Genomic DNA, 71,877 nt, shown 5'->3' with positions numbered 1-71,877 from the left:
ACTCCACGTCGATGTATTGCTTTGAAGAAACAGCGTACTAAGAAAAACAAGAAAGATGCTGCAGAATATGCTAAACTTTTGGCCAAGAGAATGAAGGAAGATAAAGAAAAACGCCAGGAACAGATTGCCAAGAGACGCAGGGCATCCTCTCTGAGAGCTTCTACTTCTAAGTCTGAGTCCAGTCAAAAATAAGAATTTTTAAGTGTAACAAATAAAGCAAGATCACACCTTAAAAAAAAAAAGATAGCCTCTTCAACAAATGGTGTTGGAAAAACTGATTAATCATATGCAGAAAAATGGAAATAAACCCTACTTTCTCACCCTGCACAAGAGTCAATTCAGGACTTGGAAATCAGACCAGAGTTCTTGCAGCTCCTTGAACAGGGCATAAGCCAACACTGCAACACATAGGTACAGGTAAAAACTTTCTCAAGACTCCAAAGGCACTAGAAACTAAAAAGTGGGTCAATACGTGGGACTGCGTTAAACTGAAGGGCTTCTGTACAGCAAAGGAAACTGTCAAGAACCTCTACAGAGAGCCGACAAATGGGAGAAAATTCTTGCCAACTATTTATCCAATAGAGAACTAATATGTAAAATATACAGAGAACTCAAGAAACTCAGCACTAAGAAAACAACCCAATGAAAAATGGGCAGGTGAACTAAATAGACACTTCACAAATGAAGAAATTTAAATGGCCAATAAATATATGAAAAATGCTTAACATCATTAGCAATCAGAGAGATGCAAATCAAAACTACTTTGAGATTTTGCCTAACTCCAACTAGAATGGCAATCATTCAAAACACAATCAAAACCGGGCATGATGGCGCACGCTTGTGATCCCAGCATTTGGGAGTCTGAGACAGGAGGATCGCGGTTCACGGACAGCCTCAGCTACTTAGTGAGACCCTGTTTCAAAATAAAGAATTAAAAAAATGGGCAGGGGGTGTAGCTCGGAGGTTAAATGCCTCTGGGTTCCATCCCCAGACCCACACACACACAAAAAAAGACCCCCCCACACACAATCAACAACAAATGTTGATGAGGGTGTGAGAAGTGGGAACTCTAATACATTGTTGGTAGGATTGAAAATTAGTGCAACCATCTTGGAAAACAGAATAGAGAATCCTCGGAATAGTGGAAAAGACCCTACTATGTGATCCAGCAATACCACTTCCGGGTATCTACCAAAAAAAAAAAAAAATGGAACCCAAACTATCAAACTAATGCGTGTGTATCTATGTTCATAGCTGCACAATTCAAAAGTGCCAAAGTATGGAACCAGCCAAGATGTCCATCAACAGATGAATGGATTACAGAATTATGAAATATTTACACAATTGAAATTTACCCAGCCATAAGGAAGAACAAAATTATTTCATTTACAGGGAAATGGATGGAACTGGAGAACATTAAGTGAGATTAGTCAGTCACAAAAAGTAAGAAATTGGATGCTTTCCCTAATATGTGGAAGCTAGGGAGAAAAGGGGCCATAGGAGGAACTCTAGATGAGGAAGGAGAGACCATAGATGAGTAAATAAGGAGGCCGAACTGGTGATGGGAGGGGGAAGAGGGAAATTCCTTAATGTACATGATGTACATTCACAGACATATCAAAGTCAGTCACTAAGCCAAACATGAGAAGGAGGGAGGGGGAGGGAATGAAGGGGAAATGAGGAAGGGCCAAACAGGTGATGTGTGATGCATGCCTCTACCATCTTGTACTTCATTAAAACATATGACTACAATGCACCAATAAAAAAGAAAACAATATCTAAAGAACTAAATTGAAATATGAGAATGATATCTCACCAAAGACAGAATATCAGTAAATTTGTACAAATTATTTTTTTAAATCTGCTAAAAAAAAGGGGGGGGATACAGGGAGAAACACTGGTGAAAAGTAAGTACTGGGGGTTGAACCCTAGGGACTTTCTACCTCTGAACCGCACCCCCCGGCCTTGTTTTATTTTTTTATTTTGAAACAGGCCCCTTGCTAAGTTACTGAGGCTGACCCCATACCTGAGATCCTCCTGTCTCAGCCTCCCAAGAGCTGGGATTATAGGCATGCACCACCATAGCCAGATCTTTTTAAAAAGGTACCTTATAATTTGATGGAACAATGTTATTACCTGATCAAAGAGGTAGATGGGTCCAGAGTCCATTGATGCAGCCTCAATAAATCCCCCTATTCAGTCATGAGACCTAAAAAGGAGAAATTGAAAATCTGAAGACAAGTTATCTTGTCTGTAGGTGATATTTCAAAGCACTCAGTCGTTTTATTCATTTATTTATTTTGCAGGTCTGGGGATGGAACCCAGGGGTATTCGACCTCTGAGCTACACTTCCTGCCCTATTTTTTATTTTTTATTTTGAAACAGCTACTTAGTGGTGCCCTTCACAACTTAGTGAGACCCTATTTCAAAATAAAGAATAAAAAAAAGTAGGGCTAGGGATGTAGCTCAGATTAAAATGCCCTTGGATTCAATTTCCAGTAACACACACACACACACACACACACACACACACACGCACGCACACACACACGCACACGCACACGCACACGCACACACGCTGAAGAAGACATCTTGCTAAGTTTCTCCACATTTTTGGTTTGTTTGTTTGTTACTGGGGATTGAACCCAGAGGCATTCTACCTCTGAACTACACTCCTAGCCCTTTTTATTTTTTATTTGGAAACAAAGTCTCACTAAATTCCTGAGGCTGACCTCAAACCTGCAATCTTCCTGTCTCAGCATCCCAAGTACTAGGATTACAGAAGTGTGCCAGCATGCCTGATTCATAGGAAAGTATTTTTAAGATGATGTTTGAAGCCGAACATGGTGGTGCACGCTTGTAATCCCTGCATTTGGGAGGCTGAGACAGGAGGATCTAGGTTTGCGGACAGCCTCAGCTACTTAGTGAGGCCCTTTGCAACTCAATGAGACCCTGTTTCAAAATAAAGACTAAAAAAATTGGGCTGGGAGTGTAGCTCAGAGGTAGAATGCTTCTGGGTTCCATCCCCAGTACCTAAAAAAAAAAAAAAAGATGATATTTACGGGACATCAAAATCTTCCACTTATCTGAACATCTCTCATTGTCCTGCCACTATACCTAAAGAGGCTACTTCAAGTGAATCCAGTATATCCGAGATTCCTGGTTAGAATATAAATCTAGGCATTGATGTCATAGCATAACACATGCATTCATGAAATATCTCATATCCTGCAAAATTATGCACTAAAATAATAGTGCTTATGGGGAAAATAGTGTAGGGTGAAGACCACTTAAATCCATGCCACTTGGTAATCAAAACACAAAAGAAAACTAGTAATTGACACTTCCGAAGGAACTCAGACAGCACAGGCAGGCAGCTGTGGCCAGATGCTGCTTGAGGAGATACCGAAAGGCAGCAGTGGAAATTCGAAGCTACTGGTGATGGGATGTGCAGATGGAAGCAGAGCTCTTGCCTGTGAGGTGGCATTTGGGGTAGGCACAGAAGGAAGTGAACCCTGCCAGTCAGAGCTGTGAAAGTCTTAAGTTTTAAGGTTTGCGTCTTTATCTGTTTTTTGTTTATTTGGTTTTTTTTTTTTTTTTTTTTTTGTGGTACTGGGGTTCCTGGAAGCCCTTCTACCTCCAGGCTACACTCCCAGACCTATTTTTACATTTTATATTTGGAAACAGGGTCTCCTATGCCAGCGCGCACGGCTGGCTTCGAACCTGCGCGATCCTCCTGTCTCTGCCTCCCAAGCGCGGGGATTACAAGCGTGCGCCACCACGCCCGGCCCGGCTCTGTTTTTAAGGGTTGAAAGAGTTCTGGTCTGGGCAGCAGCTAACTGAAGGCCTTTTGCTTTTCTGCTAAACATAACATATATTTTCTACCTCTACTCTGCCCTCCGTGTCACTAGGAAAGTCAAGTGTAAAAGACAGCGTCACAAGCCGGGCGTAGTGGCGCACGCCTGTAATCCCAGCACTTGTGAGGCTGAGACAGGAGGATTGCACAGGTTCGAAGCCAGCCTCAGCTACTTAGTGAGGCTCTCAGCAACTTAGTGAGACCCTATTTCCAAATAAAGTATAAAATAGGTCTGTGAGTATAGCCCAGAGATAGAAAAGCCCCTGGGTTCCACCCCCAGTACCACCAAAAATAAAAAAAGACAGCATGACAATATCCATGATAAAACGATATTGTCCCCTTGTTTAATGATCATTAGAGCCGGGTGTGGTGTGTACACTCGTAATCCTGGCACTTGGGAGGCTGAGATAGGAGGTCCCAGGTTTTCGGACAGCCTCAGCTACTTAGTGAGGCCCTCTGCAACCTAGTGAGACCTTGTTTCAAAATAGAAAATAAAAAATAGGGCTGGGGGTGTAGCTTGGAGGTAGAATGCCCCTGGGTTCCATCCCCAGTACTGAGAAGGAGGGCATCATTAGCTCATTTGCATTATAGAAACACACACTGTGTCAAGATAGAATAGAGCTTTCTTTGGGAGGAGAGAAAAAATAGCTTAAATACATAGTGTTGTTTGTGTTGCAGTACTGGGGATTGATTTCAGGGCCCCCTCTACCACTGAGCCATGACCTCTGGCTTTTTAGGCTTTTCTTTTTATTTATTTTTATTTTTATTTTTGCAGTACTCGGGATGGAACCCAGGGGCATTCAACCTCTGAGCTACACCCCCTGCCCTATTTTTTATTCTTTATTTTGAAACAGGGTCTAAGTTACAGAGGGTTTCACTAAGTTGCCGAGACTGGCCTAAAATCTGTGATCCACTTGTCTCAGCCTCCCAAGTGCTGGGATTACAGGTGTGTGCCGCCATGCCTGGCTCTCCCCAGCCCTTTTTAAATTTCTTTATTTAGAAACAGGGCCTTGCTAAATTGCTATCTGTCTTGCTAAACTGCTGAAGCTGGCTTCTAACTTGTCATGCTACTGGTTTCAGCCTCCCAAGAGCCAAGAACATGGGCATGTGACATTGCTCTGGGCTTGGATATGGTGGGTTTTTGTTTGTTTCTTTTGCGGTACTGGGGATAGAACCCAGGGGCATTCTTCACTGAGTCGCAAAGAGCTTTACTAAGTGGCTGAGGTGAACCGCAATCCTCCAATCTCAGTCTCCCAGATGCTGGGATTACAAGCGTGTGCCACCACGCCTGACTAGATATAGTGGGTTTTTTTTTTCTTGCGGTACTGGGGATGGAACCCAGGGGCATTCTACCTCCTAGCTACACCCCCAGCCCTATATTTTATTATTTATTTTGAAACAGGGTCTCACTGAGTTGCTCAGGGCCTCACTAAGTAACTAACACTGTTCTCAAACCATGATCCTCCTGTCTCAGCCTCCCAAATGCTTAGATTACAAGTATGTGCCACCACACCTGGCCAAGGGTATGGTGTTTGTTTCTTTGTTTGTTTGTTTATTTATTTATTGTGGTACTGGGGTTCCTGGAAGCCCTTCTACCTCCAGGCTAAACTCCCAGACCTATTTTATATTTTTATTTAGAAACAGGGTCTCTTAAGCCAGCGTGGCTGGCTTCGAACCTGCGCGATCCTCCTGTCTCTGCCTCCCAAGCGCGGGGATTACAAGCGTGCGCCACCACGCCCGGCTGGTGTTTTAAATGATGATTTTATCCCCTGGAAAGAAAATAAGCAGTCCTTGAGGAAATTAGGGAGGTAGAATGGCAGAAAAAGGAAGTAAAATGAGGTACCTGAGGACACCAAGGAATTTTAACCTAGATCAGAAGAGGAAGGAGGAGGCAGGGAGGCAGTTGAAGCTTTAAAAAAAACAACTCAGCATTGAGAACACTCTAGACTCTTCTTCAATATCCCCAGGGTTTTTTTTTGTCTTGTTTCTTTAGCCACTGCAGTAGCTAAGGTTACAAGCATGTGTCACCACTCCTGGCTACCCTAGACTCTTCTTGAAAACAGAATAAGAAAATCCTCCCAACCTATTTTATAATCCCAGCATCATCCCAATGTCAAGGCCAAAGGAATCACAGAAAGACTCAGATAAATACCCCCTTAAAAATAGACACACAAAAAATCCTTAAAACAATATTAGCATGGGGCCTGGTGGAGCACAACTGTAATCCCAGCTACATGAGAGGTTGGGGCAGGATGGTCACAAATTCCAGGCCAGTGTGGGCAATTTAGTGAGATCCTGCCTCAAAATAAATTTTTATTTATTTATTTATTTATTTATTTATTTGGTCTGAGGATGGAACCCAGGGGCATTTGACCTCCGAGCTACACCTCCTGCCCTATTTTTTTGTTTTTTATTTTGAAACAGGGTCTCACTAAGCTGCAGAGGGCCTCACTAAGTATAGCTGAGGCTGTCCGCTAACCGCGATCCTCCAGTCTCAGCCTCCCAAATGCTGGGATTACAAGCGTGCGCCACCACGCCTGGCTCAAAATAAATTTTTAAAAAGGCCGCAGAGTTGGGTTCAATCCCCAGTGAAGAAAAAAAGGAGAGGAGGAGGAGGAGGAGGAAAACGCCCCTGTGGTTATGGCTCAGTGGTAGAGCACTTGCTTATCATGTACAAAGCTTTGAGTTTAGTCCCCAGAACTAAAAAACTAAGTAAGAAACAAAGAAGAAGAAGGAGGAGGAGGAGGAGGAGGAGGAGGAGGAGGAGAAGGAGAAGGAGAAGAAGAGGAAGAGGAGGAGGAGAAAAGGAAGAAGAAAACACTAGCAAGTCAAATCTAGTGTTATATTAAAATGAGAATATACTATATATAATCTAGTGGGATTTATCTCAAAATGTAAGGTTGGTTTAACATCTCCAAAATCAGTCAACATAACAATTACAGTAGTAGAATATAGGACAAAATCCACATGAGTTTTGTTACAGACATATAAGAAGTGCCTGAACAATCCAACACCCTTTCACGATGAAAATACTCAACAAACTAGAAATAGAAGGAAACATTCTCAGCCTCCTAAAGGGCAACTATGAAAACCCCATCAACCCCCTGCTGACATACTTGGTGTGGTGGCACATGCTTGGAATTCCAATACTTGGGAGGCTGAAACAGGAGGCTCTCAGTTAGCAGACAGCTTCAGCTACTTAGTGAGGCCCTCTGCAACTTAGTGAGACCTTGTTTCAAAATAAAGAATAAAAAATAGGGCTGGGAAGCCGGGCGTGGTGGCGCACACTTGTAATCCCCACGCTTGGGAGGGTGAGACAGGAGGTTCGCACGGGTTCGAAGCCAGCCTCAGCTACTTAGTGAAGCTCTCAGCAACTTAGTGAGACCCTGTTTCCAAATAAAATATAAAAAAAAGGTATGGGAGTATAGCCTGGAGGTAGAAAGCCTCTGGGTTCCACCCCCAGTAGCACACACACAAATAAAATAGGACTGGGGGTGTAGCTCAGAGGTAGAATTCCCCCGGGTTACACCCCCAACACCAAAAAAAAAAAAAAAAAAAAAAAAAAAAAAAACCACAACAACACATAGAACGAAGCAGGATTTCAGGAAGACAGGATATAAAAGTTTTCTAACAAATTTGCCGGGCATGGGCTCACGCTTGTAATCCCAGCATTCGGGAGGCTGAGACAGGAGGATCACAGTTCACGGATAACCTCAGCTACTTAGTGAGGCCCTCTGCAACTCAGTGAGATCCTGTTTCAAAATAAAGAATAAAAAATAGGGCTGGGGGTGTAGCTCGGAGGTAGAATGCCCCTGGGTTCCATCCCCAGTACAGCAAAAAGAAAGCAAAGTTTTCTAACAAATTCAAGAAAGGAGGGAGGACTCGCAATATAGAACGAAAGAGGCAAAGCCCAGGGTTCAGTAGAATAAACTGCTGCTGAAAAGGGTCCCCATTAGTCCTGCAAAACCTCAGGGAATCTGGGTGCATGCCTGCAATCCCAGCCACTTGGAAGTCTGAGACAGGAGGATCACAAGTTCAAGGCCAGTCTTGGCAACTTAGTAAGACTTATCTCAAAATAAAAGATTAAAAAGGCTGGAGATGTAGCTCAGTGGTAAAGCACCCTTGGGTTCAATTCCCATTCCAAATAATAATAATAATAAAATAATAATAATAGTAGTAATAATAATACAAAAACCTTGGGAAAACTCAGGACTTATAAACACTAACCATGCCGGAGAGTAGAACACAGAGAGAGGATAACACAGGTTCAAAGCCAGCCTCAGCTACTTGGTAAGGCTGTCAGCAACTTAGTGAGAGCCTGTTTCTAATAAAATATAAAAATAGGTCTGGGAGTATAGCCCAGAGGTAGAAAGCCCCTGGGTTCCATCCCCAGTACTACCAAAGCAAAAAAAAAAAAAAAAAAAGAAAAAAAAAAGAAAAGAAAGAAACAAAAATAAAAATAATTAGAGCCAGGCATGGTGACACACACTTGTAATCCCAGCATTCGGGAGGCTGAGACCAGAAAATTGCGGTTCACAGACAGACTCAGCTACTTAGTGAGGCCCTCCATAACTTAGTGAGACCCTGCCCCTGTTTCAAAATATAGAATAAAAAATAGGGCAGGGGGTGTAGCTCAGAGGTCGAATGCCTCCTGGTTTCTATCCCCAGACCCACAATCAATCAATCAATCAATCAATCAAATAAGTTGGGCGTGGTGGCGCACACTTGTAATCCCAGCATTTGGGAGGCTGAGACTGGGGGATCGCGGTTCACAGACAGCCTCAGTTACTTAGTGAGGCCCTCTGCAACTCAGTGAGACCCTGTTTCAAAATAAAGAATAAAAAATAGGGCTGGGAGTGTAGCTTGGAGGTAGAATGCCACTGGTTTCCATTCCTAGTACTACAAAAAAAAAAAAAAAAAAAAAAAAAGGACTGATGGTGTAGTTCAGAGGTAGAATGTCCCTGGGTTGAATTTCCAGTATCACAAAAAATTTAAAAAATAAAGCATTTCTTCTTGTCTTACCATTTCTTTGCAGTCTCCTTAAGAAAATAGCCTACCTTTCCCCCCCAAACAAACAAAACCCTCAACATTTTAATGTCCTTCTGAGTTGTGTTTTGGTCCTTTTCTCTTCTCCTTGAACTACCTCACAGTCTTCTGCCACACCTAGGCCCCAGTGATCTCAGTGTTGGTATCTCTACATCCATATTTCTAACTGACTATGAGCTATCTCTGCCTGGATGCGCTGCAGGCAGCTCAAACTTAGAGTATCCAAAGCTTATCTTTCACCTCACCTCCTCCAAAGCCTCCTCCTCCTCCTTCATCCTCTATCTCAGAGAGTGGTACCACTCTCCACCCAGGAACCAGAGCCAAAAACCTGGGTGTCAGCCAAGCGTGGTGGTGCACACGTGTAATTCCAGTACTTGGGAGACTAGGGAGGAGGATGACAATAAGAGGATAGTCTCAGCAAGTACTGAGATTTTCATCAACCTAATGAGACACTGTTTCAAAATAAAGATAAAAAATAGGGCTGGGGATATAGCTTGGAGGTTGAATGCCCCTGAGTTCAGTCCCCATTGCAAAGAAAAAAAAAAAAGAAAAGAATGGGTTCCTAAATTGGGTGTGGTCTGGGTGTGGTCCCTAAGTAAGGCCCTCTGAAGCCTAGTGAGACCTTGTTTCCAAAATAAGGCTGGGTGTGGTGGTACACACTTGTAATCCCGCGCGGAGACCTGAGGACCCCACACGTTCGAAGCTAGCCTAGCTGGTTTAAGAGATCCTGTTTCCAAATAAAATATAAAATAGGTCTGGGAGTGTAGCCTAGAGATAGAAGGGTTCCATCCCCAGTACCACCAAAAAAAAAAAAAAAATCAAAAATAAGGAATAAAATATAGAGCTGGAGAGTGTAGCTTGTGGGGTAGAATTCCCCTGGGCTCAATCCCCAGTACCAAAAAAAAAAAAAAAAAAAATCATGTCCCTAATCTGAGAGGATAGTGTTATTTATATTTTGTTACTGAATATTGAACCTAAGGGCATTTTACTTTAAAGGTACAACCCCAGTCATTTTTATTTTGAAACAGGGCCTCACTAAGTTGTTGAGAATCTCCCTAAGTACCCAGGTTGGCCACAAACCTGCAATCCTCCTGTCTCCTAAGTGATGGGATTGCAGGAGTGCCCCATGGTGCTAGGCTAGTGTTCTTGTAAGAAGTGCCATCTACAGTTAATATTAAAAGGCCCAGTGCAAATCCAGGTGAGAGACCTTGCCAGAGGCAACCCTGGCACCCCCTGAATCTTAACCTTTAGCCTCCAGCGCTAAGTTTCTGTTGTTTAAGCCACACAATCTGCAGTGTTTCATCTTGGCATCCTGAGATGGCTAGTACATTCTGGGAACACTTTTGGTTGTCACAATGGAGGGAAAGAATTATTGGTAGAGGCCAGGATCACTGATAAACAGCCTACCATGCGGAGGACAGCTTGCACAATACAAATCACCTGGCCCCAGAGCCAGGTGTGGTGGCGCACGCTTGTAATCCCAGCATTTGAGAGGCTGAGACCGGAGGATCGCAGTTCGCGGACAGCCTCAGCTACTTAGTGAGGCCCTCCGCAACTCAGTGAGACCCAGTTTCAAAATAAAGAATAAAAAATTGGGCAGAGGGTGTAGCTCAAAGGTCAAATGCCTCTGGGTTCCATCCCCAGAGCTGCCCCACCCCCAAAATACAAATTACCAGGCTCCAAATATTAATAGCCCCAAGGCTGAGGACCCCTGTTCTCTACAGTATAGGTATCTCTTGGAATGTTCTTTCCTTGCTTCTACATTTGGAAAACCCCTCATCACTTTTCAAGTTCACTTTAAACATCACCTCATCTGTGAAGCCTTTTTATTTTTTATTTTTTGCAGGTCTGGGGATGGAACCCAGGGGCATTCGACCTCCGAGCTACACTCTCTGCCCTATTTTTTTTTATTCTTTATTTTGAAACAGGGTCTCACTGAGTTGCAAAGTGCCTCACTAAGTAGCTGAGGCTGGCCTTGAACCGCGATCCTCCAGTCTCAGCCTCCCAAATGCTGGGATTACAAGTGTGGGCTACCACCCCCAGCTCGTACAAGGTTTTATATAAAACCACTAGCAAGGAGGCCCTTACACAGGTTTCTTTTGATACCCATGAAGTTTGGTCCACCTAACTCTTTAGGTGGACAAAGACCCATATTCAGGAGAAATTGAGAAGCAATTTGTTCAGACACCCCATCACAGTCTTGTGAGGCTGTGGGACTCAGTCTCTAACATTAGTTTGAACGCGAACTAAATCTCTAACCGCAGTTTGAACACGATGTCCTCTCATAAAAGATGAGAGGTAGAGAAATAGGCACAAATTCTATAGAACCTATAACTCTTGTAACCAGTTGTTAAATGAGGCGTGTGAGGGTATCCCATCTTGAATCATCCGAGGTTTACAGTACACCGAACACGAAATTCCAGCTTCCCAAATGATCTTCGGGTCCTAGACAGCTTCACAGCGTGCTGTGAGTGTGAATAAGGACGCGGCCCTTGTGAGTCACACACAGAAACGGAATGGTACAGGGAACACACTTTGTAGCCTCTTTCGCTGCTCTCTGTACTATTTATAAAACCGTGTTAAAAAAAAAAAATGGCTCCGGCAAAGACATCCCCCTCCTCTCACAGGTTCTCGCTACAGAGCAGGCACAGGTGTCTCCAGCACAAATTGGAGGTGAAGATCTCCTCCCACTTTTGGTACTGAGGATTGAACTCAGGGACATTGTATCTCTGAGCTTCACCCCCAGCCCTCTTTTTCTTCATCTTCGTCTTCTCCTTCTTCTTCTAACTTCTCTTCCTCCTCTTCTTTTTTTTTTATTTGTGGAACGGGGGATTGAACTCAGGTGCATTCTACCTCTGAGATACACTCTCAGCTCTTTCTTTCTTTCTTTCGTTCGTTTGTTCGTTCGTTCTTTCGGATTGAACTCAGGTGCATTCTACCTCTGAGATACACTCTCAGCTCTATTCTTTTCTTTCTTTCTTTCTTTCTTTCTTTCTTTCTTTCTTTCTTTCTTTCTTTCTTTCTTTCTTTCTTTCTTTCTTTCTTTCTCTTTCTTCTGATTGAACTCAGGTGCATTCTACCTCTGAGCTTTGCCCCTAACCCTGTTTTATTCTGGAAACAGGGTCTCACTAAGTTGCAGAGGGCTTCACTAAATTGCTGGGGCTGCCCTCAAGCCTGTGATCCTCCTATCTCAGCCTCTTCAGCACTGGGATTACAAGCGTGCGCCAATACAACCGGCTTGAAGATCCCCTTCTTTGGGTCAGGACGCTGGTAGATTTGCGAGGGGAACGTCCGACCTAGGAACCCACCAGCGTCGGTCCGGTGCGCCCCGGACCTGCTGCAGAAGGGCACCACGGCGGCGCGCAGAGAGCCGCGCACACCCCGCAGTCGGGTCCTCCGCCGTCCCAGCATTCCGCGCGCCCGACCATTGAGAGCGGCTTCCGGCGTCGCGGGTGTAGGTGGGTGAAGAAGGAGCGGGCCCTCGCCGCTCTCCCTCACTCGCTCGCGCTCTCTCTCCGGCAACATGGCGGGCGTGGAGGAGGCAGCGGCCTCCGGGAGCCACCTGAATGGCGACCTGGACCCAGACGATCGGGAGGAGGGAGCTGCCTCGACGGCCGAGGAAGCAGCCAAGAAAAAAAGACGGAAGAAGAAGAAGAGTAAAGGGACTGCCGCAGGTAAAGGGAGTCGTGTTTTCCCAGCCCCTGCCAGGAATGGCCGAACGACTTGGCTGGGCGGGGGTGGCAGCGATCGGGGACCCGGAGGCCAGGACGAGATCGATTCCAAGGCCCGAGAGCGTGGCGAGGCCAGACTTCAGAGTGCCGGGCCCGGGACGAGGCGGCCTCCTCCTCGGTGGGACGGGAGGGATGGTGAGGATGGAGTGGGGCAGCCGAACCTCGCGTACGCCGTGGCCCCGGGGTCGCCAGGCCCGCGGCCCACGTTGCCAAAACTCTGGCCGCACGCAGACCTCGCGCGGACCTGAAACCGCGCACAGAGCCCCGCTCTCCCGTCCTGCGCGCGTTTTGACTGCCTCCTGAATTAATCCGGTTCTGATCCGTGCGGCCGCCCCTTTGCTGGAGCTAACCTGAGACGTCTTTTGGTGGCGGGTGGGGGTGGGGTGGGCGAGGGTATGGCCTGACCCCTCGTCACCCCCCCTGTCCACCATCTGGGTTTACTTCGGGGTTTTTGACGCGGATTGCACTTTTAGGCTGTGTGTGTGTGTGTGTATGCCCGCTCGCACAAGTCGCTGAGAATTTGTGGTCGTGGTGGTGCGAGTTTTCACCTGGCTGATCGCACAGCATCGTCAGCCTTTAGGGCCTTTAGGCCTGAATTTTGATGCCACGCACAGGCAATGCAGACGGGATGTTCAGTGACTCAGAATGGAACTTCTCGAGCGGTAACCTCTAAATTTATTGTACGTCAAGGAAGGAAAGCAGCTGAAAGTTTACAGTCTGGCCCATATGATGAGCTGGGAATTTAAGGGTTTTGAGAAGTCACTGTTTTTGTTCCAGAAGCTTCTTCATTTTAGGAAAGTTTATTTTCACCTGTTTTTAATTGAAATCAGTTGGGATAGATTGAGAGAAAAAAATGGAGAAGCCAGAGTGATAACATGGAGTTGAGAGAGGGTGTAGAGGACTAATCTTCCTGAAATCTTCCTGAAATCTTGGTTAGATGGAAGTGGCAGAGGGAGAGTTGTAGGTTTGTTGGGTCTTTTCCAGAGCATGCACTAGTGGCTGTTCTTGGCTTTCGGATGAAATCCAAATTGGGCATTTTGTCCTTGAAGGTGTTCAGCACACTGGTCCTAATAGATTTGCAACAGTCTTATCTCAATACAAATCCTCTTCAGTAATCAGGACGGTGCTTTATTATGTGCTATATGGTATTTTTCTTTTTCTAAGTACATGTCACTTATACAGTTCGATTATAATCACTTCCAGAGCAGGACCCTGATTTTGTCCTTACTCAAGAATTTGTATTTTAGTAATGGATTATCTTTTCCTATGTATTTTGATTTTTCTCAGCCCATTTTGACAGCTGCTTCTTTCTTTCTTTCTTTCTTTCTTTCTTTCTTTCTTTCTTTCTTTTTGTGGGTCTGGGGATGGAACCCAGGGGCATTCGACCTCTGAGCTACACCTCTTGCCCTGTTTTTTATTCTTTATTTTGAAACAGGGTCTCACTAAGTTGCAGAGGGCCTCACTAAGTAGCTGAGGCTGTCTTTGAACCGCGGTCCTCCAGTCTCAGCCTCTCGAATGCTGGGATTACAAGTGTGCACCACCACGCCCAGCCTTATTCTTTATTTTGAAAGAGGGTCTCACTGAGTTGCAAAGGGCCTCACTAAGTAGTTGAGGCTGTACATAAACCTGGATTCTCCCGTCTCAGCCTCCCGAATGCTGGGATTACAAGTGTGCACCACCACGCCTGCCTGACGGCTGCTTTTAAGAAGCCAGTGGTATTTCATATGAATCATCCTCTTTTTTTTTTTTTTTTTTTTTTTTTTTGGTGCTGGGGATTGGACCCAGGGGCATTCTACCTCTGATCTACACCCCCAGTCTTGTTTTATTTTTTATTTTTGAGACAATATCTCACTAAGTTGTGGAGGGTCTCATTAAATTGCTAAGGCTAGCAGGAACCTGCTATCCTATCTCAGTCTCTCAAATACTGGTGCATTACAAGTGTGCACCACCACGTCCAGCCCAGCAATCCTACTCTTCAGGCTTTGAGCATTATCGCCTGTATTCTAGTAATGTAACTTTTTTTTTTTCTGGGTTTGGGGATGGAACCCAGGGCCATTTGATCTCCAAGCTGTACTCCCTGCCCTATTTGACCTTCAAGCTACACCCCCTTGCCCTATTTTTTATTCTTTATTTTGAAACAGGGTCTCACTTAAGTTGCAGAGGGCCTAAGTAGCTGAGGCTGTCAGTGAACTGGGATCCTCATCTTCCTGTCTCAGCCTCTTGAATGCTGGATGAGGGGATTACAGGTGTGCCAACATGCCTGCTATAATGTAACTATTTATTGCAGTCTGTTGGATATTTGTAAAAGTTTAAACTAAGTAAGGGTAGGGACCAACTTGCATTTTAATTTATCCTTTAGCTTCCGGCATGGGTATTTTGTTGACTGAAATAATGAATGGACACTACTACTTAGGTATAGAAGGTTCTTTTTCTGTCATTTAATGAATTACAATCAAAATTATGTTCTGTTTTTATTTCCTGAGCACATATCAGAAAGGATTTGTGAACTCTCCAGCATCTTTATAGCATATAATGGGAAAGTATCTTTTACATCTTATTTTATCAATTTTTTTGATCAACAGGGCAACAGGAACCTGATAAAGAATCAGGAGCCTCAGTGGATGAAGTAGCAAGACAGTTGGAAAAACAAGCATTGGAAGAGAAAGAAAAAGATGATGACGATGAAGGTGAGCGGTTAATTTGATTTTTGTGATTAGAAAAGATAGAAAATGTGACATTCTTTAAACAAAATCTGTTTATTATTTGCCCAGTCTATTCTCCAACATTTTACTTGTCAGAACTTCAATTAATGACACAGATAGAGAAAAAAGGTACTTATTAGCAACTCCTTAAAAAGCTGGATATGTTGAGGAGCTTCTCGGATAGTACAGATCTCAACTTAGAATATACTTAGTAGAAGGCCAGGTAGTAGGTGAGTATTAATTGAGGGGGTGTTAGTGTTCATTGAACAACACCTACGTATTCTAGGTAGTATGCTAGGTTATTTTTACATGTATTCTCATTTTAAACTCACAAAACCAATGAAAGTAGGTACTGTTCTCATTTTACAGGTGGAAAGATGGTAGGTGTCCCCTTAGTCTGTTGCTTTGTGCCCTTACCCTTGGTAACTACTAATAGATTTTTGCCTTTTCTAAATTAACATAAATGTAATGCCGGGTGTGGTGGCGCACGCTCGTAATCCCCGCGCTTGGGAGGCTGAGACAGGAGGATCACACAGGTTCGAAGCCAGCCTCAGCTACTTAGTGAGGCTCTCAGCAACTTAGTGAGACCCTGTTTCCAAATAAAATAGAAAATAGGTCTGGGCGTATAGCCCGGAGGTAGAAAGCCTCTGGGTTCTACCCCAGTACCACCAAAAAAAAAAAATTAAAAAAATATTTTAAATGTAATTATAAGCTGGGCGTGGTGGCATACGCTTGTACTCCCAACATTTGGGAGGCTGAGACAGGAGGATCGTGGTTCGTGGACAGCCTCAGCTACTTAGTGAGGCCCTTTGCAACTCAGTGAGACCCTGTTTCAAAATAAAGAGTAACCCCTGTATTCGAAAGTGATTGTGGGCTGCCTGTGCCCTGGTCATTGATACTGCAGGGAGAGGAGCTGCTGAGAGCCTTTCCCCGTGTCTGGAGGGTCTACTCCTGTCCCTTCCAGACCCTGGAGCTTTTGCACATCTTGCCAGGAAAAAAAAAAAAAAAAGAATAAAAAATTGGGCAGGGGGTATAGCTAGGAGGTCAAATGCCTCTGGGTTGCATCACCAGACCCCCCCCAAATATATATATACACACACATCATAAATGTAATTATTTAGTATGTAGTGCTTTTGAAGTTTGGCTTGTTTCACTTAGAGTAGTTTTTTCTTTTTTGAAGATTTAAAGAAATTTATTAGAAAGATAGAAATACAGAAAATAGAAATACAGCCCCATGCCAAATTGGCATGGGAGGGTGACTTGAAATGAATACACCCTCACTTAGAATAGTTTTGACATTCACCTAGTCATTGCATTCCTTTTTAGGAAGGAGTAGCAGTGTATTCCTTTTTATTGCTAAATAGTATTTCAGATTTGTTTATCCATTTATTAAAGTATATTTGGGTTTCCAGTTTTTGATTATTGTAAATAAGATTATTATGAGGTTTGCATACAGGTCCTTGTGTATCCATGTTTTCATTTCTCCTGGGAAAATACCTAGGAATGGATTCCTGGTCTTATGCTAAGTAATCGTATAAGAGCCTGTCAGACTACTTTCCAGAGTGGCTGTTCATTTTGCAGTCTGTTCAGCAGTGTTGGAGGGTCTCAGGTTATTAATATCCTTGTAGGCATTTGATATTCTTAGTTTTTAAATTATAGCCTTTTTAATAGGTGCACGATGGTACTTCATGTGGTTTCATTTGTATTTCACTAATGATATTGAGTGTCTTCATTTTTGTTTGTTTGGCAGTACTGGGGATGAAAACCAGGATTATTCTACCTCTCAACTACACCCCTAGCCCTGTTTTTTACTATTTATTTATTTATTTATTTATTTATTTATTTATTGTGGTACTAGGGGTGGAACCCAGGGGCTTTTCTACCTCCGGTCTATACTCCCAGACCTATTTAGAAACAGGGTCTCACTAAGTTGCTGAGAGCCTCACTAAGTAGCTGAGGCTGGCTTCGAACCTGTGCAGTCCTCCTGTCTCAGCCTCACAAGTGCTGGGATTAAAAGTGCGCCACCACGCCCAGCCTTTATTTTAATTAATTAATTAATTAATTAATTTTTTTTTGCAGGTCTGGGGATGGAACCCAGGTGCATTCAACCTTCGAGCTACACCCCCTGCCCTAGTTTTTATTCTTTAATTTGAAACAGGGTCTCACTAAGTTGCGGAGGGCCTCACTGAGTAGCTGAGGCTGTCCATGAACCGCAATCCTCCAGTCTCAGCCTCCCGAATGCTGGGATTACAAGTGTGTGCCACCGTGCCTGGCTATTTTTTATTTTGAAACAAGGTCTCACTAAATAGCTGAGGCCAGCAGCAAACCTGCTCTCCTGTCTCAGCTTCCCAATTATTGAGATTATAAGTGTGCACCACCACGCCCGACTTCTTTTTCTTTACTTGCCTTTCACATATCTTTTTTTGAAGTATTCACATCTTTTTTGTCCATGTTTCATTGAGTAATTTGTCATCTTACTGAGTTATGATACTCCTTTGTATATTCTGGATGTAAATGACCAGATACATGCTTTTATAACTATTTTCTTTATTTTTATTATTTACTTATTTTTGTAGTACTGGTACTGTGGTGAACCCAGGGGCAACCTACCTTTGAGCTACACTTCCAGTCCTGTTTTTATTTTGAATCAGTCTTGCTGAGTTGCGGAGGATAGTTGCTACTATCCTCCTATCTCAGCCTCCCAAGTACCGGGATTACATATGTGCTACACCACGCATATTAAGTGTTTGTTTCACAGTATTTTTTCCCATGCTATGTGGCATGTCTTTTAACTTTGTTGATGGTACCGTGTGCAGAACAATTTTTATTTTGACGAAGTCTAATTTATCCACTTGTCAGTTTATGAGTGATACTTGTGTCCTATATATGAAGTTTTATATGTTTTTACTTGCTACATTTAGGTCTATTCTTAGGATTTTTGTACACAGCACAAGGTAAAGGCTGAAGTTTTTGGGTTTTTTTCCTTTTTATTTTTTGTGGTATTGGGAATGGAACCCAGGGACAATCTACCTCCATGCTACCCCCCCCCCCAACCCCTGTTTTTTATTCTTTATTTTTAAACAAGGTCTCATTGAGTTGCAAAGGGCCTCACTGAGTAGCTGAGGCTGTCCACGAACCTGGATCCTCCTGTCTCAGCCGCCAAAATTCTGGGATTACAAACATGCGCCACCATGCCTGGCTTTCTTTTTTCTTTTTCTTTTCCTTTTTCTTTTTACATATGGATGTCCGGTTGTCAGTTCAGTAGATATCAGTTATTTCGGCATGGATTTAATAAATATCAACTGGCTGCCTATAAAGACTATTTTGGGAGGATGAAAGAAAAACATTAAAAACATAAATTGCAGTATTGTATAATGGTTAGAACCACGGACATAACATAGTTTAATATTCGGATCCTGGCTCTCTTGTCATACTTGCATGGAGTTCAGTAAGTGGTAGCTATTTTTCTGTTTTGACATTGGGCATTGAATGGAGTATTTAGTTTCCGAAGGATGATAGATAGGGGAAAAAAAAGACCATTTTATTGTGTCATTTTAAATATGAAGAAACCATTGTAGATGGAGGCTGAAAAATTCATCCTGGGTCACATAGTTAGAAAGATATTTATTTATTTATTGACTGACTGACTTATTTGTGCTGGGGATTGGACCTAGAAGCATTCTACCCTCCAGCTATATCCCTAGCCCATTTTTTAATTTTTATTTTGAAACAGGGTCTTGCTAGGTTGTTGAGAGTCACTACTTGCTGAGGCTGTCCAGGAACCTGTGATCCTCTTGTCTTAGCCTCCTAAGTACTGGGATTATTGGCATGTGACACCTGGCTTGAAAGATTTTTAGTATATGTTTAAAATTGGCTGTGCATCTTGAAGTATTTGTTTTAGGTTGAATCATGTTTTCTGTAGTTTTGTTATGTTTTCCATAGCAAAAACTGTCTTGGCCCCCTGAAAAGTAATTGAAAATTTGTGTGTGTGTGTATGTGGAGGGGGATATGGGGTTGGAACCCAGGGGCATTCAACCACCGAGCTACACCCCCTGCCTTATTTTTTATTTTTTACTTTGAAACAGAGTCTCACTAAATTGCAGAGGGCCTTACTAAGTAGCTGAGGCTGTCCGTGAACCGTGATCCTCCAGTCTCATCCTCCCGAATGCTGGGATTACAAGCGTGCGCCACCATGCCTGGCTTGCTGAAATTTATTGAGCAACATTTTTATAAATTCACACTTAAGCCTGTAACTTAATGAGCTAATGAACTAAAATGTAAGTACAGGCCGGGTGTGGTGGCGCACGCTTGTAATCCCCGCGCTTGTGAGGCTGAGGCAGGAGGATCGCACAGGTTCGAAGCCAGCCTCAGCTACTTAGTGAGGCTCTCAGCAACTTAGTGAGACCCTGTTTCCAAATAAAGTATAAAATAGGTCTAGGAGTATAGCCCAGAGGTAGAAAAGCCCCTGGGTTTCACCCCCAGTACTACTGGGGTGAATTTTTTAATTTAAAAAATTAAACAATAACCCAATTACTACATTAGGAGTCAAATAGCATAGATCTTGATTTTATTATGCCATTTTGCATGGGTTTTTTTTTGTTGTTGTTGTTGTTGTTTTTGGAGGGGGAGATTAAACACAGGATCATTCTACTTTTGAGCTTTATCTCCAGGCCTGTTTTATTCTTTGTTTTGAAACAGGGTCCCACTAAGTTGCAGAGGGCCTCACTCACTAAGTTGCTGAAGCTAGCCATGAACCTGAGATTCTCCTGTCTTGGCCTCCCAGGTATTGGGATTGTTTTGTACAAGTACCTTAAACATTTCTTAGTAACTCACATGGTCGCTTTGAGTATCAACCTGAAGTAATGAAATACAAGTGTTTAAGCTTGGTGTTGGTAGTACATGCTTGTAATCCCACTACTTGGAAGGCTGAGAAAGGAGGATCATGGTTCGTGGCCAGCCTCAGATAATTAGGGAGCTCCTCTGCAACTTAGTGAGACTGTTTCAAGGTAAACAATTAAACATTGGGTTGGGGTTGTAGCTTGAGGTAAAATGTTCCTGGGTTTCATCTCCAGTACTAAAAAAAAAGAAATACAAGTGTTTAATGCAAAGGATCGTGATCTTTATTATTGTTATTATTTTGTGTGTGTGGTGCTGGGGATTGAACCCAGGAAACTTTTGTCTCTGCACTATATCCCCAGTACTGAGATTATTCTGAGAGTACTGGTATTATAGGTGTGGGCATCACACCTTGCTTGGTTATTACTGATCTTAAAATGACACCACTTATATTCCATGTTTTTTTTTTTTTTAACAAAAGTTAATAGGTTTCATTTTTTTTAAAAAAACATCTTATTCTTTTATTTGAGCAGTTCAGCATAAAACCTGCTAGGCTTTTTATTACACAGTGAAACATACTTAAAAGTCAGCAATGTAGAAAATTCTTCTATAAGAGTATCAGGTGAACCTTATCAAATGCTTTTGTGTGTGTGCACATTTGCATGTGTGCTGGGGATTGAACCCTTAGGCATTCTACCTCTGAGCTATATGCCCAACCCTATTTTATTTTTTATTTTGACATAGTTTCGTTAAGTTGTAGAGGTCTTTACTAAGTTGCTGAGGCTGGCTGTGAACCTGTGATCCTCCTGTCACAGCCTCCCAAATATTGAGATTACAAGCATGTACCACCATGCCCTGCTCAAATGCTATTAAAAAGGTAATTGTGGGCCAGGCGTGGTGGCGCATGCGCTTGGGAGGCTGAGACAGGAGGATCGCACGGGTTCGAAGCCAGCCTCAGCTACTTAGTGAGGCTCTCAGCAACTTAGTGAGACCCTGTTTCCAAATAAAATATAAAATGGGTCTCGGAGTATACTGCCCAGAGGTAGAAAGCCTCTGGGTTCCACCCCCAGTACCACACACACACAAAAACAAAACCAAAAAGCCAGTTAATTGTGGCCGGGCGTGGTGGCGCATGCTTTGCTTGGGAGGCGGAGACAGGAGACCCTGTTTCCCCCCCAAAAAAAAATGTATAAAATAGGTCTGGGAGTGTAGCCCAGAGGTAGAAGGGCTTCCAGGAACCCCAGGACCAACCCCCCCTCCCCCTTAACCCCCAAACCAAAAAGGTAATTGTGTATGCAGGGTGTGGTTGCGTCCACCCATAATCCCAGGACCTGGGGAGCTGAGACAGGAGGATTGCAGGTTGAGACCAGCGTATGATAACAAGACCATGTTTCAAAATAAAAATAAAATAGGAGTGGGGGATGTAGGTCAAAAGTAGAATGCTCCCTGAGTTCAATTCCTAGTGCTACATGCTAAAAAAAGGTGTATGTATGTATGTATGTATGTATGTGTGTATGTATGTGTATGCATAAACATACTTGTCTCCTTGTCCTTAGGAAGCTTAAATTGATGTGTATTTGAACTTGTTTTTTCTTAGATGGAGATGGGGATGGGGATGGAGCAACTGGAAAGAAGAAGAAAAAAAAGAAGAAGAAGAGAGGACGTAAGTGTCATAAGTTAATTTTATTTGATAAATAGCAGTGCATAACAGCCGGGCGTGGTGGCGCACGCTTGTAATCCCAGCATTCGGGAGGCTGAGACCAGAGGATCGTGGTTCACGGACAGCCTCAGCTACTTAATGAGTCCCTCTGCAACTCTGTGAGACCCGGTTTCGAAATAAAGAATAAGAAATAGGGCAGGGGGTGTAGCTTGGAGGTCGAATGCCCTTGGGTTCCATCCCCAGACCCGCAAAAATAAAATAAAATAAAATAAAATAAAAATAGCAGCGGATATTAGCCATTAGGTTGGAAGAGTAAGTTAAAAGTTTAAGGTCTTGATATATGTCAGGAAGATAAATTTTGGTTTAATAAAGGTAGGATTTAATGAAATTAATAATTATTTTAGCAAATACTTGGTTTTAATAATCCTTAGCTGTTATTTAGTCAAAGAATGTTAATATAAGCTAGTTGCATTTAATCAGAAGTTAGGGATGAGTTCCTAAAAATTTTACAATTTACAACTTGAAAAATTCAAAGAAAAATTCTGTTATGAGTGGCTGTAGTGGTGGCCCTATCTAGTAGTAGGGTAAACATAATTTGCAGTATTTCTGCCAGCTTTGAAACTATAAGATTCTTGGTGAATATTTAATGGAGTCCTATTATTTAAAGTGTGTGCATAGTGAGATTTTATAAATAACTTTTACATTGCCCTATTTCAGATATGATAAAATATGACCCTGCTTGTATTTTGTTTCTATGAATAACATACATAACCAAGTATCTTAAAGCAGGGTGTGGTGGCGCACGCTTATAATCCCAGAATTTGGGAGGCTGAGACGGGAGGATCTTGGTTCACAGCCAGCCTCAGCTACTACTTAGGCCCTTTGCAACTCTCAGTGAGACCCTGTTTCAAAATAAAGAATAAAAAATAGGGCTAGGGATGTACCTCGGAGGCATCCCCAGTACTGAAAAAAAACAAATATAATAAATGACATAACCAAGTATCTTGAAGGAGCCTGAAAATATATTAGCATAGTATACTAGGGGGAAATTGTATAATATTGGGGAATAAAGATTGGGTTGAGAATTACAATACCCAAATTCTAATAACCTTGGATGCCCTTTGGTCTATCAGGGATCATTAAATATCTGGTTATGCCTTCCTTTAAAATCTTTCAGGAAGCTGGGCGTGGTGGTGCATGCTTGTAATCCCAATATTTGAAAGGCTGGAGACAGGAGGATCATGGTTCTCGGACAGCCTCCGCTACTTAGTGAGGCCCTTTGCCAACTCAGTGAGACCCTGTTTCAAAATAAAAAATGTTGCTGAGGTGTAGCTCGGAAATGGAATGCCCCAGTTCCATCCCCAGTACTGAAAAAAAAAAAATCTTTCAGGCTAAAATTTTATAAATTAAAATTTTTGAAACTGATCTTCTATTTTATTCTATGTGCCCAGCCCTATATTTTATTCTTTGTTTTGAAACAGGATCTCACTGAGTTGCAAAGAGCCTCACTAAGTAGTAGCTGAGGCTGTACTTGAACTGTGATCCTCCTGTCTCAGCCTTCCAAATGCTGTGATTAAAAGTGTGTGCCCGGCTGAGAAGTACTTATCTTTGGGGGTATCTCTGGCCTCTGTCAGGTAGAGGTGGGAAAGCCTTTCTCCACAGGCATCTATTCTTGCTCTATCCTTTCACTCCTAAGAGGGTGTCATTTTTGCTTTTAGCTTGTGAAGGCATGCTAGTCTGCATTTAGTGAGCACAAGTGACTTGCAAGTCAGGAAGCTTCCAGGGATTATAATGTCCTATTCCTTCCATTAAAAAATCATTGAAAGCTGGGTGTGGTGCCGCACGCTGTAATCCCAGCACTTGGGAGGCCGAGACAGGAGGATTGCACAGGTTTGAACCCAGCCTCTGCTACTGAGTGAGGCTCTCAGCAACTTAGTGAGACCCTGTTTCCAAATAAAGTATAAAATAGGTCTGGGAGTATAGCCCGGAGGTAGAAAAGCCCCTTTGGTTCCACCCCCAGTACCACCCCATCCCCCAAAAGAAAATCATTAAGCGTGTGGCTGTGAAGGACAGAGTATGTAACTGCTAGAATGCTTGTTTATTTTTATTTTTATTTTTTGCGGGTCTGGGGATGGAGCCCAGGGGCATTTGACCTCTGAGCTATACCCCCTGCCCTATTTTTTATTCTTTATTTTGAAACTGGGTCTCACTGAGTTGCAGAGAGCCTCACTAAGTAGCTGAGGCTGTCCGTGAACCGTGATCCTCTGGTCTCAGCCTCCCGAATGCTGGGATGACAAGCTTGTGCCACCACGGCTGGCTAGAGTGCTTGTTGAATCCCCAGCACTGGAAGGAAGGAGGCAGGGTGGGCGGGCAGGCTGGCTGGGCAGGCTGGCTGGCCAGCCTGTGAGAAGTGATATTCCCAGAAAAGGACTTGAGATTCCTATTTCTCCAGAATTGCTCCCCATTGAGGGCACACCAGCAAGGAGGATTCTTACAGGGCTGTTTTGTACTTGCCATTCATAGAATTATTCCACTGGCAAATGTTTTGGCATGACACAGTTGTGCCTCCTCTGTTGAAATCACTGTTCCTTGCACTTCCTTATCAGCATTCTCAAGAGACCTTCATTTTCCTGTCTTTTATTCATTTATTTATTTATTTTGCAGTACTGGGGATTTAATTCAAGGGCATTCTGCCTCCGAGCTTTACCCCCAGCCCTATTTTTTTATTTTTTTATTTTGAAACTGAGTTGCAGGGGGCCTCACTAAGTCACTGAGGCTAGCCATGAACCTGCGGTCCCTGTCTCAGCCTCCCAAGTACTGGGATTACAAGTGTGTGACACCATACCTGCCCATTTTCCTATTCTTAAAATCAAGAATAATTGTGTTTCCTAAGCAGTTGGTTTTATCTCAGAAACACTATAAACTCTGCAGATATCTGCCTATTTAATGTTGGCTCCTAGAGGGATTAGAGCCAAATTTGTAGTTTGTATTGGCTTTATTTCAGGCTCTATTTTATGTTCATTTCCTTGTTTTGACTTTTGCTTTCTCCTTGACACTGAGTGTCTCTTATTTGTGTATTTGATATCCTGACCAGCTACTTTCTGATTCGTTCACTGCTCTCATTTTCCTCTCCAATAAAGTGGGAGAAGTATAAATAGTTGATAACAGCAATACAGATTGTTGTAGTTTATTCATGGTATTATGTAATACTTTGGGGAATGGGGTTTAGGTCAGTGGCAGATCACTTGCCTGGCATGCATGAGGCTTTGGGTTTGAACACAGAAAAGAGAGGAACTTGAGAATAGTACGTGATAATTTTCAAAAGTTATCCAGATCGCATGTGACTTATTTTGTGGATGAGGTAATGGCACCATTGAGTTCTTTTTTTTTTTTTTTTCTTTCTGTGGGTCTGGGGATGGAACCCAGGGGCATTTGACCTCCGAGCTACACCCCCTGCTCTATTTTTTATTCTTTATTTTGAAACTGGGTCACACTGAGTTGCAAAGGGCCTCACTAAGTAGTTGAGGCTGTCTGCGAACCGCGATCCTCCAGTCTCCCAAATGCTGGGATTACAAGTGTGCGCCACCACACCCGGCACCATTGAGTTCTTGACCAAGTCCCAGCTAATTAAATGGTAGAGTTTGGACTTTAACACTCATGTTTTATATTCAGAAAAAAAATGTATATTTTTCTCTAATGATCATTTTGAGCCTTTTATCTATCATCTCTTAATATGTACATAGTATAGAAGGCATCTTTATCAGATCTGTAGATGAGACAAAAGTCATATCTCAAAAGACCAGAATTAAGTAGTGTTTTGACCAGTTGATGGTGATAATATTTTAACAGAAATCAAGATTTTTTTTCAGAAGGCCTGGACAACAATGACAATAGGCTAATGTTCACACGCTGAAATTTTACAGAGGCAAATATAAAACTAGGCTGGTGGAATCCTAAGAATTTTGAGTGCTTATGCAGTGTGAACCAAAAAAGCAAAGTGTCTAGTTATTTCAGTAATAGAAGGAACTCTATAAGTAGCAGTATAGTCTTATACTAATTACACCTTGCTTGACTTTATTAATAGAGGTCACTTCTGGCATCACTGAAAAGACACATCAACAAATTCATGATTGGCAGATTTAGGTGAAAGTGATGAGAGAGAATCATACTTAAAAGGGATGTCTCGTGGAGAGGGAGGAATAGGCAATGCATAGTAAATTTTTTTCACTTATAACAATAAAGCTGTGACTAATAGATGTAATTGACAGATTAGTGTGGGAGAGCTTTCTAAGTGTTAAAATGAATGTATTTTAACTTGAGTGACAGCGACTGTCTTCATTGTCAGTTCAGTGCCACGTGCCAGGGATGTTGAGACAGGGTTGAGTGTGAGGCGGAAGTAGGTAATCTCTAAATCTATTTTTCTTTTATAATTCTGTTGCCTTTTGAGAACATGTACTCAGAGGAAATGTTCTCCAGTTTTGCTTGTTCATGGAACACTTGAACACTGTGATGTAGAGAAAAGTGTGTGTTCATGAGGTACTGTTTGGATAGAAGGTGGGAGCCACAAATGACATAGACAAATGATTTGCCTCAATAAATGGTTATGTTCTTATTTATGTGTTTCTTTTTATCCTTTTTGCAGAACAGAGTGAAATATGTGTTAAAATCTAAGGGGGAAAAAACTGACACGAACAGTTAAAAGGAAAACTATATACTTCAGCTCAGTAGTGGGTAAACACTGCAGGGTTTTACACGGAAAGCCGTAATACTATTGCATAAATTAGCTCTCATGCAACTTCTTGGCATTCCTTGGACATAGCATTCATTATAAAAAGGCAGGTCTTCATATAATAAGAACTGCATGTCTAGTTCTTAAGTATTTTTATAGAGTTTCTAGAAGAAAAATCTTTCCTTTTTTTAAGAGCATCTTGGGGAACACTGGTGTCTTTACTGGTCAGATATCCCATATCCAAAATGCTTGGGTCCAGCAGTATTTCAGATTTTGGTTTTGGGTAGTTTTTTGTTTTGTTTTGTTTTTTGGCAGAGTTTGAGATATTTGCATTTAATGAAATAGTGGGGGTAGAACACAAGTCTAAACGCAAAGCATAAACATGGAAGTTCATTTATGTTTCATACATGCATAGCCTGAAGGTGATTTTATGCAATATTTTTAGTGTACTTGTGGAGCATGTCAATGCAGTGCTAAGGGCATTTGGAGTTTTAGATTAGGGATGCTCAAGCTGTATGCAATCTGGGGAATATTGTCTAAGTTGTTTGCCAGGGGTTGTAACTTTTTTTGAGTGTCTGGAAATTTGCATTTGACTAAAATCTTTCAGCATCGGTTGTATATGCCATTAACCTTCACTAATATCCTCTTGAAACAATAGTTTTTCACTTATTTTACTAATATTTCATATTAGGACTTTTTGTTTCCTGTTACTACTTTGGTTTTTTGTGAAAAACATCCTCTGTTGCATTTCTGGTATAGTAAATGAAGATGAAAACATTGCAAGTTTGCTGTATATTAAGGCAACACTCTGGAAATACCTAATGGAATTCTGAGGAGTTAGATTTCTCAGGCAGCAGTAAATCAGAGTGGAGTTAGCGTGGTGAAGTTCGGGACATATAAAATGATTTGATCTGGGAAACGTGATAACTACCTACTTTTATTTTTAACTGTAGTTAATGAAGTTAACCGAAGTTAATGCTTTATTTGTATCTCACAGCAAAAGTTCAGACAGACCCTCCCTCAGTTCCGATATGTGACCTGTATCCTAATGGTGTATTTCCCAAAGGACAAGAGTGTGAATACCCACCCACGCAAGATGGGTAAGAATCGTAAAATATTTTCCAATTTGACTTTTGACAGTTGTAGTTTGGCAGTAAAGCAGACTTGATTTTTCTCTGACCTTTGCTCTACTACTTTATTAAATCATATTAATTTGTTGTAAAGAAAATAATAGCAGAAGCCCTCTTATCCAAGATGATTATGACCGGTAGTGTCAGGTTGGTTAATCAAAATATGTTAAGTCAGGTGGCACATGTCTATAATCCTGGTACTTGGGAGACTGAGGCAGGAGGATTGCAGGTGTGACCCCAGCCTAAGCAACTTACTGAGACCCTTAGCAACTTGGCAAAACCCTGTTTCAAAAAAGAAAAATTAAAAAAGAGCTCGAGGTGTAGCCTGGAAGTAGAATGCCCCCCTGGGTTCAAGCCCCAGTACCCACAAACTAAAGTTGAAGTGGGGATTACAAAAAAAGAAAAAATCAATAGATCTTTGTAGATAAAGGTTAGATTTTTTTTTTTTAACCTCTCAGTATTTTACCATGGATTGTATTATATTCATTCCACTTTTTTTCTTTATAAATTCTAATTAGTATATTACTTAATGATTTCTATTTTGGGTTTCTGGGCAGAAGAGCATGAACCCAGTGGTCTGAGGGTTGATACCTCTATCTTTGTTCTTTTCTTTTCTTTCTTTTTTTTTTTTTTTTTTTTTTTTTTTTGCGGGTTTGGGGATGGAACCCAGGGGCATTTGACTTCCAAGCTACACCCCCTGTCTTAGCTTCCCAAGTACTGGGATTACAAGCATGTGCCACTATGCCTGGCTAGTTTTAAAGTTTTAAGTATTTCTATGTTTTAATTTTTTAATATTTATTTATTTATTTATTTATTTATTTATTTAGGTGGTACTGGGGGTGGAACCCAGAGGCTTTTTACCTCCGGGCTATACTCCCAAACCTTTTTTATATTTTATTTTGAAACAGGGTCTCACTAAGTTGCTGAGAGCCTCACTAAGTAGCTGAGGCTGGCTTTGAACTCGTGTGATCCTCCTGTCTCAGCCTCCCAAGCGCGGGGATTATAAGCGTGTGCCACCACACCCGACTATTTCTATGTTTTATAATTCTGGGTTCCTAGCATGCTCTTTGATTTTCTTAAAACTCTTATTTTTTGTTTTATTATATCTTTAATTGATCTGGATATTTTGTACAAGATCTTAAGCATTCATTTTATTTTCTTTCAAATTTTATTTTTTTGGTGGTACTGGGGGTGGAACCCAGGGGCTTTACTCCCAGACCTTTTTCTTTTTTTTTTTTTTTTTTTTTTTGGTGGCACTGGTAGTGGAACCCAGAGGCTTTCTACTTCTGGGCTATACTCCCAGACCCATTTTATATTTTATTTGGAAACAGGGTCTCACTAAGTTGCTGAGAGCCTCACTAAATAGCTGAGGCTGGCTTCAAACCTGTGCGATCCTCCTGTCTCAGCCTCCCAAGCGCGGGGATTACAAGCATGCGCCACCACGCCCGGCTCGATAGCTTGTTTAATGTATATTAAATAATTCATCCTAATGATTTGAATGACCATATTTGTCATATACTATATTCTCATATATTATGGAATCAAATTCTGTTTTCACTGATATATTTGTATGTCCTTAGGCTAATACAATTTTTATTCAATATCAGAAACGTTAAGTGTTATTCTCTCCTGCCACATACATATTAAGAAATGTCCTTGTGGGGATTCTGATCAGAATTATACTTATTGTTGTTAGTTCCTGAAAATGGAAAGTTTTATGTCATGGGGTTTTTGTTGTTTGTTTGTTTGTTTGTTTGTTTGTTTTATAGTACTGAGGATGAAACTCGGGGGCATTCTACCTCTGAGCCACACCACTTAGCCTTATTTTTTATTCTTTGTTATTTTGAAATAAGGTCTCACTGAATTTCATAGGGCCTCACTAAGTAGTAGCTGAGGCTGTCTGCAAACTGCCATTGTCCTGTTTCAGCCTCCCAATTGCTGGGACTATAAGCATGTGCCACCACACTCAGTTTATGGTATTTTTTAAATTATTATTCACATATATTTACTTTTTCAGATAGATCATATATCATGTTTATTCTTAAGTGTTTTATGGTTTTTGTTGCTGTATTTTCATTTCTATGTTCTTGTTGCTAGAGAGTAAACCGGTTTCCTATATTTGTTAACAGATTATTAATAATTTAACAACTTGAACATTGGGAGAAACTTTAAGTAATATATAGTACATGAGAAAAATACTCAGATTTTTGTAAATCTAAAAAACTTCCAGCTGGGCATAGTAGTATACTTCTGTAATCCCAGTACTCAGGTGCCTGAGACAGGAGGATCTCGGGTTCAAGGATGGCCTCAGCAACCTAGGAAGACCCTGTTTCAAAACAAAAAATAAGAAAGGGCTGGGCGTGTAGCTCCAAGGTATAATACCTCTGGGATTAATCCCTCTTACTCCTCTCCACACACAATAAGTAAATAAATAAAAATTAAAATAGGGTTTAGGGTTGGGGATGTAGCTCAGAGATAGAATGCCCCTGGATTCAATCCCCAGTACCACAGGGGAAAAAAATTTAGCCAGGCATAGTGTGGCACATTCCTATAATCTTGGTGCTTGGAAGGCTGAGACAGAAGAATTGTCGTTTTGAGGCCAGCCTCAGCAACTTAGAACCTGTTTCAAAATAATAAAATAGGACCGGGTGTAGCTCAGAGGTAAAACTTTCCTGGGTTCAGTCTCCAGTACCACCACCAAAAACAACCTCCCCCCAGAAAAGGGTATTAGATATTAACTCTAATAAAAATTTCAAGCATCATCTAAAAATTGGGCATTCTATAAAATATCACAGCTAGGTAAATTCAAACAGTAATTTCCCAGTACTATGCAAATACCTATGTAATAATATATAGTGCCTTTTAACTTTCCTTATTCTTTAGAACAACTAATTTTTAGCTGCTTTATTTATTTATTTTTGTTTGTTTTCCAAGACTAAGATCCAGTCAAGTGTCGTACATTGTTTATGGTTTGAATCTTTTTCTTCTCTATATTGTGTGTTCTTTGAAGAAATCAGTTGACAAAGTTTTATATCCTTGGATTTCCTCAGTTTTTCCTTGTGATGTTAAACTTTTTTTTAATTTATCTGTGTTCTGTAGATTGTAATTAGGGTTAGAATGCTTAGCTTAGACTTATATTTAACATTGGGACAGTTATTGTCATAATTGAATTTGTCTTTTATATTGTATCATACTCTTTTGCACTAAATATGTCAGGCTGTCCTGCTGTTAGTTTTTTTTGTGTGTGTGTGGGTCTGAGAATGGAACCCAGGGGCATTTGACCTCCGAGCTACACCCCCTGCCCTATTTTTTTTTTTTTTTTTTTATTCTTTATTTTGGAACCGAGTCTCACTGAGTTGCAGAGGGCCTCACTAACTACCATCCTCTGGTCTCAGCCTCCCGAATGCTGGGATTACAAGCGTGCGCCACCATGCCCGGCTAAGGTACTTTCTTTATTTGTAATTTCCAAGTAACCTGTGGGGTACTTCTTTTTTTATATATTTTATACTTTTATTGGTACATTATAGTCTCACATCATAGTATGGTTCATAATAATAGTGGCATACATGTGCACAGGACTTGGTGGGCTTTCACCCAGCTTCCTCCCCATTTCTCCCTTCCCCATAGAGGGTCTTGAGATTAGCATTGGTATTTTCACATAAGTACACAATGCCGATGGCAGTTAATTCCTTCGTTAATCTTCTCTGCCCTTCTTCACTTCCCCTAGACCACCTCCCGGCTCTACTGGAGTTCCTTCTCCATTGACTGAAGCCCCTTTTATATCCCACTTATTATATTTCCTAGCTTCTGCATATGAGAGAAAACACATGACCCTTCACTTTTTGTGACTGGCTAATTTCACTTTGGATAATGTTCTCCAGATCCATCCATTTTCTTGCAACTAATATTGTTATTTATTTATTTATTTTTTGCGGGTCTGGGGATAGAACCCAGGGGCATTTTACCTCCGAGCTACAGCCCCTGCCCTATTTTTAATTCTTTGTTTTTGAAACAGGGTCTCACTAAGTTAAGGAGGGCCTCACTAAGGAGCTGAGGTTGTCCGTGAGCCGCGATCCACAGGTCTCAGCCTCCTGAATGCTAGGATTACTCAGCATGCGCCACCATGCCCGGCTCCTATTTTTTATTCTTTATTTGGAAACGGAGTCTCACTGAGTTGGAATGGGCCTCACTAAGTAGCTGAAGCCCCTGTCTCAGCCTCCTGAATGCCGGGATTACAAGCGTGTACCACCATGCCTACCTTATTTTATTCTTGACTGCTGAGTAGAATTCCATTGTGTATATATCCTATAAGTTTATAATCCATCTATTGATGGCTACTTGAGTTAGTTCCATAATTCAGCTCTTGTGGATTGTGCTGCTAAGACCATAGTCCTTTTGGAAAAATACACAGGATTGGTATACCTGGACTATGGGGAACCTTGGTATATAATTGGAATATCCCTTTTTATAATCACCTTTCACTTAATTATTTTAATATTCAGTGATGATTCTTGCTTTATTATTTCATTAGGGAATGTAAAATAGTGAATTTTTATTTTTTAGCATTATCTTAAATTTTTTGGATGATATATTTTTTTAAAAGAAGAGTGTTTTTGCAGGGTGTGGTGATGTACACTTGTAATCATAATACTTGGGAGGCTGAGACAGGAGGGTTGCCGGTTTGAGCCCAGCCCCTACAACTTAGTGGGACTCTTTCAGAATTAAAAAATAAAAAGGATCAGGGTATAGCTTAGTAGAATGCCCCTGGGTTGAATCCCTAGTACCAAAAAAAAAAATGTGTTCTTATCAATTATAGTTGGTTTTTAATGGCAGACTTAAAACATCTTACTTTTGTTTTATCAGTATTCATTTTCAGAGAAAGGGTTTTGTGTCATATCTGTATTTTGATTATTTTGGAGTTAAAGGCATTTATTTTCTTTAGTTCATTCATTCATTGATTTTTTTTTTTTTTTTTTTTTTTTGTGGTACTGGGAATTGAACCCAGGGACAATCTACTTCTGAGCTACACCCCATTCTGAATTTTATTTTTATTTTGAAACAGGGTCTTGCTAAGTTCCTGAGGCAGGCCGGCCTCAAGCCTGTGGTCCTCCTCTCTCGCCCTTTGAAGTACTGGGATTACAAGCACATGACACTTGGTCTAGCCTGTTTTATTTATTTGTTTCTTTATTTTGCAGTACTGGGGTTTGAACCCAGAGCCTTACACATACTAACTAAATGTTCCACCAGTGAGCTACACCCCCAGAACATACCCCCCACCCGGTCGACATCTTTGTGCTTTTTTATTTTACTTATTTTACTAAGCCTTGTGCATCCACTGATAAAAATGATAAAACATTGAAAAAAATCTCAAGGAAGTGGGAGGAATTTATATATTCCATAAACATTTCTCTTTTTTAGAACTAAAAAACTTTTATTTAATGATTCTTTTTAAACAGTTTAATAATCCTAGTTAGCCATCCAAAATGCAAACTGTGTACACCAGGAAAGGAGTAATAACTAAGTGTGAGTTGACTGGCTTCTTTTGGACACGGTCTTGATGTGTTGATCAGTTACCTGAGATTAGCAACCCAAGTGACTGATACCAGGCGTGTGCCATATACCTGTGATAAAACATTTCAAAAGCATTTCTGCCCTGCTCTGTAAGTTGGATGAACTTCCTGTCTTTAGGAAGGATGACAGAATGACCTTTTTCCCATTATATCTCAATAATTTCTGCAATTTTTGGTAAATAGACTGAAAAGAGCCAGGTTGAGACAGAAGAATTGTAGGTTTGAAGCCAGCCTCAGCAACTTGGTGAGACCCTGTTTTAAAATTAAAAAAAAAAATAGGAAAGGGGCCTGGGAATGTAGTTTGGAGGTAGAATGCCTCTGGATTCAGCCCCAGTACCAAAATAAATAAATATAGGAAAAGAATATGATTCCATGATAAATTTTGTTCTTCCTTTGGGCCTTGAATTATAATTATAGGCCCTTAATCATTGGTTTTTCTAGTATTGCTGATGATTTTCTTTTTCTTTCTTTTTTTTTTTTTTTTTTTGGTGGTATTGGGGGATGGGACCCAGGAGCCTTCTACCTCCAGGCTACACTCCCAGACCTATTTTATATTTCATTTGGAAACAGGGTCTCTGGCTTCAAACCTGCGTGATCCTCCTGTCTCGGCCTCCCAAGCGCGGCGATTACAAGCGTGCACCACCACACCCGGCTGCTGCTGATTTTCTATTTTAACTTGACTTTGAGCAAGAGTTTCTTTAATCCAGTTTCTGACTGACAGTTTTTCTTTTACCACTGATAAAAGTCATTCTATAATCTTTTGTAGTTTTGTTTGTGTGGACAAACCTTGGGTCTCACGCATACTGAGCAAGTGCTCTACCACTGAGCCACACCCAGCCCATTACATAAACTCTTGAAGAATCCATTGCTTCTGAGAGTCAGCTGTGTCCTCCTCAGAAGTGGAAAGCATTTGCTGTGTGTGGTAGCACACATGTATAATCCCAGTTCTTGGGAAGTTGAGACAGGAAAATCTCAGATTTGCGGGTTTGCAGGCACCCTCTGCAACTTCCAAGGCTCTCAACAATGTAGGCCCTGTTTCCAAATTAAAAAGAAATAGGAGTGCATGTGTAGCTTGGAGGTAGAATGCCCATGGGTTCAATCCCAAGCACCACACACACACACACACACACACACACACACACACACACACACAGTGGTGGGTATTCATGAGATCTTTTGGTTTCTGTATTATATTTTGTTCTGACTTAAAAATGTAGTAAAAGTACATTCGAAACCTAATTATACTCATGTTTTAACCTTTAACAGTAGTATATTTTCAGAACATAAGAGTTCACAGGGTGCATGGGTGGGGCATGAATTGGAATTGATAATGACAAATTTGTGTTTACATTCTAAATTCATAGTCTTATCACTCTACAGTAAATATTCACTGGGTTTTTTTTTGTTTTTTTGTTTGTTTTGTGGGTCTGGGGATGAAACCCGGGGGCATTCGACCTCCAAGCTACACCCCCTTCCCTATTTTGTGTTCTTTATTTTGAAACCGGGTCTCACTGAGTTGCAGAGGGCCTCACTAGGTAGTAGCTGTGGCTGTCTGTGAACCGCGATCCTCCTGTCTCAGCCTCCCACGTGCTGGGATTACAAGCGTGCGCCACCACGCCCGGCTCATTGATGTTTTTATTTGTCACAAAACCTTTGACTTTGGAGGCAAGTGGTGCAGACAGCTACTATTAGTACAGCTGTGATATATATATATATATATATGCTAAAATTAGGACATGTGTAAAAGATAAAGAGTTATGATGCATTTTGTTTAAAAACTGATCTGGGGATTTAAGTAGTACCTTTATGCCTGAAAATTATTTATGCTTAGAACTTCTGGGTTTTTAGTTCTCAGGAAATATTTTTCAATTACTACTAGAGGTTAGGAGATTGTGGCACTTATAACCTAACACATTTTTATATTTAGTATCTAGGACTGAAAGTCATTGATTCTCTAAGCAGAACATTTTTCAGAAATGTTAACTGTTCTAGAATGAAAATCTTTTAGCTGGGCGTGGCGGCCCACGCTTGTAATCTCAGCGCTTGGGAGGCTGAGACAGGAGGATCGCGCAGGTTCGAAGCCAGCCTCAGCTACTTAGTGAGGCTTTCAGCAACTTAGTGAGACCCTGTTTCCAAATAAAATATAAAATAGGTTTAGGAGTATAGGCCAGAGATAGAAAGCCTCTGGGTTCCATCCCCCAGTTCCACACACACACAAAAAATTATGTCTGGGACTGGGGATGTGGCTTAGTGGTAGAGCACTTGCTTAGCACATGAGAGGTCCTGAATTCTGTCCCCATCACCACAAAACAAAAAATTGCATTTGTACTGAACATGTACAGATTTTTTTTGTCATCATTCCTTAAACAATGTAGTATAACAACTATTTTTTGTGTGTGTGTGTGTGTGTGTGTGTGTGTGTAGTACTGGGGATGAAACCCAGGGTCATTGTACCTCTGAACTACACCCCCAGCCCTATTTTTTAGTCTTGTTTTTTTTTTGAAACAAGGTCTCACTGAGTTGTGAAGTACCTCGCTAAGTAGCCAAGGCCGTCCGCAAATGGTGATCTTCTGGTCTCAGCCTCCCTACTACTGGGATTACAAGCCTGTGCCACCACACCCAGCTGTATAACAACTATTGACATAGCAATTACATTGTGTTAGGTATTTTAATATAGTGATGTAAGGGACTTGAGTATTCTTGGATCTTGCTATTTATTGGGTGGGGAGCGGAGGATTATTCTGGAACCATTCCTCCAGATGCTAAGAACAGCTGTACATGCCCTGTTGGCTAATTTTTGTTACACTCCTTTAAAGCCTTAAGTGTGTATGTTACTTCCAGTGGAAAGATGGCAGTTTTTCCTCACCTGCTTTGTTTCAGGGACAAAATCTTCTGGTGCTCCCCTTTTTTGTTATTTTGTTATTTTATGTTGGCCGGGTCTTAATCTCTTAGGGTATGAATGAAATCTCACTTGAGATTTTTTTCCCCTAAGAGTCTCAGAAAACGTTTAGCTTGATCTGGGTTGATTGCAAGTGTTTGACTTTGAAATTTCATTGAATATATTATGTACTCTTACCTAAAATAACTTGTATTGATACGTTTTTTTCTGCAGCTTTCATGCTTATTCTGTTTCATGTTTATGCTGTTTTTAAGTGACTCATACTATGCTATGCCTATTCTAAAGGCGAACAGCTGCTTGGAGAACTACAAGTGAAGAAAAGAAGGCATTAGATCAGGCGAGCGAAGAAATTTGGAATGATTTTCGAGAAGCCGCAGAAGCACACCGACAAGTTAGAAAATATGTTATGAGCTGGATTAAGCCTGGGATGACAATGATAGAAATCTGGTAAAAGGAATTCATTTTTGTAAGAACATGATAAAATTATTTAAGTACTAACTTAGCAGTTTTGGTGTTTAGCTTTTATTACTACTTTGCTAATAATTCTTTTACATGAGTAAAAGGCACAAAAACATAAGTATTTCCCAAGTCTCCACCTTGAAAAATGACTAGTGTAAAAGACAACCTAATTCTTTAATTAATTAATTTATTTATTTATTTTGGTGGTACTGGGGTTCCTGGAAGCCCTTCTACCTCCGGGCTACACTCCCAGACCTATCTTATATTTTTATTTGGAAACAGGGTCTCCTAAGCCAGTGCTCACGGCTGGCTTCGAACCTGTGCGATCCTCCTGTCTCTGCCTCCCAAGCGCAGGGATTACAAGCGTGAGCCACCACTCCCGGCCCCTAATTCTTTAATTTAGATGAAGACCTCACTAAGTAGCCGCAGCTGGCCAAGAACCTGGATCCTCTGTCTCAGCCTCCTAAGTACTGGGATTACAAGCATGGGCCACCACTCTCGGCTGATTTCTAATATATATAACATGCGCAAATAAAATAAAAATTTATATTGATCTAAGTTGAGACTTTATTTCCTAGTAAACAGGTTAAAAGTGAACCCCCCCCCAGGTTTTAAGTGGAATTAATTTCCTTGGCTTTTACAATTGAGCTATTTTTAGAGCTTCAGAGAATTGTTACATATATCCAGGAAGTGCTTGGATCACTCCTAGGAAGTAATGTATGGGTTTTAGTAAGCTGATCTTGACGAGCTGGAAGGTTTGTAAGGGTAAGAATATAAAAGTAAATAAATTCCCTTTTCATTTGTGTAGTGAAAAATTGGAAGATTGTTCACGCAAGCTAATAAAAGAGAATGGACTAAATGCGGGCCTGGCATTTCCCACTGGATGTTCTCTCAATAATTGTGCTGCCCATTATACCCCCAATGCTGGCGACACCACAGTTTTACAGTACGATGACATCTGTAAGATCGACTTTGGGACACATATAAGTGGTGAGTTCCTGGACATAATTCCTGCCTCCCACCTCTCCAGAAGCAGCTTGTTTTTTAGTGTTGGTTGGAGCTGTACCCACCACGCCTCCAAATTTTGTTCTTGCCTCCTTTTCAGTATATCCATGTTGAGGCATTGTTTTACACTTACTTCAAAGCATCATACTAAAACTGAAAATTTTCGAGCAATTGAGGTTTATTATCTTTGTGGTAAGGAATGAAAAATACAGTTCTGCATTTCTTCAAGTCATCATCGTTTTTATATGTTATTCAGCTAATGAACATTTATCTAGAAACTTTAAGCTTGTCAACTTCTATATATATGTTTGCTTTTTTAAATTCTCCCTAAAATTATGTAACCAAGTATCTTGTTACCTTACTAGGCGAGCCAGCTTTAGATTAACTACTTAAGGTTTTATTGAGTTGGATAGAGTACATTGTGTTTATGTTTTCTTTGCCCTATATTGCTGTCCTCCATTTCCTCAGCCTGGCATTTATTTATTTATTTATTTATTTATTTATTTTTATCTGTTCATATAACTACCTGGTAGAGGACTGAATTGATGCTGTCTTGTAGTAACATACTAACCCTGTAACTATACATTTTATTCTGAAATATTTGTATATTTTCTATTTTTTTACCTCTTCAATTCTGAACAAGCTCTGGAGACTTGTAATTGTAATACTACCTTCTTCTTAGCCCATGATTGTGTTTTGCTTTTAACTAGCAAAGTTGATAGAGTAAATGCTATATGTAGAAAAACTAATTAAAATTAAATAAACTTACAGATAAATTTTTTCTTTCAGGTAGGATTATTGACTGTGCTTTTACTGTCACTTTTAATCCTAAATATGATACATTATTGAAAGCTGTAAAAGATGCCACTAATACTGGAATAAAGGTATGTGAGGTGTAAGCACTTATTTCATTGCTCATATTTGGAACATTTCATGGTCTGTTTTAAAGTCCATGGGTAGTGACAGGAAATTAACTTAACTCACTGCCTGTAGTGTTTTAAGTGGGTAATGGTAATTTGTGTGCCAAAAGGTTTTTTTTTTTTTTTTTTTTGGTGGTACTGGGGTTCCTGGAAGCCCTTCTACCTCTGGGCTACACTCCCAGACCTATTTTTACATTTTTATTTGGAAACAGGGTCTCCTAAGCCAGTGCGCGCGGCTGGCTTCGAACTTGCGCGATCCTCCTGTCTCTGCCTCCTAAGCGCGGGGATTACAAGTTCGCGCCACCATGCCCAGCCCAAAAGGTTTTTTTTAACCTGATGTTTGTTAAAGCAGAATTTAGGTGTATTCTTACCTGTCGAATTGGTTTGTTTTTTTTTCTTTTCTGTTTTTGGTAATAACATTTTTTAGGTTAGTTTTAGATTCATAGCAAAATTGGGCAGAAGGTATGGAGATTTCCCATGTATTTTCCTGCTTTTTGCACACATGTACAACCTCCTGCACTGGCAGCATTCCCCAGCAAGTGATATATTTGTTAAAATCATTGAATCAACATTGACTTTATAATCATCCAGACTGCGTAGTTTGCATGGCATTTGTTCTTCGTGCTCACATTGTATATAGGGTATGTGTGTGCTTCGGGATTGAAACCAGGCCTCGCACATACTAGGCAAGCACTCTACCACTGAAACACATTTTCAGCGCTCATGCTATGGGTTTGGACAAATACACAATGACATACCCTTCATTATAGTATCATGTGGAGTATTTTCGCATGTGTGAATATCCTTTGTTTTGCCTATTCATCCTTCCCTCCCTACTAAGCCCTGGTGCAGCCTAGCCCTTCATAGACTACTGTGATGTGTGTGTGTGTGTGTGTGTGTGTGTGTGTGTGTGTGTGTGTGTGTGTGTGTGACACACCTGTAATCCCAGTACTTGGGGGGCTGAGACAGGAGAATCGCAGCTTCAACACCAGCCACAGCAATTCAGTGAGACTTGAATTGACTTAGGGAGACTGTTTCCAGATAAAAAATAAAATAGTACTGGAGGTAGAATGCCCCTGGGTTCAATCTCCAGCACCACGAAAAGATAATAAGTAAAATAAAACAAACAAAAAGTAAAAAGCACATAATACTTGTCATCCTAGCCATCTCTAAGTGTACAGTTGGTATTCAGTGCATTTATAATACTGTGCAGCTATCACCACTATTCATCTATAAAATGTTTCATCTTGTAAAAATGAAATTATTTTTATGGTTCCAGGGATTGATTCTACCTCAGACCTATACCTCCAGCCCTAATTTATTTATTTTGAAACCGAGTTTCACTAAGTTGCTGAGAGTTTAGCTAAATTGCTGAGTCTGGCTTCAAATGCTGTTGTCCTGCCTCAGCCTCCCAAGTGCTGGAATTACAGGTGTATGCCACCATGCCTGGCTAAAACCAAAACTGAAACTGCCTAATTTCCCACTTTTCCTAACCTCTGGCAAGAAGTATTATACTGTGTACAATTTTGAATACTGTAAGTCCTTCATACAAGTGTGATCATACAGTATTTGTCTTCTGACTGGTTTAATTTACCTAGTGTAATATCCTCATGCTTAATTCATGTTGTGCAGCATATGTCAAAATTTTCTTCCTCTGTTAACGAATGCTTGGGTTGCTTCCTTTTTTTTAAGTGAACAATGCTGTCAAGAATATGGCATATCAGTATTTTTAAAACAACTTGTTTTTCAATCTTGTTTGTACACCCAGAATAGAATTGCTGATCACATGGTGCTTGTAACTTTTTGAGTAACTGATATGCTGCTTTCCTCTATTGCCATACGATATTACATTCCCACCCACAGCGTGCAAAGAAGGGTTCCAATTTCTGTACATCTCCACCACTTGTTATTTTCTGACTGACTAGGGTGTGTGTGTGTATGTGTGTGTGTGTGTGTTTAATAGTAGCTGTGTTAGTGTGTGAGGTAGTGTCTCACTATAGTTTTGATTTGCAGTTCCTTACTGATTACTAGGGCCTGGGACAGGCTAGGCAAGCACTACAAAATGAGCTACTCACGAGCCAGGTGTAGCACACACTTGTATTACCAGTACGTGGGAGGCTGAGACAGGAGGAACACAGGTTTGCAGCCAGCCTCAGCAACCACTTCCACAACTTAGTGAGGTGCTGTTTTAAAATTAAAACAATAATAATAAAATAGGGGAAAGGTAGCTCAGAGGTAGAATGTCCCTGGGTTCCATCCCAGTCACACACACACACACACACACACACACACACACACACACACTTTTTTGTTTTTTGCGGGGGACTGAGGATGGAACCCAGGGACATTCTACCTCTTGAGCCACACCCCCAGCCCTATTTTTTATTGTTTATTTTGAAACAGGGTCTCACTAAGTTGCAAAGGGCCTCAGTAAGTAGCTGAGGCTGGCTGTGAACCCTGACCTTCCTGTCTCGGTCTCCCAAATGCTGGGATGACAAGCGTGCGCCACCACGCCTGCTGTAGCATTTGGATTTTGATAGGGTTGTATCGAATCTACACATGGCTTTGGGTGGTCTCAGTATTGATATGTTAAGCATTTCAGTCCATGGGCATGGAATGTAGCTTTATGCTTTTTAAATTTTTTTTTTCAAAAATGTGTTGTAGTTTTCCTTGTACAAGTCCTTCATCTCCTTGGCTATGTTCATGCCTAAGTATCTTACTGTTTTTGGCTATATTCTAAGTCGAGTCTTTTGTGGGTTCCTTTTGGATATTTCATTGTTAGTGTATAGAAATGCAACTAACTTTTGAGTGTCAACTTTGTATCCCGTACTTTGCTGAATTTGTTCGTTCTAACAGGGTTTTTATTTGTTGTAGAATCTTTAGGCTTTCTACCTGTAATAGCATTTCACCTGTGAGCAGTGTACTTCTTTCTTTTCAATTTAGATGCCTTTTGTTTCTTTTTCTTATCTAATTGTTCTGGCTACAACTTCCCCAGGGCCTTGCACACAGTAGGTAAATGCTTAAAATTGAACTATATCTCTTATCATTCATATATTTGTCATTCATTCATTCATTCATTCATGGTACTTTGGGTTGAACTCTGGGGTATTCTACCTCCAAGCTACACACCCAGCCCTATTTTATTTTTATTTTGAAACTAAGTCTCACTCAATTGATGAGAATCTCACTACTTGCTGAGGCTGTCCTCAAACCTGTGACCCTCCTGTCTGAACCACCAAGTACTAGGATTACAGACGTGTGCCGCCACCCTAGCTACTGTTTGTGTTCTGGATGATTACCATCCTATCTGGAATTCAATGGAACCTCAGCGATGTTTTGATTTGCACTTCTCCATTTGCTAGTGAGGTTTTTTTTTTTTTTAACATTTTCTCATACATATATATTTATTGACCAACTCATTTTTTTCTTTTGAAAGTTGTCCAGCTGCCTGTTTTGTCATTGTTTGTTTTTTCTTGATAAATTTTAGATATTAGTCTGTTACCAAAGGACTGGAAAAAATTTTCTCCCATTCTGTAGGCTCAGTTTTTAAACATTTTTTTCTTTTGCCGCGCAGCAGCTTTTAATTTTATGCCATCCCATTTATTATCAGTTTTATATCTTGAGCTTTGGGGGTCTTATTGAGAGAGTCTGTCAGTGCTTATATGTTGGAGAGTTGGTGGTCCTGTGTTTTCTTCTAGAAATTGCAGTGTCTAGTCTAATTTATACCTCTTTGATCAATCTTTTTTTTTTTTGATCAATCTTTTTTTTTGCAGTACTAGGGATGGAACCCAGGGGCATTCTACCTCTGAGCTACACCCCAGCCCTATTTTTTATTCTTTATTTTGAATCAGGGTCTCACTGAGTTGCCAAGGGTCTCACTAAGTAGCCGAGGTTGTCTGTGAACATGATCCTCCTGTCTCAGCCTCCCAAATGCTAGGATTACAAGTGTGTGCCACCACGCCCGGCTTGATCAATCTTGAGTTGACTTGTGCAAGGTGAGAGATAAGGATCTAATTTCATTCTTCATGTGGATTGAATTTTTCTATTAGGATTTATTCTTTTTTTTTTTTTTTTTTTTTTTTTTTTGCGGTCCTGGGGGTTGAACCCAGAGGCATTCTACCACTGTGAGCTACACCCTTAGTCTTATTTTTATTCTTTATTTTAAAACAGGGTCTCACTAGGTTGCAGAGGACCTCACTAAGTAGCTGAGGCTGACTACGAACCTGTGATCTTTCTGTCTCAGTTTCGAAAGTACTGTGATTACAAGGGTGTACCACCACTCCCAGCTTGTTTATTTTTATTTTTATTCTTCTGTGGCATTAGAGATTCAGCCCAGGGTCGTTCTAGCTCTGAGCTCCACTTCCAGCCTTATATTTTATTCTTTTTTTAACCCATTCATTCCATTGTCCCATATGTTGAACACCTATAAAGTTACTAAAGTTAACCCTGACTTGAATTTTTACCAGTTAAACTTTAGTAGCTCAAAAACTGCTCTTTCAGAGCTTGAGTCCCATTCCTTTCAGTTGTTGATCTCACACGGTTCTATCCTTACACATTGTATGCCCAAAGATAGAAGCTAATAATTTAATTTATTTTGGTATTGGGGTTTGAACCTAGAGGTATTCTGCCTATTAACTGCAGCCCCCCCCCCTCCCCACCACACACTTTTACTGTTATTTTGAAACAATGTCTCACTAAGTTTGCTGAGGCTTTGGCCCTGCCATCCTCCTGACTCAGCCTCCCAAGTACTGGGATTTTGTGTGTGCTCCACCACACCAATCTTTCTTAAGTACATTAGCATTGAAGCCTCAGTACTAATGTATTAAAGCCAGGTGTTGTGGTACACACCTATAATCCCAGTCTTTGGGAGACTGAGCCAGGAGAATTGTTGGTTAGAGGCCAACCTCAAAAACTTAGCAAGATCAGCCCGGCGTGGTGGCACATGCTTGTAATCCCCGCGCTTGGGAGGCTGAGACAGGAGGATCGTGCAGGTCTGGGAGTGTAGCTTGGAGGTAGAAGGCCCCTGAGTTCCATCCCCAGTATCACAAAAAAATTAAATATTAAACAAAGACTAAAAACAAACAAAACTTAAGCAAGATCCTGCTTCAAAATAAAAGCTAAAAAGTGCTGGTGGTTGTAACTTGAAGATAGGATGCCATGCGCTCAGTACCACGTAGCACTCCGCAATGCATCAGTCTCTGTTCGGTACAGTGGCATCAGCCTGAAGTCCTTGCGTTTCAGGAGGCTGAGGTAGAAGGGTTGCTTAGGCCTCCTGGTTCGAGGCCAGCCTGGGTCACATAGCAGGTGTCACTGTGAAAATAAATTAACTCTCTTGAATTATAGGAAACAAAATGTGGAGTTCACAGTATAATAATACAAACACTTAGACTAAAGTTAATATTTTAAAATATTTTAGTTCTTAAACCATGTAGAAAACAAAAAAGCAGAGTTATAACTTATTGTTAAAATACTAGTTATAACTGCTCATTTGTTTACCTTTGTTGAGAACTTGAGTTCTTTAACTGGCTTGAGTTACTATCTAGTATCTCTCTATTTTATCTTGCAGGACTTCCTTGAGCATTTCCTGCATGACAAGCCTAGTGGTAATGAACTCGCTCAGTTTTTCTCTACCTAAGAATGCTTTAATTTCCCCTCAATTCTGAAGGCCAGTTTGTTGGATTTCGAGTTCTTGGTTGACAGTTTGTTAGCATTTAGAATGTGTCATCTTACTACTTTCTCGCCTCCAGAGTTTTTGATGAGATCTGCGTGTGGTCTAATTCTTATGTGCCAAGTCACCTCTTATGTTGCTCTCAAGACTCACACTTTGTCTTTTGGTATGGGTCTCTGAGTTTTTCTTGTCATTCATTTAACTTCTTGAGTATGTGTGTCTATAATCAGATTTGGGAGGTTTTTAGCCAGTATTTCATTACATATTTTCTGTTCCTTTCTCTCTCCTGAGATTCTCACAGTGCATATATTGGTTTAGTTGATGGTAACTTGTTGTAGGTCCCTCTGTTCGTATTTTAAATTTTGTTTTTTCTTCTGTGCCTCAGACTTGATAATTACCCGTGTTCTCGCTTCACCGTGTTAGGTTTTTTCTTCTACCTGCTCATTTTCTGCTTTTGAATCACTCTAGTGTGTTTTTATTTCTATTATTCTACTTTTCACCTTTAGAATTTAGGGATGGGGTTAAATATCTTGATATTTCCATTTTGTTCATACATTTCCCCCCCCCACACTTATTTTTATCTTCCATTAATTCTTTGGGCAACTATAAGCCCTGTTTTAAAGTTTTTGTCTAGTTGATCTGTCCTCACATCTTTTTCCAAGTAGTTTTTGTTGATTTGGGGTGTGTGTGTGTTGCTGGGGATTGAACCTAGGGACAGTCTACCTCAGAATTACACCCAGCCTTATTTTTAATTTTCAAACAATCTCACTAAGTTGCTGAGGGCCTTGCTAACTTGCTGAAGTGGCCTGGAAACTGTGACCCTCCTTTCTTAGCCTCCCAAGTACTGAGATAGCAGGCCTGGGCTACCAGCCTGGCTTGTTTCCTTTGAATGGGCTAGCTTGTCTTCTCTATTTCTCTGTATACCTTGTTAAACACTGAGTGTTTAAATCTAATGTGGTTACCTATGGAAATCATACTCTTCTCGTTTGTGTTTTTTGTTAATTGATTTTTTTGTGTGTTTTGTTTCTTATACTTTAGTTTTTGCAGGCTGTGTCTATCAAGAATCCATCTGAGATATAATCTTAAGGTGTACTCAGATCTTTTCTGAGCCTGCATCTTTTACTGGGCATGTTACCTTTTCAATTTTTCTCATATATGCAGTTCTTTTTTTTTTTTTTTTATGGTACTGGGGGTGGAACCCACAGGCTTTCTACCTCCAGGCTATACTCCCAGACCATTTTTTAAATATTTTATTTGGAAACAGGGTCTCACTAAGTTGCTGAAAGCCTCACTAAGTAGCTGAGGCTGGCTTCGAACCCGTGCAGTCCTCCTGTCTCAGCTTCCCAAGCGCGGGGATTACAAGCGTGCGCCACCACGCCCGGCTATGCAGTTCTTTTTGAATGTCCTATTTGTGTGTGTGTGTGTGTGTGTGTGTGTGTGTGTGTGTGTGTGTGTGGTACTGGGGTGGGACCCAGGGACTTTTCTTCCTCTGGGCTATACTCCCAGACCTATTTTATACTTTATTTGGAAACAGGGTCTCACTAAGTAGCGGAGGCTGGCTTCAAACCTGTGCGATTCTCCTGTCTCAGCCTCCCAAGCGCTGGGATTACAACAGTGTGTTACCAAGCCTGGCTTTGAATGTCCTAATCTTTAATGTTTAACTCCTAAAAGAGAAAAATAAAAAATGCACAAAAGGAGAAAGGAGGGTATATATATGTTTAAATACATAAATATATATATTTAAATTTGGAAACATATACATAAATATACATATACATTTATATACATATATATATATATATATATATATATATATATATATATATATATATATAATTTGGAAACAGGGTCCCAAGCAGGGGGAATTACAAGCGTGCGCCACCACGCCCGGCATCCGCAGCCCTTTTTTTTTTGTTTTGAAACAGGGTTTTGCTCTCCGAGTGCTATATGTGTATATGTTACTATTGGTGTGAACTACATAATGATGTGAAATTACAATGCACCAATTAAAGCAATTTTTAAAAAAGAAAAACAGCGTCTTGTTAGGTCTTGAAAGTTGCTATGTCGCTGAGGCTGTCCTGGAATCTGCAGCCCTCCTGCCTGGCCTCCGAAGTACCTAGACTACAGACATGCAGCGCCAGGCCCAGCTGCACTGGCTGTTTAAATGCCATGAGTCGTTTTAGTCGGTCAGGAGCAGGCCTTGGCAGCAGTGAGGGAAGGTACGGCACTGGCTCTTCCCTCTTTCAGAGTTAGATACTTAAGACAGTTTGCCTTTGTGCCTTCTGTGGCTCAGCCCAGCTGTGTACAGTTTGCTCCAGGAACATATGCCTGCCGTGGGGATTGTAGTAGGGGGTGTGGCACTGCTACTGTGCTCAGTGGCTAAAATTCATTGAAATTAACTTTACTGTCTGACACTTCTCGTGGAGGAGAGTTTAAGCCTTTGGTAGAGTCCAGAGTTCCCAAAATAGTTACATCAGATAGGTTCTGCCTGTGTGGTTGTACCTAGGTGAGAAGACAGATTCCTGTATAGATTCTTGAGTATAATTTATACTCCTTATATTTTTCAAAAACAAACTATATCCTTAATCCACTGTTTTTCCAGAATCCTCTCTGAGTATATAGGAATTTTTAATACACAAAGCAGTTTTTCTGATCTTAAAATGAAGAAATTAAGTTATGGTAAAATTTTGTACCTTGAAAAACAAAATATACCATTTTTTCCCCTTGTAGTGCGCTGGAATCGATGTTCGTCTTTGTGATGTTGGTGAGGCCATCCAAGAGGTTATGGAGTCCTATGAAGTGGAGATAGATGGGAAGACATATCAAGGTATGGTCATCCAATGTTCTTACTTTGAAACTAATTTTACAAACAACTTTTGATGGCTTTCTTTGGATCAGCTGTTTGGTGTGTGGTAGAATTTTCTGTGGTCACTGCCTAGAACTATTGCTGAGTTATTCTGGTAGCTGATGAAATTACCCTAAGGTAGCCAGAAGTTGAACAAGGTTTTCTGTGACTAGTCAGTTCAAGGCTGGAGAAGCTGGAGTCCCTTCCCAGTGATGATTCTCACACTCAGAATTTGGAGGCCTGTTAGTTCTTTTCGTATCTCTTCCATTCTTCAGTCCCCTTTTGTCCTGGCTTCTCTAGCCCTGCCTTAGGTGGAGTCCCAGCATCACCTGTACTTTCTGATACTCTGCATTCATCTCCACCAGTCCTGCCCTTGACTTTCTACCTGGCATCATCCTAACTCTCGTTGGCTTCCTGGATGGCTTCAGTATCTCTATGGTCAATCCATTCAACACCTAGGCATTACCTGATCCACTCTGTAACTCTCAGCTCCATAACAGTCCTTTTCTATGTCAGGAACTTACCAACAGTCACACACTCTTAGACAACTGCTAGTCTTTTCCTCCAGCTCTTTCATTTCATTTCCATTACTATTTACTAGCACCATTTCTTTCTTTCTCTTTTTTTTTTTTTTTTGTTTTTGTTTTTGTTTTTTTGGTGGGTCTGTGGATGGGAAGGCCCCCCCCCCCCAGGGGCATTCTACCTCTGAGCTACATCCTTTTCCCTAATTTTTTATTCTTTATTTTGAAACCGGGTCTCACTGAGTTGCAGAGGGCCTCACTAAGTAGCTGAGGCTGTCCGCGAACCATGATCTTCTGGTGTCAGCCTCCCGAATGCTGGGATTACAAGTGTGCGCCACCACGCCCGGCGGGAAACTACTTTCTCGAAGAGAAAAAAAACCCAAGATGCCTAGCATCCTTACATGTTTTACCACTGAGTTTACCCCTAGCTAACATCCTTTAATTTTCGCATGTTATAAAATGAAAGTCCTATGAGGAAATAAGGAGTTTTTATTATTATTATTCGGCATTGATTTTCCTACCTTCTTTGGGATATCACCTTATTAATTACCCTTTTCTCCCATAATCTGTCTTTCCGCAGTAGCTCAGCTGAAAGCCTGTGTGGAAGAGAGAAGAGTTCTAGTTCACTAGGTGCTCACACCTACAACCACAGTACTTGGCAGGCTGAGACAGGAGGATCACAGGTTCAAAGCCAGCCACAGCAACTTATCAAGACCCTATTTCAAAACAAAAAATAGGGCTGGGCATGGTAATACATACCTGTAGTCCCAGTACTTGTGAGGTTGAGACAGGATCACAGGTTCAAGACTCTCAGCAACCTAGTGAGACCCTGTTTCAAAAAATAAAAGATGGTTGGGGGGTGTAGCTCAGAGGCAGAATACCTCTGATTTCATCTTATAGTACCCAAAAAGAAAAAGGCTTTAGCTCTAGATTGCCTCCTGTAGTTTATATATTCTCTTTTTGGCTTTTGTGTATTATGTGATTTTTTTGGGAGGGGGGAGTACTGGGGATGGATCCCAGGGGCTTTCTACCTCTAGACTACACTCCCAGACTTGTTTTATATTTTATTTGGAAACAGGATCTCACTAAGTAGCTGAGGCTGGCTTCGAATCTGCTTATGTGAAATTTATTATTATTTTTTTTGTGTGTGTGTGTGTGTGTGGTGGTACTAGGGGTGGAACCCAGAGGCTTTCTACCTCTGGGCTATTCTCCCAGACCTTTTTTATACTTTATTTGGAAACAGGGTCTCACTAAGTTGCTGAAAGCCTCACTAAGTAGCTGAGGCTGGCTTCGAACCTGTGTGATTGTCCTGTCTCAGCCTCCCAAGCATGGGGATTACAAGCGTGTGCCACCACACCTGGCTGCTTATGTGAAATTTTAAAAAAATATTTTTTAAACATGAAAAGCAGTGAGTTTAAATTAGCTTGTCCCTTAGTAAGGGTAAACCTTTTCCAGGTTACTTTTCTTTGCAAAATATTGTTTATCCAGTTCTTTTAAAAGCTTATGAACTGTTTTAGGATTACTTCTTCTGTTAACACCTCAGACTTAGTAGCATGAGCTTCCTAGAAGTTTACTTTAATCCTGGAGGAAACTAATTAAGAGAATAAATGCTAGGTTATTTTGTGAGACTGTAAGATTGGCCTCATTTCTAGGTTCAGTGCTATATATAGTCTGTTCCGTTCTTTCCAAATTCCTTACTCTTAGTCAACATGAACTGAATACCATAGCAGTCTGCTTGAAGCCTACTACTGAGTTCTGAGAATCTATTGAATCTTATATAAATTGCAAGATATACCAAAGTCCTCTCTCTCCCTTCATTTTCTTCCACTTCTGCAGCTTGGTTGGCACATTGTCTGCCTCTAAACCTATAGTAGCTGACAGTTTAACTTAATATTTAGTCACATTAACAGTGGCAGCCTACAGTGTTGGATCCTTCCTGTGCCTTCTTACCCTTTCACTAAGCTGATGCAGCAGGTAGGTTTTCTCATTTCAGCATCTTGTTTGGACACTTGCTATTTTTATTAATAAAGGTTCTTAGTTGGAGGGCAACAGAATTCATTTTTACTAGTTGGAACATATGTTTATCTCAGCTGTTAAATGTATCCTAGCTTTTGTTCTGAAGGCAATTGGAAAAATAATGTTGGAAAGGTGAAGAAATGGACTCGGGCTTAACTCTCAGGAGCAGTTTCAGAAACCATGTAGCGGAGCTGGGTCAACAAGAGAGTGTCTTTATCTCTCTTGATCAGGAAGCTATAGAATTGAAAAGCTATTATTTTATAGCCATTGGCCCCAGAATTAGTCTGTCTTTGTTGTGACATGTATAGTAAAAACATGAATAGCTATATAGTGTGTTTCTTCTATGCAAAATGGTTAACACACTAGGATAGTATAATTAAGAAACTGTGTCTTCCTGGGGCATTCTATCTTTGAGCCACACCCCCTAGTCCACTTTTTATTTTTTGTTTTGAAACAAGGTTGCTAGGTTGCTTAGTCTCACTACTTGCTGAGGCTGTCCTCAAACCTGCAGCCTCCCTGTGTGAGCCTCCCAAGTACTGGTTTTACAGGTGTGCACCACCATGTCGTCCGTGGCTTTGGCAGAGGTGGAGAGGAAAGGAAGCTGACAAGCGCGCCAGTGCACACACAAGAGGCTCCTTTCAAAGGAACCCCTTCCCCTGATGATGGCGCTGATGTATTCATGGAGGCTCTGGGGAGCCTCCGCCCGCTCACCCCTCCACATGAGAGCGAGTTTCTAACGGGCACTTGAGCACACGTGCTGCAGCACTCCTGTGCCTGCCTGGTGGGTCACAGCAGCCTTCCTCTGAACCACCGTCTTGAGTGCTCAAGCAGTTGCATTAGCTTGTGTCCTTACTGTATAGTTACACATCCATAAACAGCAGTTTGTTAAATTTTGACTTACATATGGAATTGCACAGTATGTACATAATTATGGCATCTTTTGCTCTTTTTATCTGTTATTTTTCCAGTTGCCAAATGTATCCTAGCTTGTTTTTATTATTGAATACTGTTTCATTGTATAACTATACCACAGTTTGTTCTATCATTGATTTCAGGACATGGAGATCGTTTAGATTTTTTTCCCCCCTGTACTGGGGATTGAACCCAGAGGCATTCTACCTCAGAGCTATACTCCCAGCCTTGTTTGTATTCTTTGTTTTGAAACAGGGTCTCACTAAGTTGGGGAGGGCCTCACTAAGCTGAGGCTGACAGTGAACCTGTGATCCTCCTGTTTCAACCTCCCAAGTACTGAGATTACGAGTATGCACCATCATACCTGGCTTAGATTTTTTTTTTTTAAATATTTGGAGCCGGGCGTGGTGGTGCATGCTTGTAATCTCCATGCTTGCGAGGCAGAGACAGGAGGATTATTGCTCAGGTTCAAAGCCAGCCGCGCTGGCTTAAGAGAACTTGTTTCCAAATAAAAAAGTATAAGAATAGGTCTGGGAGTCTAGACTGGAGGTAGAAGGGTTTCCAGGAACCCCAGTACCCTGGGAAAAAAAACACATTTGGAATGTTGATATAATAATAAAATTTAAGGTTTCATAAAGCTGGCATCTTGACACAGTATTCTCGCTTTTATGTTACCTGTAGTTTTAAATCAAGCACATGTATTTTGCATATTTCTTTGTGTGTGTGTGTGCATGCACACTGGGATTGAACCCAGTGGTGCCCTACTGCTTGGGCTGTACCCCCAGCCCTATTTTATAATTTATTTTAAAACAGTGGCTTACAGCCGGGCGTGGTGGCGCACGCTTGTAATCCCAGCATTAGGGAGGCTGAGACCTGGAGGATCACGGTTCGAGGACAGCCTCAGCTACATAGTGAGGCCCTCTGCAACTCAGTGAGACCCGGTTTCAAAATAAAGAATAAAAAAAATAGGGCAGGGGGTGTAGCTCGGAGGTCAAATGCCCCTGGGTTCCATCCCCAGACCCGCAAAAAAAACCAAAAAAAAAACAAAAAAAAAAAAAACAGTGGCTTACTAGGTTACTGTGTGCTGTCCTCAAACCTGCAATCCTACTATCTCATTCTCCTATCTGGGACTATAGACATGACACCCAGCTGTATTTTTCATATTTTTAATCAATTGTATACATGGCATTTTATACTGATATATAATAACTCCTTAGATAACTTCCATTGTGTCCTCAATGTATAGTTAACTCTTCTTTGGCCCCTCTTAAATCTCTTTAGCATTTAATTGATAATGCCACAATAAACTTTCATATTCCATCAGATTCTAGTATATTTAACTACCCTGTGAGATTAATAGAGCTACACCTTGTTTTTATTTATATTTATTTGTTTGTTTTTGTGGTACTGGGGGTGGAACCCAGAGGCTTTCTACTTCTGGGCTATGCTCCCAGACCTATTTTATATTTTATTTGGAAACAGGGTCTCACTAAGTTGCTGAGAACCTCACTAAGTAGCTGAGGCTGGCTTCGAACCTGTGTGATCCTCCTGTCTCAGCCTCCCAAGCGTGGGGATTACAAGCGTGCGCCACCACGCCCAGCTTATACCTTGTTTTTAAATAAATGCTCGAACTCTATACCGAAGGCCAAGACTCTGTCAGTCCTTCTAGAGACTCTGTGTAACTCTTCTTTCTCTATGACAGTGAAACCAATTCGTAATCTAAATGGACACTCGATTGGGCCGTACAGAATACATGCTGGGAAAACAGTGCCCATCGTGAAAGGAGGGGAAGCCACGAGGATGGAGGTACGCGCGCCATCACATTTGCGCTTCTAGAGCTGACGATAGTTAAGTATATAGCATAGTAAACAAAACTAGTTTCCCATTCATGCTCACCCGGGCAGAATTGGGCTTTTGTGGGTGTTCTTGCACACGTGTGTGGATTGTGTCTGATCACATCAGAGCTAGTCGCTGTGGAAGTTGGGGCTGCCGGAGTTCTATTTAGTCGGCATTTAGTGAATATTTATTGAGCACCTCCTCAGTGCGTTCCTCCTTGTTTAAGCTCTGCGGTGCTACCTGTGAGCCCAGGGCCTCGCACCTGCTGCTCAGGTGCTGTGTGGCTCAGTTGCATCTCTAGCCATTTGGAGACAGTCTCGCTGAATTGCTCAGGCAGCATTTGAACTTAGACTCCTCTTGCCTCAGCTTCCTGAGAAGTTGGGGTTATACATGTGCACGACTGGTGTGGGGGGTACTGGAGGTGGAATAGGGCCTTCTACCTCTAGGCTATGCCCCCGGCCCGATTTTGTTTCTTATTTGGAAATGGGGTCTCACTAGGTTGATGAGAGTCTCGCTACTTGCTGGTGCTGTCCTCAGACTCGTTACCCTTGTGTCTCAGCCACCCGAGGGCTGGGATTACAGGTGTGCGCCACCACACCCGTCCTGTGTCTCTTAATAGGCACTGGGGTAAAATAGTAGACAAAACCCCCCAGGCCATATAAGGCTACATTGTAATATGGGATCCAGAAAGACCGAAACATGCTCGGGTGGGGCAGGAAGAGGCTGAGTCAGGGGAAGTTGCGAGGGGCTGTTTCATGTTGCTTCTTGTCACCTGGGAAGTTGAGGCGATGATTGCCATTATTTCTGAACTTTTCTTCTCTCTCCTTGACCCTGGGTGCGTTTTGAAGGAAGGAGAAGTGTATGCCATTGAAACCTTTGGAAGTACAGGAAAAGGGGTTGTGCATGATGATATGGAATGTTCGCACTACATGAAAAACTTTGACGTTGGACATGTGCCAATAAGGTGAGTCTTACTGATTTATGACTGATGAATGTATCTCTTCCCAGCTAATGGCATTCTGAAAAATGTGGCAAACATACAAGTTGGTCCATTCATACATGAACCTCTGTAGCCCAACAATAAGTTCTGTGGGTTTCTTTTAATTTGACTTTATGGTTTTTATTTATTTATTTTGGTGATACTGGGATGGAACCTATGGGCTTTCTACCTCTGAGATACACTCCCAGACCTATTTTATATTTTATTTGGAAATAGGGTCTAAATTGCCGAGAGCCTCACTAAGTAGCCGAGGCTGGCTTCAAACCTCTGTCTCGGCCTCCCAAGTACTGGGATTATAAGCATGTGCCACCACACCCCACCAGTTCTGTGGGTTTCTATAATATTACAGTAGAAAAGTTGGCCTGTTAAAAATGTTAATGAAAAACATTGTTTTTGTGGTACTGGGGGTGGAACACCAGGGCTTTTCTACCTCCAGGCTATACTCCCAGGCCTTGCTAAACTGCTGAGGATCTTACTAAGGTGCTGAGGCTGGCCTTGAACCTGTGATCCTCCTGTCTCCGGCCGTGCGCCACCACGCCCGACCAAGTGTTCCCTTTAAATCCACTTTCTGATAATTGTCATGTCAGTGAGTATTTTGTTAGCATTCCTAGTTTAATATTTCCCCATTGGTGAATATCATGCCAATTTATATTGCACTTTTTATCGTTTATATATGTGGATATCTTTTCACCTGTTAGGGTGGTCTTTGAACTTGATGCACAAAAGGGAACTTCCATGATCATACTTTGTAGATGAGTCTATTTCATTTTTTATGGCATTGGGTATGGAACCCAGGGGCTTTCTGCCTCCAGATTACACTCCAAGACCTATTTATTTGGAAACAGGGTCTCACTAAGTTGCTGGGAGCCTCACTAAGTAGCTGAGGCTGGCTTTGAACCTGCACGGTTGTCCTGTCTTAGCCTCGAAGTGTGCACCACCACACCCAGCCTCTTTATACATCGCATAAGATGGTCTCTAGCAGATTTTCTAATCAACTGATCTATATTTGGCATGCGTTATTACATATTCTGGCTTCTGATTGTTGAAAGAGCAACAACACATTTCTGAACTTGAAATTAGGAGAAGACTCGGCTGTTCGGGGTTTCCTAATGGTACGTGCAATTATTAATATTAGATTTTCTTCTCTTAGGCTTCCAAGAACAAAACACTTGTTAAATGTCATCAATGAAAACTTTGGCACCCTTGCCTTCTGCCGCAGATGGTTGGATCGCTTGGGAGAAAGCAAGTACTTGATGGCTCTGAAGAATCTGTGTGACTTGGGCATTGTAGATCCGTACCCACCGTTATGTGACATTAAAGGGTCATACACAGCGCAGTTTGAACATACTATACTGTTGCGTCCAACTTGTAAAGAAGTCGTCAGCAGAGGAGATGACTATTAAGCTTAGCCCAAAGCCACCTCAACATCTTTATCTTCTAAGCTTTGTTGGAATACGTTATATCAGAATTAATTTGCAACATGTTGTCTATTTTAACAGTGGACCTGTGTAACACCTTATTCATGTTTAAAGGAATTTGATCAGAGGCAATCCGTCTAATGTCATTAACCAAGGAAAAAGCTTTCAGGACTTCCAAATGTTAATTGTTTCCCTCTGTCTAGGAATTGCTATAAAGCTCAGATTAGTTAGGAATGACATACATTTTGTTTTGAAAACACCTAAGAGATGCGTTTTGGATATTTATATTGCCATACTCTTACTTGAATGCTTTGAATGACTACATTCAATTCTGCACCTATGCCCTCTGGTATTGCTTTTTAACCTTCCTGGAATCCATTTTCTAAAAAATAAAGACATTTTCAGATCTGAGAGCTACATTTCAATGTCTGTGGTTATAATTCTGAACAAGAAGTAACTAAACTTAAGGTAGGGCCTTTTATCCGGACTGTAGACTTCTACACTGAGACTTTCTTCTGGCATAGTGGCTAAAACAAGATCTTCATGTATATGAAATGGAATAATCATTTTTCATACATCGGTATAGTTTTAGAATATTTGCTTCTTTATAGAACCATTTTTCTGATATTGTAAGGATGTACTAATTGAAATACGACTTAGTAGGAACATTGTGCCAACTTGAAAACCCTTGATTAAAAATCGTAACGTTTTGATCCTTTGTCCAATTCTAGTTTTTATTGGGAAATGTATTCAACTTACTTGCAAAATGAAAAGGGTATTAAAGCCACAAAAGCCAAAAGCCAAACAACAAAAAATTAAGACTTCTTGTTTTTGATATTGTTGTATTTGTAAAGTTTAAGTTAAGATTACGGTTTTTCATTAGTGAGCCACGTGCTCTGACACCCTCCCTTACCTGGTCCAGAGTCGCAACGTGGGGATGGTGTTTGAGGAATGATCTTGCCCTTCTTACAGCAGCCAAGCACGTTAAGTTGGACATAGGATGCGTACCACTTGTTTGTACTGGGCCCCGCTGGTACTTCATTTGCTTAAATTCTTACATGTGATTTGTTAGGAATGTTTCAACCTAATTTCAGTATTGTTATGTGTCAGGGTAAAGCCTTAATTTGTATATGCTTTAGCAGAATGAGATTTTATTGCCTCCGGGATGCTGTTTAGTTTGTATTTTGTTTAACTTTTTCTCTTAAGAGAAAGCTATGGGTTAATGTACCTAGATTGTCTGTTACATTGAAAAGCTGCTCTTTCAGCCCTAGAGCTGTAAATGAATGTTAACTTTGGGGAAACCACCTAGCTTAGCTGTGTGAGCTGTGTTTATTATGGTGCTAATGTTCAGTAGCTACCTTGGGATAATTTCTCCATTTTCTGTCATCAGTCCATGCCTGGACAGATTTATTGTAAGGCTTGGGCCCTCCAGCTAGCTTCTTTGGGGTTTTGAATCCATGTTTATATGCTCTGGTGAAGTACAAAGCAAATATTTTCAGTTTTAAACATATAATTTAAAAAAACTATCCCTAAATGAAGAATTTTGGAGCTTTCAAAGCCCCCCCCCTTTTTTTTTTTAATGGTACTAAGGTTTGAACCCAAGGGTATTGTACCTCTGAGCAACACCCCCAGCACTATTTTTTATTTTTATTTTGAAACAGGGTCTCATTAGATTGAAAGTCTCTACTCAATGAGGCTGTTCTCTTACCTACGATCCTCCTGTCTCGGCCTCCCAAGTACTGGAATTACAAGCGTGTGCTACCACACCTGGCTCAGCAATGATTGCTAATTATATGTCCCAAGCTCCTTTCCCTTGGGAGCAATGGTGTCAAGTACTTGTGTTCCCAGAATGGCTGGAAGGGGACGAATGATCTTGTAAATAGGAATGCCGTCACTTACAATTGTACTGTGTGCCTACTAGCTGTGTATCTCTTGAAATCATTTTATGTGTACAGTGATATATACCCTGTTGGTGAAAGATTATTAGTCTGATGTTTAACACTAGTGCCTTTAGTAAATTATTTTACAACCAAAACATGTCGTTTTTTGTTAGATCAACTTAGAATGCAGAAGTTCATGTTGATATTTGAGATATTAAGAAGTGAAAATTTCTGTTCACTTATAGTTGGATATTTAGTGGAAAGTAATAGTTTTCTGTACACCCTCTGACCACTTCTTAACACATCCTCCACCAAATAGATGTATAATTTGGAGGGATTAAAAAGTGTATTGTGGTATTAGGGATTGAATCCCAGGACCTTGAAAATGCTAGGCAAGTGCTCTAGGGTTGAGCTACACCCCTATTCCTTTCTATTTTTTATTTGGAAAGAGGGTCTCACTAAGTTGCTGAGACTGGCCTCAAACCTGTGATCCACCAGTCTCAGCCTCCCAAGCACTGGGATCACAGGTGTGCACTACCATGCCTGGCTTTCCTATATATTTTTACATTGAAATAATATAAGCAACTGTACCATTAGAAATAACATAACTTCAAATTATTTTTTCAAAGCCCCATTAAAATTGTGCTAAATTGTATAGCCTTTTATAAACAGGCTTGAAATTAAAGGCTAGACTCAGGGTATCTTGACCACATCGATCTTTAATGAGGTATAAGTGTGTGTAACAGTTGAGGTCGCAGTTTGCATAGGTGTTCAGTACAGGAAAGGTAACCTAGCCACTTCATACTCCAGCTGTGCTTTGGCACAGGTGCCCCAGATGACTGTTTTCTGACATTTGAAAAACGTACTAATAGAGGTCTCTTTTGAGTTCATACTTACACATGACCACCAGTGGCCAACAGCATCCTACAGGATACTTTTAGTTAAGCTTCAAGCTACAAGTAAGTCCACTTAAGATAAAGGGATAAATGATCTTTCAGTGGCGGTTAACACTGCTTTTAAAATCTGACACCCTGAGATGCACGGAGTCTCTCCTTTCTGTTTAAAGCAGCTGTAGGCCTTCAAAGAGATCTAGGGAGATGACTAATAAATAATAGCAAAAAAAAAAAACCTTGTATATTTTTAGTAAAATGCAATTAGATCACTTTTTGTTTTGTCAAAATGGTTGGGCCATGTGTTTAACTGGTTCCCAACAGTCCCATCATCCTAGCGGGAATAAAAAGTCCAGGTTTCAGTAATTTACAAAAATGAGATGCTAGAGGCTTAACCCACTTGCCAGTTTTGAACAGTCATCTCTGCTCCGTGCACTTTTCAAAGTCTCAAGCTGTACAGAGTTTTAGGAAATCTAATGGCATCAAGTATATAAAGTGAACTCCCAACCAAGAGGAGCTGCATCTGTACAGCGTCACAATGTGCTGGCTCGCTAAGTTCATGTTTTTATCGCTGTTTTTTAGAACCTACTCGCTGCTGACAAAGCCTAAGACTAGGCCATCATTGTTTTCGTGTCCATAGTTCCCAAGTTCACTTAAATAGACCATTTGTAAATGGGCCATTTTCATTTAAAACAGTTTGCCCCAAATAAAGAACAATTATTAAAATAATTTTCGAGTCAAGTTCCATTAACCAAATTCAGATCCATTTGAGCCCTGTGACCCGCAGAGTCGGGAACATCAGCGAGCGCCTGCCGGGTACCGAGGTGAGACCGTGCGCACGGGAGGTAACTCCAAGGGCAGGGGTGCCATGTACAGTAAGTAGCCTGAAAGAAAGCTTTCTTTTGATTGAGACTTCATGGAAAAAGTATCTTGTTTTCCATCTCTTTGGAGTTTGTATAGAAAACAGCTACAAAAGGTAAACAACAAATGTATATAAAACGCCACCTGAATTTCCTTAGTAGATTGCACAAATTCATGATCTGAGCCAATTAAGACATCAAAATATAAGAGGTAACACTAGCCTGAGGTAAACACTAAAAGTTTAAAATTCCCAAGTGTAACTTAAATTCCCAAGTGTAACTAAAAAGTTCAGTTACCTGCAATTGATATATTTTGTCTCTGTTAAAAAAAAGTTTTGTTATTAAATACAAAATGTATAAATGGTAGTGTGCACTGATTCATAAGTAAAAAAAAGAAAAACAATGAAGCTGGAAATTGTAAGTCAGCCCTTTTAAAAAGTATATATACAAATTGCAAGAAGAAAGCCCGGCTGTCTTTGGATCAGCTAAGAGTTTCATTAGGAGATGGATCAGCTTCTTCACTGGGGTGCTGGCTAGTACTCAGGAGCTCCGGAGACAAGAGTTTAGAATGTCCGCTCTGGGTGACTCGCTGGGTATAGAACAGGATGTACGCCTGGGCCTTGCGCACCTCGTCCACGGTGCACATGCTCAGCTTGGAGTCGTTGCAGTGCACCCAGAACCCTAGGGCCAAGCACAGAGAGAGGGCGTTGATGGAGGAACTCCACGAGGCTTGACATTTCACTGAAGGAAATATTGCCCTAGCCAATTCGCTTATTTTCTTCAGTGAGAAACAGAACTCAGGCAGTCTGTTATTGTGGAATTCCACTTGTATGAAGTTACAGAGTCTGAGGAGTGGACTTCACTATTCCCCAAGTAGGTCTACTAGTTATGGCTTTTGTTACCCCAGTCCATCACTTCTGCTAGGACTAGGTTGTCCTAGAGGGGTCATGGGATGGCAAATGAAAGTGAATTTTGTTACATTTGAAGTTTGTTCCAAATATCAGTGATCTTCCAGTTCATTAGATGCCCTGTTTACCAAAATGAACTGAAATAGGCCAGTAAACTCAAGACCCTGCTCTTGGAAGTATAGTTAGACGTACTCCCTTTCTGACTTATTAACAAGACTGTCTTTATTATCCTGTCTCCAAAGCCCTTAAATCCTCAGAAGTACCGTAAACCTGTCAATAGAGTACTTGCATCAGCTCTCCCTCCACTTTTTTGCAGTGCTGGGGATTGAACCGAGGGTCTTGGGCATACCTGGCAAACACTTCAGCACTGAGCTACAGCCCAGCCTTCTGTGGGTTTTTTGTTTGTTTTGTTTTAAACCAACAGTACTGCAGAAGTATTATAATGAGGGTGGGGGCGGGGAAGTGGTCAGGTGGCTTTGCTTAAGATGACTTAGTAGCCAACTAAGAAATTGCTAAGGCCTGAATTCCAGCTTCCAAGTCTAACCCAAGATAAAATTAACTTTTCCTATTTATACCTCCTTCAGAATTGTAGCAGTAGGCAGTGTAGTGTCCTGAGCCAAATCCTTTGCCATGGTGCATTACTACAGCAGACAAGTCATAGATAAAGCTTTCTGGTCTGAGGGATTTCAGAGTCTCCCTGCAGCAATAGGGCTCCATGTTCAAAATTTCCTCAAAGCCAACATGAACACCAATCTTCTCTCGGTTATTACGTCCTGACCACCTATGAACCAACCAGAGTAAAGTATTCAGCAAAATCAAGGGAAATTACATTGTAGTTTAAGCATAGAAGACGCCAGAGAGTATTCAGCAAATACATATATATGTTTTTATATAAGTCAGGCAGTGGCCCTTGCCTGTAATCCCACTATTTGAGAGGCTAAGACAGGTTCAAGGCCAGCCTCAGCAACTTAGTGAGATCCTGTTTCAAAATAAAAAAAAAAGGGCTAGGGCGCGTGGCTCAGAGGAACCCCCTCCAAAAAAATTAGTTAGCAAATGCATTCTACAAAGAAATGCTAATTCGTGTTGTTATTGAATATGGTGTCTGCTAGTCAAAACTAAAGATGAGATTTTTTTAAATTTTTATTATTATTATTTTTTTTTGGTGGTGGTATTGGGGATGGATCCCAGGGATCTTCTACCTCTGTGCTACACTCCCAGACATATTTTGTATTTTATTTGGAAACAGGGTCTCACTAAGTAGCTGAGGCTGGCTTTGAACTTGCCTGATCTTCCTGTCTCAGCCTCCTAAGTACTAGGATTACAAGCGTGCGCCACCATGCTCGGCTAAGATGAAGGATATTTTTGTTCCCTTAAAAGTCATCTACTAGCCGGGCGTGGTGGCACACACTTGTAATCCCCACGCTTGGGAGGCTGAGACAGGCGGATCGCACGGGTTCAAAGCCAGCCTCGGCTACTTAGTGAGGCTCTCAGCAACTTAGTGAGACCCTGTTTCCAAATAAAATAGAAAAAGGTCTGGGAGTATAGCCCAGAGGTAGAAAGCCCCTGGGTTCCACCCCCAGTACCACCAAAAAAAAAAAAAAAAAAAAAAAGTCATCTACTAGCCGAGTATACTGTATTACAATTTAGTCTATCCTGTGTTCTTTTAAGCTTTGAAGCGTTCTAAGCAGAAGGAAATGATCAAGTTAGAAGCGTGTAGGTGGCGAGCGCCTGCACTACGGCCACTCACCTGAATCGTTTGAGGTGCAGCCTGAGAACCTGAGGCAGGTGGCATATCAGAAGCTGCTTCCGGGCCTCTGTGAATACAACTGGTTTTGAGGAAAACCTTCTGCGCTTTGCTGCATTATCAGAAAGAATGGAAATCAAGTTTACGGATATTAGGAAAAGCTGTGTCAACTTTTTATGTCACGCAGACAAGAACTAAACACCTACGAACCACACATACTGCACTATGCTAGAGACAGAGCGGGCGCTGCCTTCAAGAAACAGGATCCAGTCAGTGAACAGAAACTGAGCTGGTCAAGTCAGACAGCACAGACAGGATTTCATGATCCTGAAAAGAAATGAAAAAGTGGGCTGGGTATGGTTGGCACACACGTGGGATCCTAGTAGTCTGGGAGGCTGAGAAGAGAGGATTTCAGGCTCAGGGCTGGTCTCAGCAACTCGGCACGACTTTCAGCAACTTAGATCCCGTTTCAAATTAAAAAATAAGGAAGGCTAGGGGCGTGGCTCCGAGGTAGAATGCACATGTGTTCAACATGCAGTGCCAAAAGAAGAAAAGATTTTGGGGACATTAGGGAGAATATCTGAAATACGTAAACACTGAAGTGTGTTGGCAGAAGAGTAAAGGGATAGGGGCACAGTAAATCTGATGTGCTTTATTTGCTTAATTTTTTGTGTTACTAAAGGTTGACCCCAAGGACGTGTGTTGGGATTACAGGCAGGGACCACCATGACCGGGAGTGGGGGAAGAGAGAGAGAGAGAGAGAGAGAGAGAGAGAGAGAGAGAGAGAGTGTGTGTGTGTGTGTGTGTGTGTGTGTGTGTGTGTGTGTTACTAAGGATTGAACCCAGGGGCATTTGCCTCTGAGCTACACCCCAGCCCATTTTTACTTTTGAGACAGCATCTCTCTAGGCGGATGAGTCTCAGTACTGGCTGGAGCTATCCTTGAACTTGTGGTCTTCCGGTCTCAGCCTCCCAAGTGCTGTGGTTCCAAGCGTTTGCCACCACGCCTGGCTTAATCTGATTTCTTTGATGGGCTGTTATCTAAAGTGCTCTTTCCAGCTTCCTCTCATTTGTGCAAGCCTCTCTTATTCTTGGAAAGACACAGAGACTATATCTCTACTCACAGTTACACTGGTCACATACGTAGATTTTTCCTTCCAACGATTCGGGTTCTGTAAACTTGGCCAGCATTTCCGTCACCAGACACAGCTGGGAGGAGGTGTCTTTTCCACTGCATTGGTATCTTTCTGGAAATTCCAGTGACAAGTCCCAGAAAGGTTCTATGGTGTCTGATTTGTTGTCACATGCAAGACATGTAACCTGCAAATGAAAACAGTTCTTCAGATTAGGATGCTTCTGGCAGAACTTTCTAAAAACTTGCCTTTGCTAGAGGTCATGACCCGCTAATCAGCTTCTCTTCTGAAAATGCACCATTAGAATCCCGAGTGAATTGGCCCCATATCCTTGTTAGGAAAGTCCATTATAATTTGTCATTAAGCCCATTGTGAATTGGTAGGCTTCAGAATGGCAGGTGGCACATTTCTGTAATCCCAATATTTGGGAGGCTGAGGCAGGAGGATCACTGGTTTGTGGCCAGCCTCAGCAACTTAGCGAGACCCTATTTCAAAATAGAAAATAAAATAGGTCTGGGGTGTATGTAGCTCAGAGGTAGAATGTCCCTGGGTTTGATCCCGAGTATCACAATTTCACACACAAAAAAATAAGGCAATACATATAAAAAATGTCATGACTTTCACTTAAAGCAAACATCACCACGTTGAGACAGGAGAATCACAGGTTCGATGCCAGCCTCAGAAATTGGTGAGACCCTCAAGCAACTTAGACCTTGTTTCAAAATAAATTTTAAAATGGGAGGGGGGCTGGCAGGTAGAACGTTCCCTTCATTTCAACTCCTAGAACCACAAACTAACTAAATAAACGAATAAATAAAAAAAGAAAAGGGAGCCGGGCATGGTGGCACACACTTGTAATCCCTGCGCTTGGGGAGGCGGAGACAGGAGGATCGCGCAGGTTCGAAGCCAGCCTCCCTGGCTTAAGAGACTCTGTTTCCAAATAAAAATATAAAATAGGTCTGGGAGTGTAGCCCGGAGGTAGAAGGGCTTCCAGGAACCTCAGTACCACCAAAAAAAAGGAAAAAGGAAAGGGACTTGCAGTATAGATTAGTGGTAGAGTCTGTGATTAGTACCATGAGGCCCTGGGTTCAATCCCCATTAACCCTCTTCCCCAAATATGGGCAAGAGAAGCAAAGCATCTGTATAATAATATTTATTAATTTCAAAATTCATTTATAAAGGAAAAATATAAGCACTTAGCCATTCTCACACTAATGAAAATATAAAATGATGTACTCTCTGAAAGGAAATATGTCACCAAGTACCAAAAGTCCTACGTTTTGGGCCGGGCGTGGTGGCGCACGCTTGTAATCCCAGTGCTCAGGAGGCTGAGACAGGAGGATCGCACAGGTTCGAAGCCAGCCTCAGCAACTTAGTGAGACCCTGTTTCCAGATAAAATAGGTCTGGGAGTATAGCCCAGAGGGAGAAAGCCCCTGGGTTCCACCCCCACTACCACCAAAAAACAAACAAAAAAGTCCTACCTTTTGAGAAAGTACTTCTAGTTCTAGGACTGTGACATAAGGAAATAATAAAAAATTATATTTATTTACCATGGCATTGCAATATTAGAAAAACTGGGGCCAGGCCTGGTGACACACACACCTATAATCTCAGTACTTGGGAGGCTGAGACAGGAGGATCACAGGTTCAAGGACAGCCTCAGCAAGTAGTGAGGCTCCTGTTTGAAAATAAAAAGTAATAATAAAAACTGAAAATAGTCTTCAAATCAGTAATAGGGGAATGGTGAAAAAAGTTATAGAATAAACATAATGGACACTGAGTGTTTTGAAAAGAATTATATATACATACATAAAATATATATATATTTTATGTGTGTGGGGGGGTACTGGGGATTAAATCCAGAAGCATTTTTGTTTTTTTAAATTTGGAAACAGGGTCTTGCTAAGTTGCTGAGAGTCTCATTAAGTTGCTGAGGCTGGCTGCGAACCTGTGATCCTCCTGTCTCAGCCTCCCAAGTACTGAGATTACAGGTATGTGCCACCATGTCTGTCTGTCTGTCTCTCTCTTTTCTGTATAGGAGATTGAGCCTAAAGGCACTGTGCTACACCTCCAGCCCTTTTTAAACTGTTTTTGAGACAGGGTCTTACTACGTTGCTAAGGCTGGTCCTGAACTTGCAATCCTCCTGACTTAGCCTCTTGAGTAGTTGAAAAGAATAATCAAATATTTTTAGTTACTATGGGAAGGCCTTATAATATTAAATTAGTATCGAGGTGGCAGGTAAATTCAACATAATGAGAAAAAAGACTAGAAGGAAATACACAAAAACATTTTACTAGTGGAGTGTGGAATGATGGGATTAGGGAATTTTTCTTCTCTACATATTTATTGTATAATTAGGGTTTTCTTCAACTGTATATTTTGCTTACAGAATATTTTAAAGCTTTTTCAAAGACAAATGACAAAGATGGCAGGAAAATAAAACTGTAACAAAGTACAATCTTTACTTGCTAATTGAAACAACATAGAATCTTTGTAGTTCTGAACAGTTCTGAAACATTAACAGAAATAAACATCCTAGTTATTCCTTAAGAAAAACTGCTTTGAATATTTAAACAGCCAGGTGTGGTGGCGTACGCTTGTAATCCCAGCATTCGGGAGGCTGAGACTGGAGGATCCTGGCTTGCAGACAGCCTCAGCTACTTAGTGAGGCCCTCTGCAACTCAGTGAGACCCTGTTCCAAAAATAAAAAGACAAAAAAATAGGGTACAATGCCCCTGGGTTCCATCTCCAGTAGCTCCTGTCTCATCTTCCCAAGTACTAGGATTACAGGTGTGTGCCACCATGCCTGACTTTCAAAAACCTTTTGTTTGTTTGTTTTTATGGTACTGGGGATGGAACCCAGGGGCATTGTACCTCCAAATGACACCCCCAGCCCTATTTTTTATTCTTTATTTTGAAACAGGGTCTCACTGAGTTGCAAAGGGCCTAAGTAGCTGAGGCTGGCTGCGAACTGAGATTCTCCAGTCTCAGCCTCCCAAATGCTGGGATTACAAGTGTGCGCCACCACACCTGGCTTTCAAAAGGCTTTTAATTCCATGAATGTAGGACTATTTCCAATGACTCATGAAGGAAAGAACTGTAAATGAGTGAGCTGACTTCTTTAGACACACTTTTAAAAGCAACCCATTTTGACCTGAAAATGGTATAGACTTTCATACACTCAGTGTACACAGATTATGCATTTTTGGGCTTCACTCTATGAATTCCCCAAGATGCAAATAAGATTGTAAGAAATCCATACCTGACTAAGAAGTTGTCCATGGAAAATGTTATTTACAACATTCAGAACTTGTTTGATGAGCTTCCTTTGAGACGTGGGGATGAGAGGGGGCAGCCTGGTGCCAGTGGTCTCTAGTTCATGTTGTATTTTATCCAAGAGTTCACAAAGGAATTCCTGAGCATCTTGCTGGGCGTAGCCACGAAAGGCAGGGATGACCCGCCACACGGAGTGCAGCATAGCGAAGGGGGAGACCAGAGCCCACTTCCCAGACCACATGACCCGGAACAACGTGTGCAACTCGTGGCAGAGAGAAAGGTACTGAGAACTGGGCTCCCGGGGCTGGATAAGCTCCATATTTCTGCCCTTGGACGCTCCGCCACTCAGTCCTGAGGATACGCTGGGATGTCTGGAGCAGACACAGCCTGCATCTTTTTCTTGGCATTCGTTCACTGGCGAGACCACCGGATCTGATGTGACGGGTGGATGCTTATAAGATCTTGGCTTCTCGCTGGCAGTCACAGCCAGCCACTGGTTCAGATCAAGTTTTAGAAAACACTGTCGAAAAATAAGCAAGTGGCTCAACACTTGAAGAACTGAATTCATGTAGCACGTGTTCCCCAAGTTTCTCAACCCTGTCACGCCGGGCGTGACTCCCGGCGTCCGTGGACTGGGGGGGGAGTCGCTGGCTTTCTCCACTGGGCCGTCGTCGGAGGTAGGGAGCCCCGTATCCTTGGCAGGTGAGGCTGGGGCTCCGGGGGCCGCCTCAACGGGAGCCACCTCGATGGTGGTGGACTGCGCCAGACGTAAACTCTTCCTCGGAGGCATGCTTTCCAATTCTGCTTTCACCGCAGACTCCAATTCTTGCTGTCTTTTCTTCACTTCTCTTTTTGCTCCGATTTTCCCCTGAAACTGGTCCTCTTGCTTTTTTCTCCCAACGGGTGATTGTTCAAACCAAGTTCGAAAGATCTTACCCATGAGCATCCTTCTCCTGTGCCAGAGGGCGGCAGACATCGGGTCTTCGTGGTGAAGCAGAGACGGGGCGCCGTCCCGTGACAAGGGCCGGTCGTCGTCGCCTGGCCCCGCGGAGCGCACAACTCGCTCGCTAAGCGTGGCCCCGGGCTCATTCGGGCTTCTGATTGCGCTCAGTGTACTTCGCAGTAACTTCAGGTCTCCGGCCGCATTATCGTTCAGAACATACTCGTCACAAAGATAGCAGAACACATACGACTTGTTCACCTCCAGCACAAGGGGATGGCTGCTTTCTCGAAAGTGCTGGAGCGCGTGCTCTTGGACGTAGCGCCCGCAGGCCACGTGGGCGCAGCTGAGGCAGGCCCAGAGCGACTCGGTGCTGCCGCAGGCCAGGCAGCGCCACTTCTGCGGGCTGAGGACCGAGTGGTCCTGCGCGAGCTGCAGCTGCCCGGCGTGTCTGCACGAGTCCATTGCTAGCAGGTATTGAGCCCGTCTGAGAAACACATAATCCAAGCGCGTCTCTGCTCACAACCCTCAAAGCATCTGAAAACTAAGCAGAACAATGTTCATTTTTAATAAAATCAAATTGAGCCAAATTTATTTATTTTTTTTCGTGGTGCTGGGGATGCAATTTAGGGGCATTCTACCTCCAAGCCCTATTTTATTTTTTTATTAGGAAACAGTCTTGTGAAATTGCGGAGGCTGGCTGTGAACCTGTGGTCCTCCTGTCTCAGCTCTCCAAGCACTGGGATTACTGGTGTGTCGCTCCATATTTTCCCAGGAGTAGCCTCCTTTCCAGGCTGCTCACCAGAGGGCCGTACACAGTCCCCACTCGCCTCTTGCTCTGAGCCTACCTAATCTCTCCACCACTTTTTCCCCCCTTTGTTTTGTATTGCTTTGGGTACTGGGGATTGAACCCAGGGGCATTTCTACCTCTGAGTGAAACCCACATGTTTTGAAACCGGGTCTCAACTAAGGTGCTGAGTCTGGCCTCAAACCTGTGATCTCCTGTCTCAGCCTCCCAAGTACTAGGGTTTACAGGTGTGCATCTCAGTTTGCTTTTTAAAGAAGACACACTTCAAATAGGCATGTTGGTGCATGCGTGTAATCCCAGCTACTCCAGAGGCTGAGGCAGGAGGATCAGAGGTTCCAGGCTTGTCTGGGCAACTGAGTAAGACCTTTCTCAAAAAGTAATAGCTCAGTGGTAGCACATCATTGATTTCAATCCAGCACTGCAAAAACAGAACAGAAGGAAACAAAAGAAGCAAACAAAACAACTTTCTCTAGTTGGTCTCCTTTAAAAAATTTTTGTTTTGCCAGGTGTGGTGGCGCACGCTTGTAATCCCAGCATTCGGGAGGCTGAGACCGGAGGATCGTGGTTTGTGGACAGCTTCTGTAACTTAGTGAGACCCTGTTTCAAAATAAAGAAAAAAAATAGGGCTGGGGGTGTAGCTCGGAGGTCGAATGCCCTTGGGTTCCATCCCCAGACCTGGAAAAACAGAAAACAAAAAACTTTTGTTTTTAATTTTCTGCCACCATCTAGTGGTAAAAAATGGGTAGTAGCCACTTTCACTGAACTAACATTAAATAAGCCCTTTTTATCCAGCACTTTGCAGGTAGTTTCCAAAATATTGCTTTTCTTAAAAACAAGGCTTGCAAGATCCACATATATCACACTAACATTTACTAACATTCTGAGCCCTATATGGAGTCACTAAAGTATAACTATAGTTAAAAGCATGCTCTTGAATTCTACCTGCACTGCACACTGTAAGAAGTGATTCTTAACGCCGGGGGTGGTAGCGCACGCTTGTAATCCCCACCTTTGGGAGGCGGAGACAGGAGGATCAGGCAGGTTCAAAGCCACCAGCGGTGGCTTAAAAGACCCTGTTTCCAAATAAAAATATAAAAATAGGTCTGGGAGTGTTGCCCGGAAGTAGGTTTTCCAGAAACCCCAGTACCACCACCACCACAAAAAAAGTGATTCTTAAGCTGGGCGTGGTAGCGCACGCTTGCAATCCCAGCATTCGGGAGGCTGAGACCTGAGAATCGAGGTTCGCAGACAGCCTCAGCTACTTAGTGAGGCCCTCTGCAACTCAGTGAGACCCGGTTTCAAAATAAAGAATAAAAAATAGGGCAGGGGGTGTAGCTCGGAGGTCAAATGCTCCTGGGTTCCATCCCCACACCCGCAAAAAAAAAAAAAAGTTATTCTTATAAAGTGTTCTAGTTTCTCTTAACTTTATGTATATAAGAGCAAAAAAAAAAAAAAAAATCATCCCAACTTCAACGGAAGTGTTCAAGGATTGAGAAAATAATATATAAAATATTTATCTCTTCGTTAATACTCAATAAATCTTAATATTCTATTTATTATTTAACTACATCATGTTGAATTTTTACCTAATTACATTAAACTTACCTTTCCACTTAGGAAATCAATAATTACTTTTAATCTACGGCTCTATAATAATATACTGAGACCTAACATTTTGCCTTAGAGAGAAAGATAGGAGCTTTTTTGTGTGTAGTGCTAAGGAACTGAACCGAGGGGCATTCTACCACTGAGCTACACCCCCAGGCCTATCTTATTTTTTCTTTTGAAACAGGGTCTCACTAGGTTGATTAGAGTCTCACTACGTGCTGAGGCTGTCCTCGAACCCATGTTCCTCATGTCTCAGCCTCCCAAGTACAGGAATTAGAGGAGTGTGCCACCATGCCTCACTGAGAATATGTTTGTATTTGAATATTCCTGGGACTGTGCCAGGCTTGCTGGCACACACCTGTAATCCCAATACTTGTGAGGCTGGGACAGGAGGATTACAGGTTCACAACCTGCATATAGTAATTTAGCAAAAGCCTATTTCAAAATTAAACAGGACTGGGGTATAATTCAGAAGTAGAATGCCCCTGGGTTTGAGAGAGAGAGAGAGAGAGAGAGAGAGAGAGAGAGAGAGAGAGAGTGTGTGTGTGTGTGTGTGTGTGTGTGTGTGTGTGTGTGTGTTGAATAGATTTAAGGATATAAATGCAAATAGAAAGGAAAAAATATGAAGTGTACACAAATATATGAGCTTTTATATTTTAGCAGGCCTAAGAATATCTGAAATGATAAGCTGCTGCTTTTTCTTTTTTTGGTATGGTGATTGAAACCAGGGGCCCGTGCATGCTGGACAAGTCCTCTATCACTGACCTACACCCCCAGCCCTCACTACAGGGTGCTGGCTGGGTGCAGTGGCACACATCTGTAGTCTCAGTACTTGAGAGGCTGAGACAGGAGGATCACAGGTTCAAGGCTAGCTTCAGCAACTTAGACCCCAGTTCAAAATAAAAAATAAGGAGCTGGGGTGGAACTTGGAGGCAGAACGCCACTGGGGTCAAGCCTTGATCCAAAGTTACTCCTTTGCCAGCTAAAGTCAGGTATGCTTCTGGAACAGATACTTAAAAATAATGAGCAGAAGTCTATTTATTAAATAAAAACAGTGATCACAAGACAGGTTTACATTTGACATAAACTGAACCCAAGTTTCAGGGTGCGAGTGAGGACCTGCTTACAGAGCACTGACGTCCTATGAACAGGACCGGGCTTTCCATTTTTAGGTTCCTTGCAGGTGCCAGTTGCAGGGCCAGCAAACCTGCAAAGATCACTCTGAGTTTGGGTTCCTTCCTATCACTTTATATAAAATCTACTGATCAGTCTCCCCTGTCCCTTTTTTGTGGTACTGGGGATGGAACCCAGGGGCATTCCACCTCTAAGCTACACCCCCAGTCCTAATTTTTATTCTCTATTTTTTTTTTTTTTTTTTTTTTGGTGGTGGTACTGGGGTTTCTCCAAATCCTTCTACCTCCCGGCTACATTCCCAGACACCGATTTTTTATATATTTATTTGGAAACAGGGTCTCTTAAGCCAGCAAGGCTGGCTTTGAACCTGCGCGATCCTCCTGTCTCTAAGCCTGCCTGCGGCACCACGCCCAGCTCTTATTCTTTATTTTGAAACAAGGTGTCACTGAGTTGCAAGGGCCCTGTCTCAGCCTCCAGAATGCTGGGATTACAAGCCTGCGCCACCATGCCCAGTTCCTTTTTTGTTTTTGTAGGACCAGGAATTTAATCAGAGGAATTCTACTTCTGAGTCACATTCTTTTTTTTTTTTTTTTGAAATAGGGTCTTGCTAAGTTGTTGAGGTTGGCCTCAACCCTGCAATCCTCCTGTCTCAGCCTTCCCAAGCATTGGGATGGTGAGTGTGCACCACGAGGCCCAGTGCTCAGTTTTCTTTTGGCTGTCAGGCATACTGAGCCTGGCTTAAGACCGACTAGCCCTAGCATGTGCCTGCATCTTAAATGCTAATTTTCATTTTTTCTCCTGTAAAAATTTCCTGAGGCCTAGAATCTAGTCAAATATAATATTTTATTAGGACTCCCAGGATTCAACAACAGTTAATGAGACATCAACAGTTATCATACTCCATGCAATAAGGCAGAGAAAAAAAAAAAAGAACCCTTAGGGTCACCCTTGACTTCTCACCACACCAATCCTGTAATAATTGACTACGCCTTAAAAATATCTCTCAAATTTACTATTTATTACCTCCCCTGCCTCACAAGCCACAATCAGATCTTACCTAGGTTATTGCAAGGAGGCTCCTAATGGCATCCCCACTTGTATCCTTACTGCCATCAGAAACGTACTTGGCACACAGACCACCGGGGCCCAGGCGTGATGAGGCCAGGAGCCCCTGCGCTGGCCCTCCCCCATCCGTGCGGAGTCAGCAGGACCACACGCCTGCAGCTGCCCCTAGTCCCCAACACCCCAAGCGTGCTCCTGGGGGCTAGGGGCACTATACAGCCACCGAAGAATTCTGTAGAGGAGAGTGACACGGCAGAGATCCGACTGACCGCTCTGAAGAGGGATGAGTAAATGGGGAGACCATGAATCCGGAGAGAAGAAAATTAGAGCTCTAGCTTGCAGCGGGTCTTGAACAGGGGAGCAGAGGTAGAACGAATGCATTACAAACACTGGATAAGAGAACGGATTCAAACTGGACATTGAGGAAGAATTTGTTTTGTTTTTGCAGGTTTGAGGATGCACCCAGGGGCATTCTATCTCCAAGGGACACCCCAGCCCTATTTTGTATTCTTTATTTGGAAACAGGGTCTCACTGAGTTGCAGAGGGCCTCACTAAGTAGCTGAGGCTGGCTTCGAACCTGCACGATCCTCTTGTTTCACCCTCCCAAATGCTGGGATTACAAGTGCGTGCTACCATGACCGCCCAGCTCCTAAGGAAGAATTTAAAGTTCTCTTCTACTTTGTTTACTTATTTATTTTTTGGTGATACTGGGTTCCTGGAAACCCTTCTACCTCCAGGCTACACTCCCAGACCTAGTTTTCGAACTTGCGCGATCCTCCTGTCTCCGCCTCCCAAGTGCGGGGATTACAAGGGTGTGCCGCCCTTCTCTTCTACTTTGAATACTTTTATTCAAAATGTATTGAATGAAAAATTT

At 41.8% G+C, this 71,877-nt stretch overlaps 2 protein-coding genes and 1 pseudogene across 5 annotated transcripts in view; 2 read left to right on the top strand and 1 right to left on the bottom strand.

Moving 5' to 3' along the window:
• The window catches only part of LOC308270447 (small ribosomal subunit protein eS6-like), a 942-nt pseudogene extending 750 nt beyond the window's left edge, over positions 1–192 (top strand). Inside the window, exon 2 of the transcript in view lies at positions 1–192. This exon is cut by the window's left edge and continues 31 nt beyond it. The product of the transcript in view is annotated as a small ribosomal subunit protein eS6-like (transcript).
• A 12,233-nt stretch (positions 193–12,425) lies between these two features.
• Positions 12,426–54,744, top strand: METAP2 (methionyl aminopeptidase 2; the record flags this gene model as incomplete). Of its 3 annotated transcripts, none has more annotated exons than XM_080705384.1 (11): positions 12,426–12,576; positions 15,216–15,320; positions 21,769–21,834; positions 27,627–27,660; positions 36,445–36,606; positions 37,427–37,608; positions 38,413–38,507; positions 46,942–47,038; positions 52,208–52,311; positions 53,190–53,305; positions 54,492–54,744. In XM_080705384.1, the coding sequence occupies 11 exons, from the start codon at positions 12,426–12,428 to the stop codon at positions 54,742–54,744; spliced, it is 1,365 nt and encodes a 454-aa protein (XP_080561510.1). The 3 variants fall into 3 exon arrangements, with proteins under 3 accessions (XP_080561510.1, XP_080561508.1, XP_080561509.1); XM_080705382.1 differs by having other exon boundaries at positions 27,558–27,660; XM_080705383.1 differs by lacking the exon at positions 21,769–21,834 and having other exon boundaries at positions 27,558–27,660.
• Positions 54,745–58,870: 4,126 nt separating this feature from the next.
• On the bottom strand, positions 58,871–66,855 carry USP44 (ubiquitin specific peptidase 44; the record flags this gene model as incomplete). The annotated part of the gene is made up of 5 exons (XM_080705381.1): positions 58,871–59,070; positions 59,873–60,078; positions 61,045–61,153; positions 62,164–62,359; positions 65,437–66,855. The coding sequence occupies 5 exons, from the start codon at positions 66,853–66,855 to the stop codon at positions 58,871–58,873; spliced, it is 2,130 nt and encodes a 709-aa protein (XP_080561507.1).
• Positions 66,856–71,877: the final 5,022 nt, after the last annotated feature.

The sequence above is a fragment of the Muscardinus avellanarius genome, assembly GCF_963383645.1.
Source record: "Muscardinus avellanarius genome assembly, chromosome: 11".
NCBI classification, from domain to species: Eukaryota; Metazoa; Chordata; class Mammalia; order Rodentia; family Gliridae; genus Muscardinus; species Muscardinus avellanarius.
This window is presented reverse-complemented; position numbering and strand designations above follow the sequence as displayed.